Source organism: Gastrolobium bilobum, unplaced genomic scaffold (genome assembly GCF_033153095.1).
Source record: "Gastrolobium bilobum isolate Gb01-03AN ecotype WA unplaced genomic scaffold, APGP_CSIRO_Gbil_v1 utg946, whole genome shotgun sequence".
Lineage (NCBI taxonomy): Eukaryota > Viridiplantae > Streptophyta > Magnoliopsida > Fabales > Fabaceae > Gastrolobium > Gastrolobium bilobum.
The window spans coordinates 279-72,367 of record NW_026897835.1 but is presented as its reverse complement, the minus strand read 5'-3'; the positions used below and the strand labels follow the sequence as shown (position 1 = coordinate 72,367).

Below are 72,089 nucleotides of genomic sequence, written 5' to 3'. Positions count from 1 at the left end.
CCAAGTAAACCCATCGCTATATACCATAGCAGCTCTCAGAGTGTTGTGTGCAGTATCAGAAGACCCCTGAAATATCTTCTTATTCCTAGATCGCCAAATGAACCAAGAAATGGTCCCAAACAGAAGAGGCCATGGAGACAGATTAGACCAAGTATGAACCTGTGAGATGTTGGACAACACCCATTGTTGAAGGTTAAGAGAGAAAAAAATCCTCTTTTGCCTCTTGTTTAACTACATATTCCCACACCTGCTTCGCCTCAATGCAATCCCTGATAGCATGTAGGGTGCTTTCAGTAAATCGGTTACACAGATGACAAATATCAGAACCAGTCATGTGAGGTTTGCACATTCTTTCATTCGTCAAAAGCTTGTCCCCTATCATCAGCCACAAGAACGTACGTATGCGTCTGGACCCTGCCACCCCCAAACTTGTTTCCAGGGCATATTGGTAGAGTCATTCTCATTCCTAGATATTGCCTCGTACGCAGACTTCAGTGAGAAGCTCCCATCCGACGTCTTCGTCCACATAATACGGTCCTGCCCATCAGTATCAGAAGGAGGGAGGATATTGTTGATGCGAGTTTGGATGTGGACTGGCAGAATGTGTCGAAAGGCATCCCACAACCATCTGCCTGATGATGAAACGAGATCAGATACCACCACTTGGCTATCAACCCGCGTTGAGTTAGCAAGAGCATATGATGATAGAGCAGCAAACCCCGGGACCCACGAGTCTTCCCAAAAATGAGTGGATTTCCCATCGCCTAGCACGATCATTGAGTGTTTAAGCATCATCGGCCAGGACGAGACTATGGCTTTCCAGAGAGAGGAGCTATTTCGCGTTGCAGTGATAGCAGGCACGATACTAGGCTGCACCTTATATTTACTCCTTAATACTTTAGCCCAGAGCGCGTCAGGATTAGAGAGGATTCCATATCCAATTTTCATAATAAATGCCTTGTGAAAGTCCTTCATTTTCCTCAGACCCAGGCCGCCTTGATCTTTATTCATGCACATTTGATCCCACGCAACCAGATGTGGGCGTTTAGTTGATCTGGTTGAGCCCCACACAAAACTCCTAATTTGTTTTTCAATCTCATCACAAACTCCAAGGGGAACGACTGAGACTTGCATCGTGTAAGCTGGTATAGCTGAGAGAACAACTTTAGAGAGAGTAATTCGACCAGCTAGGGAAAGACTGGCGTGATTCCAAGCATTAATCCTAGAGTGAACTCGATCTAGGATGTGACTGAATGTCGCCTTCCCAATTCTTCGGTGCTGAAGTGGAATACCCAAATACTTCCCAAGGTCCAATGTCCTGGTAAAGCCCAACTCAGCACTTAGATCCGCGGCCAAAGCATGGTTCACATTTCGGGATAAAAAAATCTTTGTTTTTTCATTATTCACCTTTTGACCAGAAAAGGAACAAAAAGCATCTAACACCGCAGAAATGGTCTGGGCCTAGTCATGGGATGCTTTTGCACAAAGAAGGAGGTCATCTACAAAGAAAAGATGAGAAATGGGAGGGGCATTCCTTCGCAGCATGATCGGCTTCCAGAATTTTTGTTTTACTGCACATGAAATGAGATGACCAAGCCGTTCCATACAAAGGACAAATAAATATTTTTTCAAATTTTTGATTCATTCCCCCCACCTCTCAGCTCACTAAGAGTATTATAAAGAGTCTTTACAAATACCACACTTTCACCCAAAAGATCCCACATCTTTCTGTCAATGCCATCAAGACTATTCGGAGGCAAAGTATTCCTAAATACATTAATTATATTTTCTGGAAGCCAGCGCTTTAACTCCACATAATCCCACTCCCCTTCCTCTGTTATCATATCAGCCATCTTCTTGTTTGTATCTATATGTTGATCCCAATTAGATGCAACTTCTTGCAGAGATGATTGAGGTGTTAACCATCTATGCTGCCAAAAATTAATTTTTCTTCCATCTCCAAGAACCCAGATGAGACAGCAATCCAATTCCTTCCAGAGCCTACACATGTTTTTCCAAAAATTTGAATCACCATTATTCAATGCAAAAGGACCATTTCGAGTACTCCTTGCTTCATATATAGCATGCAACACTTTAACCCAAAGCTGATTAGATCCATCGTGATAACTCCAAGCTCTCTTAGCAATAAAAGCATCATTCATTAGTTTTAGTCTCTTCAACCCCAACCCACCACAACACTTAGGACGCGAAATACAATCTCAATTGATGCAATGGTACTTCCTATTATTCTCACCATATCCCCAAATGAAGCCTCTCTGAATTTTTTCAATTTCTAAACAAATTGCTTGAGAAATTTTACACCTTTACATTTGAAAAAATGGAATTGTTATCATTACTGATTGAGCCAAAGTGACCGTTTGAAAAAGAAAAAAGAGTTCAGTTTTTTTAATTTAACTAATTTAAATCAGTTTGATTTGGTTTAGGAGAAAAATACCAATTCAGATTTAAAGGAACCATTATGTAACTAGTTTGAAAAGGTTGATAATTTGGTAAATAATTTTACACACGAGAACTGATTGGTGAAAAACCTAGATTCAATAACCCGAATTGAGCTAAGCCCAACAAAGGCCAGATCTTCAAAATATAAATTTTTATTTTAGTTTTATTTCTTATTTCATTTATGAAGGTAACAATTTATATTCTGATGTCTTGAATTGTATAATATTTTGTGAAAATATTTTTAGGTAAGAAAGTTGCTAATCTTTCTTTTCAAAATTTAGTTTTACTTTATTTATGGTCAATTTTTTTAGCTTTACTTTATTTATTTTCAGGTTGTTAGTTTCCATTTAAAATTCAACTTTTGTTACTTGTTCAAGTATCAATTCAAGATAGGTCTTGGGCCATATTATTTTCATCGTGGGCCTAGGCCTAGGCCCTGAATAGTATGAACTCTCATGCTTATTTATATTGAAAAGCAAAGCATGATTCTGATCATGTTTACTGCACACTTATAAAATATTTCTGTTTTTGCTATATGATTTTTTTTTACTAAACTAATATAAAAATAAATGAATTCTATTATAATAATAAGAGAGAAAATAAAATTAGTGGGATATAATGGAATCCACTCATTTTGATGTGTTTAGCTAAAAAAAGTTGTATTAAAAACAAAAATAATATATATATATATATATATATATATATATATATATATATATATATATATATATATATGTATGAGATTAATGTGGGACCATGTAAAGGGAAGAAAGAAAAAAAAAAGATCCCCACACAATTTTATGTAGGGGTGCTAAAAGAACCAGATGCCTTTGGCCCGGCTCGTGTAGGATTAGCTTGACTTGTGTGTTTTGATTGTTGAATTCATACTTAAATTTATATAAAATCTTATTTAATAAAGAGGTCTTAAACTCCAATTCAAAAGTCCGGCCTTAAAACTCGTCAGACTAGCATATTAACTCTTTTTTATTTTTTATACTAACTCTTTTTTATTATTATTGGTTAAGCAGACTTCTTGAATGATTTTGTTCTATATTATGTTGTTTAGATATACATTGAATTTATGAATCTTTGTGAAATTATTAGCGTCGTTGATCGTAAATTCTGTTTGGATAAATTTTTATTGTTTTTTTTTTTAACAGACTAAGCCAGACTTTTATTTTTCGTAAATAAGTCAGGTCACAGGTCGATAATTATATTCATAATAAGTTATTGGCTAAGTCAGTCTGACATATTTAAACACAGGCTTAGTCTTTTAAGACTAAAGCCTGACTCGGCCCGACCCATTAACATCCTTATTTTTATGTGTGTTAGGAGATAAAATTATCTCCTATAACATGAGAAATATTAATATTCATATATATATATAGGGTTTGTTTTTTCTAATGTTACTTTAGATAACTTTATCTAATGTTCATCAAAACGACGTCGTTTTGGGACGGATATCATGGTATTTTTGTAATTTTAATTTATTTCAGGGTTATAATAGTCTTTATCACTCTAATTTTTAAATTTTTCAACTCCAAAACGACGTCGTTTCGATGAACATTAAATAAAGTTATCTAAAGTAACATCGGAAACTTTTTTCCCATATATATATATATATGTGTGTGTGTGTCAAAGTAATTTGACACCAAATTTTAACTATTGATTTTCGTCAATCTAATATTAATAATTTATTGAAAATTAATAATTAATTCAGGGAAAATTTCAAAACAACCATGTAACTTTTTTCATAATCATTTACCCCCTCCTCAAAATTTTGAATCATTTATCCCCTTGACTTAAAGTTTCTTTATCACTTACCCCCTTGATAAAGAAACTTTACGTCAGTGGAGTAAGTGATAAAAAAATCTAAAGAACCTTTAGCCATCACTGACCCCCGCACTCCAGATTAGTCTCATAGCCGGCTCAAAGAGTCGAAGCTTGTGGGGATACCGGAGGGAGCCAACTCGCCTCAAAGAGGTAATTAGGGTTGGATAACTCCAAAAAAAAAAAAAAAATCTAAATAAGGGTGTAAATGATTCAAAAATTTTGTGAGGGAGGTAAGTGATAATTAAGAAAACTCATACGAGGTTTTTGAAGTTTTCCCATTAATTAATTAGTACGACCTAATAAATTCTAACCGTTAGATTCACAAAATCAATGGTTAAAATTTAATATCAAACTTTTTAATTTGACATCGGTGTGAAAGGATCATGCCCATATATATATATATATATATATATATATATATATATATATATATATATATATATATATGGGTTTAATGTTTCTACAGTGAATGTGTAGATAAGTTAACTACATTCACTCCCAAAATGACATCGTTTTGAGTTGAAAAATTTAAAAATTATAATGATAAATACTATTATAACCTTGAAATAATTATAATTATAAAAATACCTTAATTTATGTCCAAAACGGCGTTGTTTTGGGCTCAACGCAGATAATTTATCTGCATTCATGTTGAAATCACGGCAAGTGCACCGGTCGTACAAGTAATATAATGTTTAAGTAAAGAATCGTTCCCACAAGGATTATAACTCAATAACAAGTTCACTACTTCGACTTAAGTTGGACAATCGAAATTGGATTTGTAACAAAATTTGATTTGGAATTTAAAATATTCAAGACTAAAAACAAGAAATTAAAGATTTGATTACTGATATAAAAGAAACGTAGCTAGGGTTTCGATTTCCTTCAATTTCTCTATTACGTCTGAATTCCTTCTTTACGTTAATCGTCCTTAATATCAATCCAATCAATTCTTTCTAATGTAATTAGGATTCAATCCCTTGACATCCTAAATTTTTACAATCTTGCAAGAACCCTAGTTCCCCGGTTATTCCCCAAGAAAATAAGCGTTAAGTTCAAGAATCTTAAGACTGCGCAAAACCTTATGTCTATCCCTAGAATCATAAGACTTACGATGAAATTGCCAGATACGGATCATGCACCAACATTCCTATTGTCATACAATTATCTAGGATCAATCTACAAGATTCAAGCTCATAGAAGGCATTAATAAAAGACAATTTCATTCATGAAAAAAGAAAAATTAACGTAAAGAATTATTCAAAGCATAATAAATAAATCAAGTTCTATCTAACCCTAACTACTAAAATGACTTAGCCAGACATGGTGAAATCAAGAAAGAAAAGAATTAGAAAAGCTCCCCGAAATTCCATACTAGAATGAGAATTCTTCAATAACTCCAGTGCAGGTTTGACTCCGATCCGTCTCCGACCTCGAAGAACATGAACTGGGTGTTTCTCCGCGTTCCCTCTGCCACTGGTCACCAAGAATTATCCAAGAATGTGAAAAAAGTTACTAATTCTGCCCCTAATTGTGTTTTTATTAATAAAGAATCTGTGCCTTAGGTGGATACATTGAATGGGCCTAAGTTAGGTCATTCGAGGCGCTTAAGCGCACTCCAATATTATGCATGAAATTTTCACGTGGCGCGCTTAAGCGTGCTGATGGGCGCTTAAGCACCCACTTCGAATCAGGATTTCTTCCTTAGTTCGCGCTTAAGCCTGAATTTGGGGGCTTAAGCGCCCTCAGGCAGTGACTATTTGCTCATAAATGGAATTTTTGGACTTCTTGGGGGCTTAAGCCTCATCTTCAAGAACTTGGTTTTTTTCATTTTTCTTCAGTTGAGATCTTCACATCATCGATTGTTGATCATTAAATCTCCAAGCTTCGTATTTGCTCTCAATTATCATCAAATACCTTCAAAATAAGCAAATATACGTTATTTAATTCATAATCACGTAGTTCATGTTTTTATATCAATAAACCCTAATTTTCATATATTTAACTTGATTTTGCATGTAATTTTAGTCTATAAAACTAGATAAACTAAATTCGCTGCAGAAAAAATCAGCTATATATATGTTGCCCCCTATAAATTAAGTAAAATTATATAAAAACCTCTTTCTCATTATTTTATCACATATCTGTTTGAAGTTTAGCCATTTGTAATCAAAGAATCGTATTCCCAACAAATGAGAGAGAGAGAGAGAGTATAAAAGGAAGTAAGGGGAAAATATAATACAATATCATTTGACCCAAATTTAGTAATATGCTTGCAGTAGACATATTTTTGTTCATTAGCTTGAAATAGTTAATTACATAAGACACAACATAACATAATGTTCTATTATATGCTTCGTGCTTTATAAAAATAAAACAGAACAAGACATGAGGTTAAAAAAGTGATATATCTTAATATAAATAAGGAGAAAAGAGCATAAACTTTTTGTTATATTCACTTCCAAACCTTAATATTGCTACACACAAACTTCACCTATAAACACAAAATTTGAAGTCTCATAATTAATAGGAACTATTTAAAAATATGTTTTTGAAAACCCTCAATTGCACTTTTAGAATTTGTTGTTTTAGTGTACAAAAACATAGTCCTGTTAACTTGTGCTAATTGTCATAAACATCACAAATTTGAAAATCTTTTTCCTTTTTCCCTTTGCAGTAATAAATGTACCAATTTGAATATCACATGCTTTGGACACATTCTTTGGCTCTTTGCTTGTCGTTGCAATCAAAATAAAACAACAAAAACAGAAAGCAGGTAAAAATTCTTGAGTTGAGAGCATCCTTTAATTTTCACTTTAAAGACCATGTGTTTGCTTCCTCCTTTTCATTGTTTTTTTTTATTCTATTATTTCCATTCCTTTTCTTATTGCCACGAGATAATAAGAATCTATTACAGTTTAACATGTTTGAATGGACCAAAGGCCAAAAGTTTCACCGGCCCCACCAAAGAATTCAGTGAAAAAGACTAACATAAGATGCAAGCACCCTTCTTTAACTGGTACCTTTAAATGGTGGAGTTTACTTTACTTTAGGAACTCATGCTTAATCTTTACAATAAACAATAAGAAAAAAAAATATTCTAAAATAATGGTGAACAAACCAAAGCCAAACTTGTTTCTTTTGTGACATAGAGACTTGTACTTGATGTAGTCCTCCAAAGCATGCATGGCTGCTGCTGCTATTGCTACAATATCTTGTCCTTATGTTTCTTTGTGGCTTTTTTAAACTTTAAAGCTATTGTAATTTGCTTTACATGCAAACACTGAAACCATTCCATTGAAATTTGTGACACTATTCTTCTCTCTCTATCTCTCTCCCGCTCCACCCTCTCCTCATAAGTTCAAAAAAAATGTAATGACTCACTAAATTTCAGTTTCAGCAGAAACTGAACAAAGTTTCTTTTTATTCTTTTGAGCTCATTTTCTGTGGGACAAGCTTCATTTTTTCTTTTCCCTCTTTAGCCTCCCAGTTACTCTTCCCCTAACAAATGAATTTGTGCAAGTGAAATTAGGTCTTGCATGCATATTGGAATTATAAGAAGATCAGTGATGCATATGACATCATGTGTCATCATTGTTTGCAAAGTTGCTGAAGCTTGTTGAATTCCCATTTGACTAAGCTTGACCAGGAGGTCTGCCAGAATTTCCAGCTCTCCTGAACCAAATTATGAAATAATATTTTAAGGTAAATCCAATTTTCATTTAGCTGAATAAAATTATAATCTATAGTGGACATTAATCATATCAGAATACCATAGCTTGCCTGTGATAAGAACAAGAATTAAAGGAATGAATACATATGAAATTGTTAGTTTCATATTAAGTCTTACACTTCATATGCATACTTATTGTCTAGTGCTAAAAGCAATAAAGGAAGATTAAAAGAAAGACTACCAAGAAAAGGTTAAAAGTTTCTTAACTGTAGAGAACCGAATGGAATGATAAATAACATTATTATTCATAATTAATTAATAAGTGAATAAAGTGCTTAACCATACTTTTTTTTTTGGTACATACTGTTTAGCCATACTTTAATTAACTCTTCTTTTGATAGCTTTATATATATATAAAAGGACTATGCCTCTTAAAGACCTGAAATCAACAATTCAATCTAACAGTTAAAGCGTGGTAATCAACCCTTATAGTTGGCTTATCTTACTTTTTGTGAAGCTCCATTATAGCAGGAACTAAGAAACTTCAAATTGAGTCTGGAATCTGTAAGATAGGTGTAATATAATGCATTATAGATTGGACAACTAACAAGGTTGCTGTGCTTAGAGTCACAGTATCTTATATGATCTATATATATACCAAACTTAGTATAAGTAATACGGCTAGTTCACGTTTAATATTGGAAGTAATTTAATGTAGTCTTGACAGCAAAAAATGTTAAGGATAAACTCAATCAAAATCCATCAATGAACAGTGAGAAAAAATGAATTATAAAAGACACAGAGAATCACTGTAGCACTGCTTAGCGAGAAAAAAAGTTGGTCAGAGTATGGACTAAGTTTCAACAAGATTTAATGTTGGTTGTTGAATAAGATAAAGATTCCTCATATATTGTCACTCATCATCATCTATTCAATATATAGATAATAAGTATGCCTATGCCAACTCATTTCATAAGATATTCTAGAAACAAATTTTGAATATCTAGCATGTAAAAGCGTTTGAGGTAGTAAGCTAGGACACACCTGTTATGAATTGGATCTGGTCCATTGGGAATTCTTCGTTTGCTCATGTAGTTGAAATCCAACTCTGCATGGTTGAGTGGCTTATCTGAGTTACCTATCACATGCTCCTGCTTGAGCCTTTCTGATGACTCTGTTGATAGTGTAGTTGGATTTGTTGTTCCTACACCACTACCTAAGCTTCCAACAACTAGAAGACAAACAAGACCTACCAAGAGTGTTCCAAGGAAGAACCTTGGAAGGAAATAACTACTAAAAGTACCCATATGCAATTTTTTTTCCCCCTGGTTATATGTATATATAAAAATATATATTTATCTCATAGGATGAAGGAGATGATAAAGAAAACTGAAAAGCCTATCATTGCATGATGACTGTTGTGAGATTGGGTTTATAAGAAGACAAGAGAAGAAGAGAATAGGAGAGGAGGGAGGGTGGTCTAAGACAAGATTTTTTTACCTCAAAGGTTAAGGGTGTGGTTGGTTTTCTTTATAGTAAGAGGGTTGCTGTTTCACTTTAGAGTAAGAGAGAGAGAGCTTAGCTGGTTCCAAGTTTGGAATGGAACACTTTGCTTTATATTGAGAAGGTCCCAATACGACACTCTTTTTTTGCTTTGATTTGTGTATTTCCATCCAACTACGGTACCAAGAGATAACTCCTTATATATGCTATCATACTGTAGAAATACAATGGTGTAAAGAGAATATAAGAGGTTGCCTTGCCTATAGACTATAGTGTTGTACTCTGAATGTCATACTTTGAATGACTACTGAGTACCTAGAATAAAATTCACTGCATTATTTGTGATGACTGCTAAGAATATTTAGTTTGTAGATCCTTAAATGCCAACCAATGTCATTCTCCCATATAAATACAATATACAGTAACATAAAGTCTTCTGAATGAAGAAATTGAAAGGGAAGATTCCTACATCCCAAATCAGCAAGTTCTGTCTCTCCTGTTTCTCAATGTGCTGAATTTTTCTTTTTTCTCTTAAAACAGTTTTTTTATGGTTTTATGTAGGGGTGTGCAAAATAACTAAAAAATTGGACCGAACCATGAACCGAACCAAACCGCCCCATAAAATAACTAGTTTTTAAAAACCAATTCATGAACCGATCCGGTTTTTAAAGAACCAGTTCATGAACTGAACCGGTTTTTAGAACCGGTTTAAGAACCGAACCGTTTCCGAACCGAACCGAACCGTACCGTACCATTTTCAAAACGAACCAAATTAATTTTTATAACTTTATTTTTTAAATTTTTTAATTTTTTTCTTTTCAAAAGAGGGTCGACCCGAACCGATTCCGAACCACTTCCGAACCGAACCATTTAAACCAATTTGGTTCGGTTTTTTAAAAAAACTGGTTTGGTTCGACCCATGCACATCCTTAGTTTTATGGCTTTTGTTTTTGCTCATGTTATTCTAATATAAATTTGATATTCATTGCATGATAAGCATCTAAAGTAAATTATTTGGTAGTCTATTTGGCATTATGATTCTCAAGCCCTGCTTTTTTTTTTTTTCCAAGTGTTCTAGATCAGAATCTCATTCTAGGCCCAATAAGGTAGGTGTTCACCATTCCAAGAACACAATTTCATACCATTCAATATATCCATAAATTCATACAAAATAACAAATATAATAATTTACAGGTTTGAAGTGCAGACACCTTGATAAGCATTGAGAAATTGGATATCAGTCTTCAACAATGAACTTTAACTCTTAAGATGGATAATTTAGTGTGTGTTTCCTGTTCTACGGATAACAACGAAGAACATGATGCCTAGAGTGATTATTAGATCAGTTACACGAGACATTATAATTATATAATGAAGCAATTTTTTCCACTAAAAACTGATACATTTCCAAAAGTCACACCGCTAGGGTTTTGTTGAGTGGGCTTTTGTTCCATAAATGAATAACATATGACACATATTAAATGGATTATTTAGCGGACTTATAGAGCCCAAATAAACTAACAGAGTCTCTGCATGGGGTGAGAATCTTGGAGTATTAGATTCTTCGCTTGTAGCTTATATCTTGTGAGATTCATTTCAAAAATAACTAAGCTCATCTTAAATAAGATTTATGAAAATCCTTCCCCTAATAATCCAAACATACTAGAAGGCAATTTACGTAATCTTTTTCCACAATCCTGCACTACATAAGGAACTCTCAGAACCATGAATTCTCTCTTACTTAAGCATCGAAGTGCCTCCTCTTCTGTTTAACTATTGTCACCAACATCCTTCCAAAAGATTCAGAAAACCTAGCATAAAAATATCAGGTCATCAACCATCCAACTTAGTCCATGTCCCGGACAAATCATCAACTGAACACTTCTTCATCAAGTATACTGCCATTGGGAGTGTGTGTGCTTTAATAATATCTTGTGACTGCAAATTATATACTTTTTATTGTACTCTGATTCCTTGAACTTAAGGGGTATCAGTGGAAAGAATCTCTACCCTAAATTGAATAGTAAAGATATGAACATATATATGCATTTGAGAAATAGAATAGATTACAAACCGAAGCTGGTTCCTTTCAATAAGGCTTGTGATTAAGGGAATATATATAGCACGCCACATATCTTACTATTCCTTAACTCCAAAGGGTATGGCACATTTTGTCTTATCCATTCTACCTGAATTCACAGTAACCAAAAATCTAAAGTGATTTTTGTTGGAGAATCCAATGCTTTTTACTGTAATAGCTTCACCCTGAAGGTACATGGAAAACTTATTCATAGCTGCAAGCATATATTACTCTTATGTAGCTTTAGGAATTGATGCCTTGCCTAATGGCACTTTAGAGGTGGAATATTACACATGTTTTGAAACTTGACAGTGATTTATACCTGCGGATATCTACAAAGTTGATCAATTTGAGTTATTAGGGGGAGGGTCTGAGGCATGCCATCTTAAGCTCATTTGTCCATTGCAGAGAACTTTTTGGACCTATCTATAGCAGTGTGCTTTGCACATACATTTTATTAGTATTAGCTTAAAAAAAAGTATTCATCTAGGGCTGGGCATATAAGATGTATATGGATTTAGTATTTATGCATTAGTATTAATAAAATATTATTAACTTATGAATTAGGAGATGTGCAAATGCTACGCTTACTAGCTAATTTATGAGTTAGCCTTTTCACTTAATCAAATGGTTGTAAAACAATATATACTTAGATTCTAGATTAGACAAAACAATCATTTGGAATTAGAAACCAATTAAGTCAAACCCAATTTTCAATGGACCAAATCATACATTTTGCAAAGCCCTGTATACGAATCTTTTGGTATCTGTAAGTCTTAGGAGAACTTGACCCCGGGTGTCACCGTAGGTATGTTGGTCTATAGGATAAGGTATGCAGATGTAACTTATTCTGTGTACTAATTTCTGTGGTGCATAAGTCTAGAAGAGCTACGCTCATCTCCTCTTCATATATCTACCTGTATTCTTTAGTACATTATCTTCTCTAAGCAAATAGGTATGTTCTCAACTAGCTTTATATAACTGGTATCTGTATAGGTATATTCCCCTTATTCATGTAACATATTTTGTGCATAGGTTGTAGCATGGTTTGAAAGGAATATGGAAAATATATATAAAAAATTAAGATTAAGAAACAAAGAAGAACCTGACCAATAATGAGTTTACAATGAAGTGTAAAGCATCAGTATAAGAAAGTTTTATTGTATAGTTATTTTGTTAATTAGTCCTAAGTCCTAACCAAGACTATATATAACCATCAAATCAAACAGTTGAAGCAGGTAGTGTAACTAAAACATGATAATGCTTCTTTGGAAGAGAACCTATCCTGTAAATGGCTAATGGTAGATATTAAATGCAGAGCCCAGTGGAAGTGAAAAGATAATTTGTATGTTAATAGATTTTCTGTATCTTTGTAGATTTGTTATGAAAAAACTAATCACTTTTATTTTGTTATCTTTATCCAAATGATTGACACTACTGAGTGGTAACCATTGCTTTTGTCTTGAAACTTTGGATTCGACATATGGAACAAAGCATCCAGCTTCATACTTTCATTTTTGTGCAGGAATCTTTATAATTTATCTTATAATTAGATTTCTGCATTTGAATTTTGAACATGTCAATATTTCTGTTAGAGAATAATATAATTCATTAAAAAAGTCATCACCCATCAACTTAAGCTTTTAGATTGAATTAGTTCTTTACATAGCATCATAGCTTCATATCACGAGCTTGATCCTCATTGCCCCCTATTTAATTAATAATTAATTTAGTATTGTGGAGTTTCTTAGGACAGGTAAGTGGGCATGTACACTGTCTACCCTTTAAGTCCAGTGGACTCTTGTGAGAGGAGAGACGTGTTAGAGAATAGTATAAACCGTTAATGTAGCCCCACCCAAAAGCTTAAGCTGTTGAGTGAGGCTACCTTAATAGTTTTATCTAATACGCTCTCTCACACGATAACCCAATGTAGCCTTACCCTACATTTGAGTATTCTGTAAAGAACCAATTCAACACAAAAATGTTATACGAGACTATATTAATAATTTTATATTATATTTCTTTATCATGCTTAAAAAGAATGAACAAAATCTCCATTTGTTAAGAGCTATGCGAAACTCAAGAGAAATGTATCTGGCTTGGCATGTCGTAGGTAACTTGTCTAAAGATCTCCATTTACTATGAATAGGCTAACACCAACTATGGACCTCCATCATCTACTCAAAACAATCTCAATTTATATGGGTCTTATCTATGTCTTGGGGAGTAATACCTCAATAATGTTGCAAGTACTTTTTACTACTCTTACTAGGGATACATCTCTCTGCTTTTGGGGCAGAAAGAGGGAAGAAATGAAAGGAGGATTGTTTGTGTTTTACAATGTGTTAAAAGCACAATACAACCATATGCAGACTTAAAAAATAAACCAATTTTCATTAAACTTCTATTAGCGAATGTGGGGTGAGAATAATCTTATAAGGAGTCTTATTCTTACATATTTACAAAGAGATTGTTTTCCGGACTCGAACTCATGAATTATAAAGGGTTAATAAAGCAAAATAAAGGATACAAAATTTACCCTGCATGAATCTCTTCTTGTTTTCTGGATTCGTACACAACTACTTTGCCAAATGTTCCCCTTTAAGTTAGATATGATTAATAATTGTGTCCTGAGACTCAGAATCAGTGATCTGACATGAGTTGCATATAAAAGGAGCCACCATGAACTCCATTCTATGATTCTTTACTATAGGAACCATCAGATTTTGGGTGCAAAAGCATGCACTTCAATGCTTAACAACGCTCCTTGGCCCCTTAGCAAAATATGCTTACAGTGCTAAAGCGGCACTTGGGAACATCAGTCTCATGCAAGCTTCTTTTGATTAAACTTTTTTCTTCTTGTATCTTTGATACTTAGATCTTGAGCGAGACAGGGGATTTCGTCCCTTATATTTGTGCGTGATGGTACCAGTTTCTTTGCTTTTAGTTTTCAATCACTGGATTGCTGTTAAATGATGGACAAAAGGCTTGTGGGTACAATCAGAAATTTCATAGTTCTCTAATATTCCTGAAACCAAGTCTCGTTGAGATGGTTAAAAATCTATTATGTTAAATTGAACGAAGTGGATTTAAAAATGCTTGAAATTCTAGTTGAGATGATATGTTATTGGGAAAACATTTTTAGGAGAAAAACTCATGGTATAAGTGCAATCTACAAAACAGTCAAAAGAGAAAAAAATTTAAGGTGACACCCATTTATATAATGAGTTATTAGTAAGAGAAAAGTTATCTCTTAAGGAGAGAATGATTGCCCTTATTGTTATGTTGTCCTAGCGGTAGCGGTATTCATCAACTGATCCAAACCAATTCAAATCACGATTATCGAACCGAAAAATCGATAACAGAATTAACTGAAAATAAAAAAATCTCATATTTTAATTGAATTGGATCGCTTTTCGGTTTGGTTAGGGAAAATCGATCCAACCAAACTGCTCCAATGTTTTTATTATTTTCAAAAGATGGTGATTTAAAATCTTATTGTTTTGTAGACTCAGAATCTTAAGTTGCTCTACCCCGCTAGAAATAGAAAAATTTGAAATTAATGAACACAGAACGACTATAATCGCTGATTATAAAAATGACTAAAAAAATGAAGAGAATTTTTTCTCCTTACCAATTGGATCTTGTTGCACCGGGCAACAAACACGCATGAACCATTTCCCGAAGTATGTGTCTTTATTAATATTCTATTTTAATTCTATATTTATATATTCTTTCTAAATTAAACTTATATGTTTTCTTTCTATTATAGATATATATATTCTATTAATCTATTAATGCTTCATAAATGATAACTCTAATTATATTAAGAATATTCTTATATTAATAGTATTTATCGAATATTTAGAATATTCAGAGAATATTCGAATTCCATATTCAAAATTTTCTATTTTGATTCTATTTATTTTATTATATTTTTGATTTTTTTTTTGGTTTTGGATGTTATTGATAGCAAACTATCTTATTTTAGTTTTTTATTATCTATTAATCTATTTTAACTCTTTATGAGTTTTAATACTTATTTTAATTTGAAGACTTGAACTTTTCAGTGGTGTAGCTTTGATGACTTTATTTTGACATAGCTATTGATTTGGATGACTGAAATTTTAAACTTTTCAAAATATCGAAAATCAATGCAATCCAAACTAAATAAAATTTGATTGGATTGGATTAAGTTTTTTTTTTAAAAAAATTCAAATCGAATGAATGATTTGTTGGACAAGTGGCTTAACTACTCAAGAGGGGGTGAATTGAGTGTTACAAAATCTTTTCGCAAAGTACCTCCTTTGATATTTTAAAGACTATTTCTTCAATAAAGTGATTTTATAAGAAATAATCTAAGTGTAGTGATCAACAAAGTAAGCAAGCGAATATATAAAGACAATCTAAAATGCAATTTTAATACTTAAATAAGAGATTAAGGTTAGAGAAATTGCAAACTAGATGTATCCTGGTTCGGTCACCACCACCGTGACCTACGTCCAGACTGAAGCCGCTCGATCAATTCTTTTCACTAACTATCAAGCTTGAGGGTGCTTGACAAACCACTCCAACCTTTCAAGACTTCGGGCTCTTGATGCCTTACAATTTTTCACTCCAAATTTTGTTAGGAATTTGGTGACCTTTCAAGTGTATAGGGTTCACTCCCCTAACTACTCAAGAAATCAAAGGAAAGTGTTTAACAGTGGCTAAGTACTCTCAAAGTACAAACAACACAAGTTGAAGAACAATGGTTGTTGACACTCTCACAAGAATAAAACTCAAAGAGAATTTATGATCAAGAATGTAACAGCCCCAAACCCTGTAGCATAATATGTCCGCTTTGCCCTCGCGCACAAGCACCGTCGAGCTCACGATTTTGTTTCTTGGGACACCCCACAAAAGGCCTCACACTAGAAGAGGTATCCACACCCTTATAAGGCATGCTTCGTTCCCCTCTCCAACCGATGTGGGACATTACATCCTCCCCCACTGGGAATACAGCGTCCTCGCTGTACACACCGGTCCAGGGCCAGGCTCTGATACCAAATGTAACAGCCCCAAACCCTGTAGCATGATATTGTCCGCTTTGCCCTCGCGCACAAGCACCGTCGAGTTCACGGTTTTGTTTCTTGGGACACCCCACAAAAGGCCTCACACTAGAAGAGGTATCCACACCCTTATAAGGCATGCTTCGTTCCCCTCTCCAACCGATGTGGGACATTACAAAGAAGACAAGAATAATGCAAATAGAATGAGAATTAATGAGTAATAATGATCAAGAAGTGTGTCCCATCAAGGGGAACAGTAGTCTCTATTTATATAGGGCCCTCATGGCCTTTTTCACACTCATTTTCGCAAACTAGCCGTTTTATAGCCGTTATTTTATCTTCTGCACAGTAGGTAATCGATTACGATTGTGTGGGTAATCGATAATCGATTACCATTGTTTGGTAATCGATTACCAACCTACTGACAGGTTGGATTTCACCCTAAAATGGTTTTCTCTTGATTCAAATCAGTTCCAAATATTGTTTAAACATTTTATGAACATTGAAAACTATATTTTCATGCTACTAATGTATTTGAATGTCAAACTATGATTTAATGCATGTATTTGAAAATACTTTGAGCTTTGTTCACGTAAGGAATCAATTATCCTTTCAAATAATCCTAAGTCCTATACTATGTTACTTGGAGATGGCTTGGACTTAGAGACTTTTCTTGAAACTTGGGTCTTGATCTTGTTTAGACTTTTTTTCTATGGTTGCACCTTGGAGTTTTCTTTCCATGCTTGTTTGTTATCATCAAAATTGTTGAACCTTTATATTCTTTACGTAGAGTGCATTGGTTCCACAATCTCCCCTTTTTTGATGATGACAAACTCAAATTGAGAAAATGATTAGTATCGCATGTATTTAGACAAATATAGTATTGAAACTCCCCCTTAATATATCATTGATATAAAGGTGAAAGAATTAGATTTCATGTAATCTCCCTTTTATATTTGAATTTCATTCTCCCCCTTTTTACCTTAATATATGCCTATGATTTTCTCAATTTACATAGCTTTCTCCCCCTTTGGCAACATCAAAAAGCATGAGTGTATATATAGAAACCTTAAAACAATCCATGCAAGAAACTAGAAGGAAAGCATAATAATCCATAAAAGTTCATAATAGTCCATAAACTAATCAACCATAGTCTGTAAAGTTAGAGTCCTAGAGATGCAAAATATCCAAAGTAGCATAGAAAAATATAGGCATGATATAAGTCCAAAATCAAAAAACAATAAAGATCAGGGACTAAAAATCAACAGAGCCAGGTGGAGGCGGTGGTGGTAGAGCTGGAAGAGGAGGAATGTGAAGATAATCCTCAATGCGCTTCAGACGTAACTCCATATTAGCATGCCTGGAGTTTATAGAAGCAAAGCCCGATTCCACAATGGTGTTTAATCGATTAAGAGAAGTGAGAATGGAAGCCAAAGTGTGATCTGCAGAGGAAGAAGACTCTGCATGAGGATCAGCAGACGGAGGATCATGTGGAGGATGGTCCTCAGCAATATCAGCAGGGGTTGCTCCGGCTTCAGGAAGAGTAGTCGCTTTACGCTATATACCATCAATTTTTTTAATTTGCATCTGTGCCAGTAAATGTAATCCAAAGTTGTGCAAATTATCTGACAGAACCTCACCATCATCAAAAATTTGATGAAAACGTAGAATCTCAATAATCGCAGTAGCATAGGGAAGTGCACCAAAAGAATTTTTAGACTTGATTATCTGAGAGCAAATGTAGTAAGGCCAATTGAAGCTAATGTCATGACGTATAACCCACATAAGAAAGAGATCAATATCAAGCACACGAGAATAATTAGAAGCCCGTGGTGAGAGCATGTGAGTAACCACGTAATGCAGGATCCTGTTGTTCATAGTCAATGAAGAGACGCCAAACTTGGATTGAGTAATTATGAGTCCTGGTTCCACAATGAACTGCACAAAGGTGTATTTTCATATTCAGGAAATTTATACTCACCATACTTGTGTCCGGTATAGGCATGACCAAACATACAAGGTCATTCACTAGGTGGCACAAAAATGGACTTGCCTTTGATGTCGGCCTTCAAGATGTCATTTGCAAAGCTTACAGTGCAATAGAAGGCCCTAACCATATCTTCTGAATATTTTTGACTTAGGAGGGCTAACTGTAGGACTCGAGCGTGAGCCAGTAGATCGCAAATTTCAAAGCCATCATTACTCAGGAATTGTATATCTAAGTATTTTGGATCAATGATTTGGCGGGAGGCATAATGTTGCTTGAATTTGGCATACTGAGCAGCTGTAGTGGAGTACTTTCCATGAAGACAAGAACCTCGGGGCCTCTTGCGAATAGGGGCAGATGATGAAGCCATGGAATGAAGAGGATAGTATCAAGGACGAATGGAAATCCTACAAAATAAAATTTCAAGAAGTTAGATCCAAAAAAAATTATATGCATATCAATTTGCAGCAGAGGTTCCAAGAAGATAGGAATATGGGCCATAAAATTTGCGTGAGATATAGCATGAACCTAACAGGGATACACAGCCGCACTTCATGAAAAAATGTGAAATTGATGGATGTGCATTATGTATATTGGAATCACAAATAAGTGGGAAAAGAACATGGAAATGAAGCGATTGCAAAGAAAATCAGATATGAAACATAGAGATATGCATTGGAGATTTATTTCTAATATTATACAGTTCAGCCAATTTCACATGGATACATTCACGAATATAATATGGCATTCATAAATAGATAGCTCACAGGGAATAAGTTCCAAAAAAAAGGAGCATGGTTGAAATAGAGTGCAGGGAATACATAGAATGATTTAACCTGTTCATAGCATGAGTAAGCGGTTCAGTAAAATTCAGACATGAAAATATACAGTTCAGCCACAAATAACTGATTCATAGTATGGAGAAATGGATCAGTAAAATTCCACAATTAAATATGCATGCATTCGGTGGACAAGAGAATGATTAAAGAAAGAGAACACCAATAACACATATAAGCATTCGGCAGTCATGAGGAGCATTTTGCAGCCATCAAGATAATTCATACAGTAATCAGTGTTCATAGACCAGAGGCATGTGATAAGTAGCCAAATATATGGGGAATTGAAGTGCAGGCAAGCCAAAATTAAAAAGGAATGTTCAATGTTATTTGAAGGACAGAGCGTGCAGCGAATTTATTCAAGTTGGTGTGTGAAAGAGATGCTGCCAAAACAAATGCATATGAAAATTTCATAGGGTTATATGCACACAGCCACAACTAACCGATTCAGTATGAATAAATGGTTCAATAAAATCCCACAACTTGAATAGAGAGCACAATTAAAGCATGCATTAAAAAAAAGAACCGATGAAGAAGAGAACAAAAAAATATGTATATATATACCTATTCTGCAAGACGAATATAGGGCAGGGAAGCATGGCATCAGGCATCAGACATAAACGAAAAAATTGGGAAGGGAAAAACAAATTGAACCGAAAAGGATACAGACGGTGTTAAAAAAAAAGAGAAGCATGACTCAGATTCATCAGAGTTCAGATATTCTTCAGGAGAGATTGAACAGAAATCAGGAATGCATACCTTGGAGAATCGATGAGAAAGCAATTGAAGTCAGAAGCCCTAGATGCAAATTGAACAAAAGGACTTAACCGTGAAAGAGAAATGTGCGAAGTGGTAGCACAATGTGTTCACTGTGATTTGCTCATCGTTCTAAAAGCCCTCTATTTCGAAAAGGTGGAAAGCATGTGAGAAATGACGATTCTGTTGCGGGTTTTTTTAAACTACTGAACACGGCTGGTGAACACGGCTGGTAATCGATTACCATTGGATTGGTAATCGATTACCATTCTTGGTAATCGATTACCATTCTTGGTAATCGGTTACCAAGGTAATGGTAATCGATTACCAAAGGGTGCTGGGCAGATTTGAGGCTCAAAATAGAAAGGAAAAAGAAAGGTACCAATTCAACTGACATGTGACAGATTTAACCCCATTAATTTTTACACATAGAAAATGGGCAACTCAAACCCCAAAGCAATCGGGGTAGCAACAAACGAATGAGTAGCCCCGGAGTCAAACAATGCATCAAAAGCAATACCACCAATAGACACAGTACCTCTAACAAGGTTCGGAGCGCGGTCCGACTGCTGCCTATCCAAGGTTTACACACGCCCAACAGAAGGTGGCACTGCAGGTGCCGAAGTAGAAGCCATCGGAACCATCTGCAAAGGAACTGCCTGAACAGCTGCAGCTCTCGCCGTCGACGACAGACAGTCTCTAGAGAAGTGACCCTCCTTGCCACACAGGAAACAAACCAACTTCCCCGAAGCACAACGTCCCACATGCTCCTTCCCGCACCCCGCACATCTCGGAGTGGAAGGAGGCCTAGCAAAACTCCCCTGCTGTGAAGCAGTCCTCCTGAACTGACCAGGTGCCTGCCTAGTAGCCAACTGTTTACCCTTGCCCTTCCCAACAAACTTCTTGTCCTTCCAGGACGTAGAAACAGGAGTGGAACCAACAGTCCCCTTGGTCTCGTCGACCTTGGCCTTCTTGGCCTTACTCGCTATGCAGACATCCTCAATGTCCTTACACTGCTGAACCAGTGTACCAAAGTCCCTCGAAACAGCTCCAGCAATATGCTCAGCAATCACCTCACTAAGTCCTCTGCGGAACTTAGCAGCCAGAAACATCGGAGTAGGAGGAACCATCCTGAAGTGTGAAAACTTGACCAGCTCATTAAACTTGGCCAAGTACTCGTCAACAGTCATCGAGCCCTGAACCAATCTATCAAACTCCCCCTGCTTCCTCTCCTGCGCATCATAGGGAAAGTATCTGCCCAAAAAACACTCCTCGAAGAATGGCCATGTCAAAACACGACCCTGCATCTCATAAGCACGAGAGGTGTTCGTCCACCACTCATGGGCATCGCCCTCCAGCATATAAGTCGAGAACATCAGCTTCTGCGGATCTGTACACTGCATGACCCGAAATATCTTGTCCAGCGACTCCAGCCATCTAGTAGCAGCAATAGGATCCAAAGACCCCTCAAACACAGGTGGCTTATGCTTCCTGAAAGCATTCAGCCGGCGGTCTATCACATCACGATCCTCAGCAGGCTCTACAAGAGTCTCCCTCGTCTCAGCGACATGAGCAGCACTGCCAATGTGACACAGACTCTCATCCTGAACACTAGGTGGTGGCGGCGGCGGTGCATGGCCTACAGCAGGACCAGCCCTCATCTCCTCCAACATGACTCTCATCAATCGTCATGTTCGCTGTAACATCCCCGTCTCGAGCCGGTTCAATTAACATACATATGATAAAACAGAAAACAGCGGAAGACTTAACTTCTGAAAATATGAGCTAACTTTTTCTTTTTCTTTTTAAATTCTCATTCGTCGTAAACGAAAATCGGGCAGAGTTTCCTCTATAAATCGGACAACTGGGGATTTTCCAATCCCACACAAAAGCATTTCCTGATAAACAGTTATACAAATATAATCAAATGCCCATCCATGGGCGCATGCATAACTTGGCTCAGTGCCACTATATCTAACAGCATGCAATCCAACACGTAAACATATCTGAATACTACCTCATCATATAACGTTCCTGAATACCCAAATGTACATGCATCAAAGCGACAGACATGTACAAAACATATACAGGCCATATACAAAATAAAGGACCGATATCATGATCCATCAAATGCGAAAATACTAAAGGACATCAAACACTCCAAAAAAGTAGTAGCCTACAGCCACTCAAAATCCGATCTGTCAACTGCCTCATCCACGTGTCGTGTCCCTGCCTAGTGAGGACTCACCGGGAATTTGGGCACCTAAAAATATGTCCCCAAAGAGGGGTGAGATTACAAATCTCAATAAGCTCCAGGTTTATAGAGAATTCTCCATACCCCTGGCTCACTCCTGCATGAAAGTCAGATACAAAGTATACGAATACAACATATAACAGATATCATAACAGAACAGAGCATATATCCATATCATATCAGAGATGTGCGCCGTCATTCCCAAGGGAGGACCCCAAGCGAAAATCAACGCACGTGTTCCCGAGGGAGGACCCCAAAGCGGAACCAGACATATCTGAGGCGTACACCATCAGTCCCGGGGGAGGACCCCAAAACGGACGTCCGGGTACTATACAATCAATGGCCATAGATTGTTACAGAAATCATATTACAGAAGTCATATCAAAGCAAAACATATCATGTTATCAAATAACTCTATATGAATGCATCTATACAAAGCATCTAAATCACAGCCATACAATCCAACCATAGTTCACTAACCATGGTGGAGCACTCAAGCAGGAAAAGACTCCTTAAACATAGAGCTTACCTCTTGAAGCTTTACCAATACGCTTACTTGTTGCACAAGTTACTTATATGTCTTCAAGAGATTCCGATCCTTTTTAGTCCCTGGGTACACCTAGATCAAGAATCCACAAATCCAAAATCAATAAAATGTCATCATGCCTAGCTTTCACAGAAGGCATACATTTTATCGCTTATATTCATTTCTTTATATTTTTGCCAATCCTATGCCAATACACAAGTCTAGACCACCTTATACTCGTTAGCGTTCTTTAATTTAATCAAGTGTTCACTTGAGAATTCTCCAATATAATTCTTGCCACTTTCCTTAAAAGGCCGTGGACCTACCTAGAGGAGAACAAAATATCTTTCAACGATTTTTAATTCATTTCACTTTCTTTAACTCATTCATTTTATACATTGCATTACAACACATTTTATTAAAATAAGATGTGCCAAAATGTCCCCTATACTACCCTCTAGGTCGAACACTATAAGGAAAAGGCAAGGGCTCTTTTCTTATTAATTACATGTAACTTACACATACAAATGTATGTTTCCATATTGTTCTAACTTAATGTTTGAACATCAAGTCCCTCACCACTCTCCATAGCCGAAACATAGGGAATCAAGACACAAAGGATTTTTCCCACTTTGGCATTTACACTAATTTACCAAATTCATACTCACTCCAACACATTAGACACTCTAAATATATCAAATAAAATTTTGCACAATGCACCCTATGTGACCCATCATGGCCGAAGCATAGAGGAGGGCATAGGATTTTTTTCTAATTTTTTTACCTACATATTAACACTTATTTTCATTTCCTAAATCCAAAACATCAAGGATTCATCATCAATCAAAGTTTAACACACAATGCTTTACCACCAAAGCATATTCATAATTTTATAACTTAAATAATCAAGACACTACCATGAAAATAGAGGTTTGTTACCTCTAATCAACTACCAAAGCCTAGAAGACACATCTCCAAGCAAGGCTCCTTCAAAAATGCACCTTTTCTTCCTTGATGAATAGTGTCACGAAAATGAGATGACCAGTATCTCTCTCCACACACGAAATCAGCTCAAATGGAGGGGTGGAATAGCTTCCTTGGACGATTTCCTATGAGATTGGTATATTGGGTGGAAGATTTGGTGGCTTAACCATGGAGAAATCAAAGAAGGAAGAAGACAACCCCAAACCCTTCCCACATGGCTGCAGCTCGGTTTTTAAAGTGAGGAGAGGAGAGAGAAACTGATTTGGAAATGAGACTTAAGTGACTTAAGAAGGTGAGCACATGTGGCCTTTTACCCGGGTATTTTTCTTTCGTGTATTTTCACTTAAACTAACCCGGAACTAACTCAAAGCTACAAATATATTTTTATTTTTCTAAAATCATTTATATTACTTTTTAATTCTTACAAAACAATATTCATACTTCACAGTATGATTTTTGCACCGTTTTTGACGAAATGCACTGTGAATCACTAATTGTACTTCATTTACTTATGAAACTTAAACTTATAAACTTATCATTTTCTTGGGCCTATATTGACTTGCTTGGCATATATTGGACTTTCTTATTCTTATTTCATCAATTATTTGTTTCTGGGCTCTACCGGTTGCTTAAACAGCAGTACAAAATACCCGGTAGAAACACTATTCACGAGATTTTCACGCAAAGTGCTAGACTATACAATTTTTCGTTCTGAACTCATATTTGTCGTCAGAATTATCAAATTATGTTCCTAAAATTATTTTGCTCATTTAAGCTCTACCGGTTAATTCACAAAACTGTAAATTCTCCGGCAGAACGCACTGTTCATAACATAGTCATGATTACAGTCAAAATACTCGAAATCGCTCACTGAATCTAATTATTGCATTTAAATCCTTAAATTAAATCTCTAACTACGATTTACCAGCTAGGGTCATTATCATCCTGTTCGCCTTGAGGACATCCTCAGTGGTCCTCCGGTTCGCTTCACGAACCTCTTCTGCGGCTATCCGGTTCGCCTCGCGAACAGCATCCATCATTGCCGCGTTGGCCAATCTAGTGGCCTCCTGATCGGCTAACCTAGCCGCCTGCATCTCAGCCAATGCAGTCAGGATAGGATCGGGTTGATCCTCAGAAGTCTCTCGTGTTCTCCCGGACCTTACCATGACTCTGCACAAGTTACACAAATTATGAGTTGATCAGGCCCACGCAGTGTGATTACATATGCATTATCATAATAAAATTCGACGGAGTAAACACACAAGACAGACACAACAAAACATCCTAGTTATTGTAATACATACAGGCTTTTCCCTCGAACCATTGCTCTGATACCATAAATGTAACACCCTGTATATATCCGGTAATGTTATCATAATATCGTATTAAGCTGCGCTTAATTAAAATTTGCGGAATATCTTTTTCGTTTCAATTATGATGTCATTATCATTACCAACTTGCTTATTAATCAATTAATAAAACAACGTCTGTATGTAATTGCAATAAAACAGCTAACTGAATATACCTCATAACATATATAATAAAAGTGTGGCTCTAGTCACAGAACTACAACAACGTAGACCGGACCATCTAACAGTTTATACAACTCCAATCTAAAATACTAACATAAAGTGTCATGGACAATCCCCATGATCACTCAAATAAGGCAACATGCCCAACATCAGTCTTAACAACAACAACATAATCATAAATAGCGGAAAACATAAACAGCATCCAAATCCAGTCATGGCAGCAATACAACATAATATCATCAACTAAGCTCTGGCCTCCTGCCGTCAGAGGCATCAGTCACCAAACTACCGGAACCTGAAATAAGCATTCCCCAAACGTGGTGTGAGATCTCTAAACAAGAAATCTCAGTAAGACAAGGGCTCCTCAAGGATCTTCCACCCCAAACTCACTTACATGTGCAATATAAGTTTAAAAGCAGATATCATCATCAGTTCTAAAATAGTGCAATGCAGCAGATAATCATGTCATGTGTGTCAATTCTATTCTACTGGTCAGAGAAATGCAGGATTTACATACGCCAAATACCCACACTAGTGCAAGACGCTACTTGCATTCACCCCGGATCACCATATCGTATGACGCTACATACTCAGGCTTACCGTCAAGATGAAACAACACATGTATATTAAAGGCCATTACACATAAAGCTCATCAGCATTTCAAATATTCAAAGCATGTAACACAGCATGCATACAACCACACCCCCATGGGACATGGTGGAACCACAACATGGCTAAACCGAGGACACGAAAGCTTACCTCGCAAGCTAGCTATCCAACGCCAAGAGTCCACAGCTCAAAGTCCAAACACAGCAGATTCACAATCTGTTATGGACCAAATATAAATCAATAACATGTACCACATGCATACAACTTAAAGACCACGCCTTTTCATTACGTTCTACGTCTTAAGGCTTCTCACCAAGCCATAAGCCCTTAATCACTTGATTCTGACTTAATTCATTAATTACAGAAGTTCAACTTTATCAATCTAGGGTCCACAAACCCCCAATAGCCTACTGTCCACACAGCACAGCTACTGTTCTACGAAATCCTAGAATATCCGGATATTCCTCAGGACCATATCCGGATATCACATATCCGGATATGTCGTTGGCAATATCCGGATATCACATATCCGGATATCCAGAATCCCATATCCGGATATCCAATATCCGGATATCCCAATCCCATATCCGGATATCACATATCTGGATATTCATCGGGCAGATATCCGGATATTTTACGACAGAATGCAGAAACTGCATTTCGTGAAGATATCCATCAAGGCTGGGTTTTTACCGATTTTAAGCACCTAAACATGCATTTCTAGTCAACATTACCCAACAACAAGTTATCATCTTTCAGCCTTTAGATGCCTCAAGCTTTCATTTTTAAAGCATGGAACTCAAGTTCAAAGGTTGGTACACATACCCCAGCTCAAAACAGAAGAAGAGGTTGCTCTTTGGAGCTCACAATCAGCCCCTCAAGACTGACTCAACAAAGTGCACGAAAATGGATCAACAAGCTTGGACCTTTCAACACAAAGGAAGCTTCTTGGACCTCACAATGCCAAAACAAAGGATCCCACAAACAACCAACCCAAGTCAGCCTCAAAACCTCACACACAGCAGCTCTCTCAACTCAGAAAAGACCAGCAATGGAGTCCCAAAGCTAGCTCTCACCCTCACCAAGTGTTTCCCAAGTGAAAGTGTGAAGAAAATCAAGAAAGGAAGTGTCTTGGACCCAAAATGGAGAAGAAACCCCAAGGAGCAGCCAAGCTGATCAGCCACCCTCACACACTCACGTTCAAATCTATTTTCTAGGGCATTGTGCCCTTAGAAATGGGTATTTATAGTCACTTACCCGATTAACACACATTATTAACTTTAATTGCTACGCGTAGCATTTTAATCCCAAACTTTGGAATCTGAAACTACACATTTTTCCAAGAATTATCATATTTTTCTTATAATTTTCTGAGCACTTCCTGGTACGCGCTTTTCCAAGCCAATACCGGTTTCTAGCACCAGTTCTTATTATTTGGACTTGAAACTCGTTTTACAAGTCCTACATATCATTCTAGTAATTATCATGCACTTATTATAATTTTCCGGGATACTTTTTCGGTACGCATTTATACCGACTAGCAGAACCGGTATCTGCACTTTTCTTCCGAAAAGCGACTTTCAGCATTATTACTCACTTAGTATAATTATTAAAGCCTCATAATAATTATTAGGGTCAATTATGGAATCATTTCTTATTTTCTCATAATTTATTAATTAAATTTCTTAATTAACGGTGCGGGTTCTTACAATGGGATTCTTTGTGAGGTTTATGGCACTAGTGTTATCACACCTTATGGGAATGTGATCAAGTTCAACCCCAAAGTCTTTGAGTTGTTGTTTCATCCAAATGATTTGAGCACAACAACTACCGGCCGCTACGTATTCGGCTTCGGCCGTGGACAAAGCCACGCTATTTTGTTTCTTGCTATGCCAAGATACTAAAGAGCAACCAAGAAAGTGACAAGTGCCACTAGTGCTCTTCCTATCCAATTTGCATCCCGCAAAATCGAAATCGGAATAGCCTATTAACTCACATGATGCACCCTTAGGGTACCCTAATCTCATTTGTGAAGTGCCTACAAGATATGTCATAATTCTTTTTACGGCACTTAAGTGTGACTCCTTAGGATTAGCTTGAAATCTAGCACACATGCATACACTAAACATAATATCGGGCCTACTTGCGGTTAAGTAAAGAAGTGAGCCGATTATACCTCAATATTTAGTAATTTCTATGGATTTACCTTCTTCATCCTTGTCTAAAGAACAAGATGTACCCTGTAACAGCCCGTTGTACACCGGTATTGTTAACATTAATTATGATATTAAGCGCAGTTACAATCACAACATTTCATTTATAAAAATGCGGGTAAACTTTTTCTGTTATTACGCGAGAATTTAAAACAATAAAAAGCTAATAATTAAAAGCTGTGACCGTAACTGTGAACTCTTGAGGAATACTTATTTAGACTACTTTTATAACTTATTTGAGTTACTACAAGTCACTAAGGGGTTCCCATAAATCCACTTAGCATAATTTTCACTTTTACGTTTTCTACTCTTCCGAACATGGTTCGGTCTTTAATTTTCAGAGGATAAACCGCATTTTACAAGCCTCCTATATTTTGATATGTTATTCTACACTCAATTACCTTCCTAGGAAAGCCATCACACGAGTTATTTAGAATTCGTTTGCTCCGGATATCGCCGTTTGAAGTTGGACAAGCAAAACTGCCAACCAACCCCAAAACAGCTCCAAACATCCCTCACTCCATGAATTACTGCAGAAAATACACTCAACCAATTGCTGTCAAATTTTTATACAATAAACTAGACACCTCAATCTTCAATTTGACATATCATACACCTAATTTGACTAACAAACAAAGCGGGAAGTAATTTCCCAAAACCGGTCCAGAACTGCCACAAGTGCAGTGAGCAAATGGATAGTCTGCACTCTTTGCCTTCTCCAGGCCTACTTTCAACCCAGAATTCTATTAAATTTTAACAAAAGATAGAGGACATCTCAAGCTTCAAAATGGCGTATGGCACATCCCTATCGGACTTCTATGGAGGGAGATATGCTCTCCCGAAGTTCGCCTAAATTATGCCAATTTCTAGAAATTTCGCCAGAGTTTCCTTTGTTTTTACCAAAAATCCCCAGATTTGCTAATGTATTCTAGGACCTCAAATGTACCTAATAATCATTGGGCGGCACACACAAGAACCAATAATACCTTGGGGCACTTACAACCCATCACAGTTTATTTTACCTATATAATATGTATCGCATTGCTTACTTTATTAATACCCAATATGTTTCAATCATCAAAGTCCAATTGCATGCATTTACTAATCATACACATAATCATAATCCTAAAATAGGCTTATTGCCCTTTCATCACATTACATATGCTTCACATTACACAAGATCCAATTTACAATACTTACAATTATCCAAATAACAACATAATTCATAAATCTCCAAATGTAATAAACTACATGTATCTAGACTTAGGCCAAAATAGCATGAACAAATATGAAATAAATATCATCCTAACAACATATACAATGTTCATGCCCTGAGTCTAGCCTAGGCTCAATGGCCATCAAAATGCAAAAGTATAAAGTCCTCCAGCGACTCATCCTACGGGCTTCTTGCTCGCCGCTCCTGTACCACTGCTACCTCCTGAAATAAAGCCCCCAAGACTGGGTGAGATATACGAATATATCTTAGTAATCCAGAGGTTCTGGAGAAAACTCCGCTCAATGGCTCACTTCGATGCATATAAATAATATAAAATAACATCTTGAAAAACGGGATATAGCAAGGGATTTTGAGAAACTGGGGAACATAGGAATACAAAATACGACGAGGCTGGAATGGTAGCTACCAATACCACGCAACGTCCTGCCTAATGGCTTGGCATATAAGCCTACGGGTCTAACCAAGGTGTGTTCCTAGAACATCCAACCAAGGCACCCCTCCCATCCATATACACCCGAGACTTCCTAGTGTGCTCATATCCGGATCACACACCACAACCCTAGGTCAACTGGAACTCCCTCTCGAAGACCTATCCAGTGGAAGTTCGAAACGCCTGAAGGCAAAACTGTCTACTGGCCAGAGACTCGGTACATTTTATGTACCAACATACATACTACATGCATGATCACGTTATTCTACATTACTTACATACACTTCCTACCATCACCCTCAACGGGCATAGTGAAACACACAAGGGGATCAAGCCCCAGTACCAAGAGGTTACCTTAATAAGCCTCTCCAATTAGCTCCAAAGCAGTGTATTCTCCGAGCTCGTTACTCACAGAAATGCCTACACAGAGGACATTCTCAATTACTTAAAACTCATACGAACACATGCAAGTTAACAATTATACAAGCATGATTCCAATCACTTACCTCAATCCCACTTGGTCCAGGACCAAGGGCAATCCACCGACTCACAGTTCGGGGTTCAAATCAACGTACGGCAACCTACAACAACCATGTACGAATCATCAGTACACGGCAATTCTATCAGAACACGAAAAATGTTAGAAACCTCCCCTACACCTTGTAGGTTCGGCCAAACATGTGTTAATTCACATTTTATTTTTCTAAATTTTCTTTCTCATTTTCTTAGGCATCCTTAGGTTGCCAAAAAGCCATATCAAGTGCCACTTTTCATTTTACATCATCCAAACGTCGTCTTGCCTAATATTTCGCTCTAGGTCAATTAACCACTCAACACTACCAAATATTTTTCTATTGGTTTTCCAACCTTCCAACCACCACACAACCCATCTAATTACCATTTAACACATGATACATCATCCAAGCAAAGTCAACAACATCCAATTCCTAATTCTCCCTCAATGTCCGAATTGTACCTCAATGCCACCCTAAGGAATTTCAATCAATTTTAACCACTCCACACCTTATACAATCCCATTATATCAACATACAACCATACCACAATCCCATTACACAATCCTAACAACAATTTCAAATCCAAAGTCATGACAACCTCAAATTTTCTAAGTTAAAAATTCACATTTTTCATCAATATTTTTTATTGCATTTAAGGATCCTACACATCATTCTAAGACACATTCATGTACAAACATTTTCCATTTGAGCTCTCTAAACACATCAATCAACCAAGCCCTCTTTAGGGTTCATAAAACACAATCAAAGATTAAACCATTGAAATGCAAGGAAACTTACTCAAAAGCTTGGCACAAGGCTCCTCCTAAACATACCCAACCATTGGAGCTCCAAACAACTCCATGAACACAAAATTTCCCAAGGAATTTGTGGCTGATTTTTGCCTAGATCTCACCAATGAGAGGGTTTCAAGGCTTAAGAGTACTACCAATGGCTTTAGAAGGTGATTTCCATCAAGTTTCAAGACAATAATCAATGGATTTGGTGGAGAAATGATCAAGTTAGGAAGAAATAAAAATTGGAAGTGAAGATGGCCATGGTGGGGGAGGGGGGGTACTCCACGGTTTTGAAGAGAGAGAGAGGAAGGAAAAGGATGATGAATAGTGAGGCTATGCACATGTGGCATGTCATACTTAAGTGGGGTGGGTCCCACCACCACCTCACGCGATTTCAAACTTATTTGAATTTCCCTCATATTTTACTAAACGTCCATAATTTCACAACCTATTTAGAAACTCTAATTTTTAACATTAACCATTGTCCTTTAATTATACTTGATCAGATGAATCCGGAGTTTTCTGGTCGTTCGGAGAAAATGTTGTTTTAACCTGTTGCGCGCGTCGTTAGCACGCTTCCCCAAACTTACTTATTTCCATCCAATTTTATCAGAAATCATATTTTCTAGTTCCATAAATCATCTATAACTCATATTTAAAACCTAGAGCTCAAACTCAATCGACACGCTTTACGGTGCAACTGTACCGCGCTATTTTTACCCAATAAAACACTATTCACTGAATTTTCTGAAACTTGCCTAACCACTCAATTTTTCGTTCTGCATCCATTTCCAGGGTTATTTTTATCTTCTGAGACCTTCTATTCAATTTTTATCTTCCTAGGGTTGCGTGTTGGCTAATTACCGTTTTGCCCTTTTCTTTGTATTTTGGCCTAATTTTCAGGATTTTCACTAATCCTTCCTTTTAATCCTCATTTAATATTTTAATATTTAATTTAGAATTACGAGGTGTTATATAACCATGGGAGTATCAATAGCCTTGGAGTTGTCCATTCTAAATTTTTTGAGTAACTCCTTACAATAGTTAGCTTGATTGATGAATATCTCATCCTTTTGTTGCTTTATTTGGAGACCAAGAAAGAAGTTGAGCTCTCCCATCATAGACATCTCAAATTCACTTTGCATAAGGTTGGAAAACTCTTCACAAAGAAACATTAGTGGCACCAAATATAATGCCATCAACATAGATTTGTGTGAATAATAGATGATCATTTTTCTTCTTTATAAAGAGAGTTGTGTCCACTTTTTCTCTTGAAAAACCTTTTTCTAAAAGAAATTTGCTTAATCTTTCATACCAAGCTCTTGGAGCTTGTTTCAAACCATACAAAGCCTTTTTGAGTTTAAAAACATGGTTAGGTAAATCATGATCTTCAAAACTGGGAGGTTGATCAACATATACTTCTTCTTGAATATATCCATTTGAAAAATTTTAAAATCCATTATACATGAAAATGCAAGTAATAATCTAATAGCTTCAAATCTAGCAACGGGAGCATAAGTTTCATCATAATCAATACCTTCCTCTTGATTGTATCCTTTAGCAACAAGTCTAGCTTTATTTCTAGTTATTATTCCGTTTTCATCAAGCTTATTTCTAAAGACCCATTTGGTTCCAATTATTGGATAATCATTTGGTTTTGGCACAAGTTTCCAAACTTGATTTCTTTCAAATTGATTTAGTTCTTCTTGCATTGCCAAGAACCAATGTTCATCAATAATTGCTTCATTTATGGTCTTAGGCTCAATTTGAGAGACAAATGCTAAGTGATTACAAATATTTCTAATTGAGTTTCTAGTAGTTACCCCTTTGGATATATCACCAATTACCACATCAATGGGGTGTCCTCTATCTACTCTCCAATCTTGTGGTAGACTGTTCCCGTCATTGATTTGTTGACTTGTTGTGTCTTTATTGTTTGCTTCTTTTCTTTTTGCCTTTCATCTTCCTCTTTGTCATCCAAGTTTATATTTTTCATGCTTTCTATAAGATCATCATCAAGTTCCTTTCTAGGCAAGGCATTGTTAGTCTCATTAAATACCACATGAATAGACTCTTCAATAACCATTGTTCTTTTATTATAGACTCTATAAGCTCTACTTGTGAGTGAATAACCTACAAATATGCCTTCATCGGCTTTAGAGTCAAATTTGCCAAGGTTTTCTTTTCCATTGTTTAAAACAAAACATTTGCATCCAAAGACATGAAAATATGAAATATTGAATTTTCTTCCTTTGTAAAGTTCATAGGGAGTTTTCTTCAAAATAGGTCTGATTAAGGTACGGTTCATAACATAACACGCAGTGCCAACGGCTTCCGCCCAAAAGTATTTTGGAAGATTATTTTCGTTTAACATGGTTCTAGCAAGTTCTTCCAATACACGATTTTTCATTTCTACAACTCCATTTTGTTGTGGAGTCCTAGGAGCGAACAAATTATGTTCAATGCCATTTTCCTCACACAAGATTTCAAAATCTTGATTTTCAAATTCTCCACCATGATCGGTTCTAATTGAAAAAATATTTGAAGATTGTTCATTTTAAATAAACTTGGCTAGTCTCTTGAATGATTTAAAAGCATCGCTTTTATATGTAAGAAATAAGGTCCAAGTATAGCGAGAATAATCATCTACAATGACCAATGCATAGTAATTGCCACCAAAGCTCATGGTTCTAGTTGGTTCAAAAAGATCCATATGCAAAAGTTGTAAAGGCTTTGTGGTAGAAACAATATTTTTTGATTTAAAAGAAGCCTTTATTTGTTTTCCCATTTGACAAGCATCACAAACTTTATCTTTTTCAAATTTGAGCTTTGGTAACCCAATCACTAGGTCTAAGGAAATCAATTTGCTTAATTGACCCATGTCAATGTGTGTTATTCTTCTATGCCATAACCAAGAGTCATCTTCCTTACTAATCAAACATTTATCGTCATTTGAAGGCATACCATCTAAGTCTATCATATAAATGTTTTCCACTCTATGACTAAGAAACTTAACTTGCCCATCAATTAGACTTTCGATTTTACAAGAGGTTGAGTCAAAAATAACTCTATAATTTTTATCACATAATTGACTAATGCTAAGCAAGTTATGTCTAAGGCCCTCAACAAGTAAAACATTTTCTATAAAGACGGAGGAGGAATTACCAACTTTTCCAATACCGAGTATCTTTCCTTTGTTGTTATCTCCATAGAAAATGTCCATGCTCTTTCTTTGTGAATGATTGGAATTTAGTTACATCTCCTGTCATGTGACTTGAGCAACCACTATCCAAGTACCACTTGGAGCTTTTAGCCTTCAAACAAACCTCAATTTCAGATTCATTTTTGTCTTCATTTGCCATTAGACATATATGTTGAGTTCCTTTTCTTGATTTCTCCGGTGGTCTCCCATCTAGCATGAAACATAGGTTTGCTTCTTCCTTGGAGCCATCATCGGAAGAACTAGATTCGTCATCCCAAGCAAGATAAGCCTTCTTGAAATTCTTTCTATCCTTGCCTTGCTTCTTTTCATATTTGTCTTTCTTTTGAATGTTTGGACAATCCGATTTGTAGTGACCGATTTTTCCGCATACATAGCAAGTGATGGTGAGTTGTGAGGATCCTTCGTCTTTAGATCTTCTTATAGGAGGAAATGCGGGTCTCCTTGAAAAATTCTTCTTAAAATTTTTTCCATACTTCTTCACGAAGAGACTCATCTCATCTTCATCAAGATCACTTTCAGAATCTCCATTTTCTTTTTCCTCATTCTTCTCTTTGTTTGGTGTTGAGGATTTTAAAGCAATTCCCTTACTTTTCTTGATGGCTTGTTCCTTCAAGGTTATCCTACTTAGCTCCATTTCATACTCTTGAAGTTTGCCGAACAAGGTTGCAAGATCCATGGTTTTCAAATCTTTTGATTCCGTTATAGCCGTCAACTTAGGTTGTCATTCCCTATTATACACACTTCTCATCACCTTAGCAATTAACTCAAGGTTAGTAAAAGATTTATCTAAAGCGTTTAGATGAGTGACAAGGTGTGTGAATCTCTTTTGCATACTTTGAATACTTTCATTTTCATGAATCTCAAACATTTCAAATTCTCTAGTGAGTGCATTTAATTTTGTAAATTTAACATCACTAGTTCCTTCATGGGTTATTTGAAGAATATCCCACATTTCCTTAGCATTCTTACAATTTGAAACTCAAAAGTATTCATCATGACCTAAGGCATTTGTGATCAAGTTTTGAGCTTTAGCATTCCAATTTCCTTTCTTAATTTTATCTTCGGTGTAATTATCCATATCTTTAGGAACATCTTCATCTTTCGCATTTTTTTATAGTAGGTGGTGTATACCCTTTTTTAACTACATTTCATACTCTTAAGGGGCATATCATGGTTCAAAGAAGTCATCCAACTCTTCCAATAAGAATAATCGACGCCATTGAAAAATGGAGGTCTAGTACTAGACGATCCCTCAAGGGGCATATCATGGTTCAAAGAAGTCATCCTTTCTCTTGAAGCGGTTAAGCTCTTTACACAAGAGTTCAAGCTCTGATACCACTTGTTGGACAAGTGGCTTCAATACTCAAGATGAGGGTGAATTGAGTTTTACAAAATCTTTTCGCAAAGTACCTCCTTTGATATTTTAAAGACTATTTTTTCAATAAAGTGATTTTATAAGGAATAATCTAAGTATAAGAGAAAGTGTAGTGATCGACAAAGTAAGAAAACGAATATATAAAGACAATCTAAAATACAATTTTAATACTTAAATAAAGAGATTAAGGTTAGAGAAATTGCAAACTAGATGTATCTTGGTTCGGTCACCACCACTGTGACCTACGTCCAGAATGAAGCCGCTCGATCAATTCTTTTCACTAACTATCAAGCTTGAGGGTGCTTGACAAACCACTATAACCTTTCAAGACTTCGGGCTCTTGATGCCTTACAATGTTTCACTCCAAATTTTCTTAGGAATTTGGTGACCTTTCAAGTGTATAGGGTTCACTCCCCTAACTACTCAAGAAATCAAAGGAAGGTGTTTAACAATGGCTAAGTACTCTCAAAGTACAAATAACACAAGTTGAAGAACAATGGTTGTTGACACTCTCACAAGAATAAAGCTCAAAGAGAATTTATTATCAAGAAGACAAGAATAATGCAAATAGAATGAGAATTAATGAGTAATAATGATCAAGAAGTGTGTCCCATCAAGGGGAACAGTAGTCTCTATTAATAGAGGGCCCTCATGGCCTTTTTCACACTCATTTTTGCAAACTAGCCATTTTATATCCGTTATTTTGTCTTCTGCACAGTAGGTAATTGATCACCATTATGTGGGTAATCGATTACCATTGTTTGGTAATCGATTACCAACCTGCTGACAGGTTGGATTTCACCCTAAAATAGTTTTCTCTTGATTCAAATCAGTTCCAAATATTGTTTAAACATTTTATGAATATTGAAAACTATATTTTCATGCTAGAAATGTATTTGAATGTCAAACTATGATTTGATGCATGTATTTGAAAATACTTTGAGCTTCGTTCACGTAAGGAATCAATTATCCTTTCAAATAATCCTAAGTCCTATATTATGTTACTTGGAGATGGCTTGGACTTAGAGACTTCTCTTGAAGCTTGAGTCTTGATCTTGTTTAGACTTCTTTTTGATGGTTGCACCTTGGAGTTTTCTTTCCATGCTTGTTTGTTATCATCAAAATCGTTGAATCTTTATATTCTTTACGTAGAGTGCATTGGTTCCACAATATTAAATGATCAAATCGAAGGTATTAGATCGGATAAATTTTGCTTCAAAATCAATCCAATCTAAACCGCAAACACATCTATTTTGTACGTTCAAATTTGCACCGAAAAATAACAGTTTGATCGGTAGTTTTTTGAGTAAATTTATGCTACTTAATAAATTTTAACAACCAAACTAAAACTAAATAATGTAATAAATTTTTATGACATGATTAGAGGTTGAAATAAGTCAGATACTTTAGGCCTAAAAAAAATAAAGAATGAATTTAGACATTAAAAATACATATTTCGAAAATAATTCACATGTTTATTTTTAAAAGGCTTGGTCAATAAGTATGCAACTTCACTATTTTTAAATAAAATAAAAAATATTATTTAAATATTGTAGAGATAAAATAATATTATTTATTTACCAAAATAATAATAATATTATTTTAATCATTTTTTATAATTTTTGATAGATCTAAATAAGTTAATATGGTTAGGCCTAAGAAAAAAAATGATTTAGGCCATAAAAAAATCTTATTTAAAAAATAAGTCATATGCTTATTTTTAAAAGGGTTGGTCAATAAGTATGCAAGTCAACTTATATCATATCATTTTTAAATAAAATAAAAAATAAATAATTTAAATATTGTAAAGATAAAATAATATTATTTTAGTTATTTCTTATAGTTCTTGATAGGCATAAGAGACTTAAATAAGTTAATAGGTTAGGCCAAGCCTTATTTTTAAAAAAATAAATCAATCTGGGCCTATAATTTAGGTTACGTAAGGCAAATAGATCAGTTTAAGCTCAAAATATTTTATATAAACCCAACTTATATGCACTTTTCAAAACTAACTACTATTACCTATGTTGTATCGACACCGATACGGAATATGGGATACAACACAATACGTCGATACATTAATTCTAAAATTTTGACACGTTAGAACATATTTTAATTTTAAGTAATATTTTTAATATATATAATATAGTTTACATTTAATATATATAGTACGTAGTTCATAATAAGTCATATAACTAATCAAATATTCAAATTTCATAACATAAATATAAAGCAAAAATATTTTTTCATGTCTTGTTAATTTTCATATCAAATTTTATAACAGAAAATATTTTAGTTATAAATTAATTTTTTATATTGAATTAAAAAGATAAATAAAATAAATTTTGGATCTTAAAAAAAATGTCAGAAAAAATTGATTGTGTCTCAAAATGTGTCGGAGCATTGACTGCATGTCGAACGCATATCAAAATGTGTTGATACCCTACACATGTCCAACCTTCATTTTTTATAAAATAGAACGTGTCGGTGCATTCTTGACTATTACTATCCATATATTGCTTGAGTAATCATATTTGACACAATTATGTTACTACAAAAGTTGGTCGTTATGTTTTTCTCTAACTTTGTTTGAATTAGTTTAGAAGATATAAAAATATAAAATATAATGGAAAGATATAAAAGAACTAAATTTGGGTAGAAAGTAAATTTAAACATAATAAAATTATTTTTGTTTTCTAGTTAATCTCAAATATATTTAATGTTTATCTAAATATTGATATATAACAATTAAATAAATAAGATAAGAAAAATTGAGTTAGGACTCAAAAATTCAATAAAATATAGATTTAGATATGATAAAATTTATTTTTTATTTTCTAATAAATCTCAAATAAATTTAATATCTAGCTAATTATTAATATCAATGTATAATAAATAAAATTAATTTTAATTTATAATCAATCCAATATAATTTATTATTTTTAATTATATTATGTTATATTATATTTTAATTTATATATTTTTAATTTTTATTTCAATTATATAATTTTTTTTGCCCACCACATTGCACAATGAAAACAATAATTCGCATCATGTGATATATATATGAGAAAAATATATTTCAAGCATCTGAGATATATTTATCTCTGTCTACTCAAAAATTACGTCATTTTATTTATTTATTTCCTTATATTAATTGATTTACCTTTGAATGGTTATGATTCTCTTTCTCTCTCTCTTTTATCACCATTGATCCATCTTTGTACGGTTACAATTTAGTGGTTGGATATAAAGCTATCTCAAGCAGTTTGAGAAATGATAAGCCATATATATAAGAAAAATATTTATCAAACTACTTGAGATATATTTATCTTCGGCCACCCCAAAACTACATCGTTTTGTTCATTTATTTCCTTATATTGATTGGTTCACCTTTGAATGGTTATGATTCTCTTTTTCTTTCTCTTCCTTTATCACCATCGATCCATCTTTGTATGGTCATGATTTAGTGGCCGGAGATAATGTTATCTTTTCCCATATATATGTGTGTGTGTGTGTGTGTGTGTGCCAAAATCATTTCTGCAGTTGCTGCACATACATCAAGCAAGGATACGGTTCCATATTCTTTTTTTAAAGAAAAACAATGGGGCCTACTTTTTGTGTCAGCTGCAGATATATATATATATATATATATATATATATATATATATATATATATATATATATATATATATATATATATATATATATATATATATATATATATATATATATATATATATATATATATATATATATATATATATATATATATATATATATATATATATATATATATATATATATATATATATATATATATATATATATATATATATATATATATATATATATATATATATATATATATATATATATATATATATATATATATATATATATATATATATATATATATATATATATATATATATATATATATATATATATATATATATATATATATATATATATATATATATATATATATATATATATATATATATATATATATATATATATATATATATATATATATATATATATATATATATATATATATATATATATATATATATATATATATATATATATATATATATATATATATATATATATATATATATATATATATATATATATATATATATATATATATATATATATATATATATATATATATATATATATATATATATATATATATATATATATATATATATATATATATATATATATATATATATATATATATATATATAGTGTTGCACTAGTGGAAATAAATCAATCTTTACACCATCATTTTTATATTATTAAACAACTTTTCTTCTAATCGTTTTATCACATAATTAACTTTTGACATGAAAATTCCTAACATCTTATTTTATATATAAAATTCTACATTAGTCCGATTCCGAAAGAATTATAGGCTATGATGCACAAACACTGATACGGGACACGACACGTCGACGCGTTAATTCTAAAAAAATATCATATTTCGACATGTTGGGACAAGTTTTAATATTATTGTTTTTATATTAAATAACATTTTTTATATATATAATATAATTTATATTTAATACATATAACAGCTCATAATGAGTGATATAAATAATTAAATATTCAAATTTCATAACATAAAAATAAAAATAAAAATTGTACCATATTAATTTTTCATGTCAAATTTCATAAAAGAAAAAATTAATTTATCAATTATTTTTTTATGCTTAGTTAATAAAATAAATTTTAGATCAAAAAAAAAAGTGTCAGAATGTTAATTACGTGTCGAAAAAAGTTAACTGCGTGTCAAAAAAGTGTGTTAGAACGTGTCGAAACTTTGATCGTGTATCCCAAAATATTAATTCCGTATCAGATATGTGTCGAAATATGTCAGAACGTGTCAGTACGCGACACATTTTTTATATGAAATATTTACGTCTCTGTGCTTCCTTTTAGGAATAGAAAAAGATATTAAGTGGGGCTTCAAAGTAGCAAGGGTTATCGCATTGGCCAATGTAGTCAATTATGAAAATTTATATTATGCTGATGTGGATTTTATCTTTTAAACACGGTAGTTAAGTAAAAAGAAAAGACATCTCTCTTGTCAGTTGTCACGTCATAACGCTGTAGATGCTCTTTAGGAGAAAAGTTTTAGTGACATAGGAACATCAAATTTTAAGTGATCCAAATCAATAAAAAATGATAACTAATAAAGAGAGAAGAGAGTAAAAATTTTTTTTTATAGAAATGTCAATCTCTAAATAGAAAAAACACAAGGAGACAACAGCAATAAAAATATTTCCGCTCTTTTGGATCTTGTACCTTCGAAGGAAAAAATTTAACATGTTCCAGGCTCATCATTTATTCAGTGGTTCATTTTCTATAAATGAAAATTTTTCTTTTATTTTTACCTTTTTCATTTTGATTTTTTTCCCTTCCGTCCATCCTTTTTTTCTATTTTTGGGAGGAACCACCATAGTCCCGTCCCACGGAAAATCTTCTCCCTTCGAACATGCTTGATCATCTAGATCTAGGGCGTTTTACGTGGTTGCTTTCACGTGACGTACGTTCTGTCAGCCCAACCCTAGTCTTTTCCTATCCCTACCCCTTCCTTAATTTCAATCTAACGTTGAACTTTTCCAACCCTTAATACTCTCCTCCAAGTTAGTGTCAAAGTTCTTCTTTTACAAATTAACTAATTTTGCTTATATTAATTTAGTCATTTAGTAACTAATGTTTCAATTTTTAGTTATAAGTTGTTATTATGATCAATTAATCATTTAGTGATTATTGTTTAATTAGCTACTTATTAATTTTAATTTATTTTTATTATTATAAATCAATCATTTATTAATTAATGATTAATTTGTTAGTTAGTAATTTAAATTTTTTATTAATTATAGTTAATCAATCATTTTAGTAGTTAGTGTTGAACCGTACGTCATAAAGACTATGATATTGGAGTTTTGATGATAATAAAACATCTACAAAGGACAAACATACCTCAACATGGATGCACTCAATGGAAGGCATGGCAACAAGTTATAAATGGTACTAGAAGCCCAAAACTAAGTGCAAAATTGATAAAGATACCCAAATGTGCAAAGTCAAACTTGAAGTCAAAGATTTAAAGCTTATACAAGTACAAGAAGGCTTAAAGATTGAAGACAAAGTGAAGAGCAAAGAAGACGTGGTCATTACTGTTTGTAATAGTTATTTTAAAATCTTAGAACTTATAAAAATGAGTTTATTGAATTTTACTTTGAGGATTGCATTAATAGGTCATAAACTTATGCATTAGTGATACATACACCTTGATCTTGCATACAAGAGCACACATACATCAAGAGTTGTTATATAAGTATGAAACATGATCATACATATGCTGGATGTCACTAGGAATCATTTAAAAGTCACTCAGATTCACTAAATTCAAAAAACTAGCAGAAAACTAAGGCTCTGTTTGATTATTATTTTTAAAAATAGTTTTTTAGTTTTCAGAACAAAAAAACAAAAAAACTTGTTTGGTAGCACCTGTTTTGTAAAAAAATGTTTTGAAAACTATAACTGTTTTTTTGTTTTTAGAATCATATTTAGAGAACATGTCTGAGTTGTTTTTGTTTTCTGTTTTGGTTTTTAACTTTCAAAAAGAAAAAAATATAGAAAACAATTGTTTCCATAACTATTTTACAAAACAGTTTTAAGAACAAAAAAATCAGAACACAATCAAAGAGGCCCTAAGTTTCTGATATAAAGTAATCGATTACTTGGATTTCTTGAAGAAGTAATATATTACCTTATGAACAGTAATGGATTACTTGAAGTCTTTGAAGAAGTAATCGATTACCCCATGAAAAATAATCGATTACTCACGCTCATAAGTGGCTTAAAACTTAAGTAATTCAAATTTTTAGATGTCCAACGACTATAAACAGTTAATAACTTAATAGGACAAATATATAAACATATTACAAGGGTTTCTGAATAAGAATTAACATTGAAAAACTTTAGAACACACAGAATTCAGAAATTGACCTCATTTGAGCTAGTTTTGTATATTCTTGAGGAGAATCTCAATTACTCTATCGTTTCATAATTTTTTTTGATAATTCTGAACATGAGGAGACTGTTGGAAATCGACAACACACAAATCGAAACCAGAAAAGAAAAAGAAAGAGAGAGAGAGAGAATAGACACAGCGATTTACCCTGGTTCACCCAATTTAGGCTACGTCCAGCTTGTCTGTACTATATTCACCTTACCGCCACTCGTTACAAGTCACTCGGTTTACAAGAAAAATATAAATAAGATTAGAAAAACCTAACAGCAGCTATTCATGGGTCTAAGCCCAAAATGCTAAGAAAATTACAATAAAACAGAGGCCCACAATAGTACCTAGCCTCTACGGGACCCCAGTTGCCTTTCTGCTGACCCCAATAATTAGAGCCCTCATCAGCATGCGAAGTATGAGCCATACCCAACAGAGACTACCCTACATCTGTTTGGATGTTTTGTGTTGCTGTAATTGTTGGTGAGATAATTGGAGTGATTCTAAGGGACTTGGGTTGAGTGTGATCAAGGTATGGTCATAGACTTATAAAATTTCAGTTGTAAAAAGATTTCTTCAAGCACTTATTGGAAGCTTGATAATAGTGAAACGCTCAATCTCAGTTTGGATATAGCTCTCAAGTGGTTAGAAAGAGAATCGAGATATATCCCGGTTCATTCTTCCTAAACCTTATCTCTTTGATTTCAATGCTTATAGCTTGTTTTGTGGATTACACATGTTATATCGAATCTGTTTAGGGTCTAAGAATCATTAGATTTTTGTTTGATTTTGTTCTTGAATATTTTCTTGAAAAGGGTATTAAATTACATTGATTTTGATTATTTTTTCTTTCTAATTTTGATTCCGCTGTTTAATCTATGAATTGGCTATTATATTTATGTTTTGATTATGTTTTTGTGTTGGGAAAAAGTTGATACTATGAGAATTTTGTTTTTGGTTTAATTTCTAACATAAAGGTTCTGTTTTACATTGTTTCTTGCAAAAGAAGCAATACATAACTTACCCATCTCTTAAATGATTGTTTAGCCATTTTTTTCAGTTAGTAGTTTTAATTATTTTTAATTAGTCATGTCTTGAGCTGATAAGCACATTTTCCCAAGACTTATTCTGGTTGACATTATACCTTTTCTAAAACAGGATGAATTTTCTAGAGCTCGCGACATCTGCTGATATCCTTGCAGCACAAATCCTGATTGCGAGTGCGACACAATTCATCTGGTTTTCTTATTTCTGGAAGATGATATATCTTAATCATTGTTTCTACTGATTTTATTATAAGAAAAGTGTAAATCATTTTAAATGATACAAGTTGTATTTCATAGACACAAAGAGATGGTCCACACATATCTCCCTTTTATTATTAGTTATATGATATTTCACATTTTATTATTATTATTATCTATGTATGACATTTAAACAATAACTATTTATGTGATATTTAATTTATTAATCGAATTCTACTTATGGTAATAAAATATCTGTAAAGCAATGAACGAATTAATTCATAAAATTTTTTTTCACATCACCATAACCAATGTTAGAAAATTCACTCTCAATCAGGATAGGTCACTTGTTAAATAAGTGAGTCACTAGTTGAAGTGATAAAATTAGATCTATAAAGAAAGTATTAAAATAAAAAATGTTTTAATCTAGAAAATATGCATCCAAATAAATGATTTGCTTTGATGAGAAACATAAAGTGGCAATAATAATATCAATAACACAGTTTTTATATAATTATCAAATGATGCACTGTCTCAAATCTTGCTACCGAAAATGAGCAAATACAGTACATAAAGGTGGCTTATTTTGTTATAAAAAAAAAAAAAAAAAAGTTGGCTTATTTTACTTATCCTTGTCATGGGCTTGAAGGTATTTGGTTACTTATCAAATGGGCTGGGTCATGTATTGCAAGTAATTTTTGAAGTTGAAGAGAAGAATAATTTATTTTTTAGGATTTGATTTTCTCATGTTCCATGAGAATTGAATTCTCATATTGTGGCTAAATTTGTGGTGGCCCTACATTTATTAAAAAATAAAAAAGAAAAAAAAAATTGCACGCAAATCTAAAGGTCACAACAGGAGTATTGAATTATCATGTAACATATGAGAAAATATTTTTCCTTATTTTTTATATATAATAAGGCAATGTACCTATGAACTCGTGTAAATTATCCAGTCCCCTCGTTATTAGACCAATCCCAAGGCTTTGAAAAATAATTGTTAGAGTAAATGACTTTTTAGGTCTTCAACAAAAAATACAAAACTTATTTTAATCCTTAAAAAAAAAAGTATTCATATTAGTTCTTTTTGAAAGACTGGATCTTTTTTGAATTTCATCACAATAGATTATGAATTATTTCAAAGAACTAGAATTTCAGAATGACCACAAAATGTACTCTCTTTTTTCTTCCTAGGAAGCTAAAATAGATTGTGTATTTTTTGTGGCTGACCCAAAAGGGTGATTTACTTTAATTTTTAAGTTGAATAGTAGAAGAGATTCATTATGTCATGTTGATAAGTGATAGACCATGAATGGTTCCAATGCCACAGGATTGTTTTGGAAGAGATTCGTAATGTTTTTTGTTACGAAATCATGATGCAGTTCGAAACTATGGTGCAAATAGAAAAACGAAATGAATCATGTGTTTGCTGCTGCAAAAGGAGCTAGAACTGATTCTTTCTTGAAGCCTTGGAAGATGACAGCGAGCTGCTAGATGCATTTACACAAACCACATCAACCAAAACAGAATAAAGTAGATTGTTTATGGGTTATGTTTATCTCATTTTACATGAGATAAACATCTCTCCTACACACACAAAAAGGAATTGAGTCCCACTACTTTTTTTTTTTCTCTCCTCTTACACGTGGGTTCCACTTATACTTTTATTTCTACAACATGAGGTAATTCTTTTCCTACAACATAAGAAAAATATATCCCATTGTTTATATACGGATGGAAAAGTGCAGATCAAATGGTTTATATTAATCGGTAAAGTCGCTGGTTTTTTAAGAAAACTGGCCGGGCAAACCGGTTTACCTCGATTCAATAACATGACATCGAAACATTGACCATAACCATAATTTTTTCCCCCCGAAAATTAACCGCAACGGTAATGTACCAAGGTCCAAGGATCATCCTCTTCTGCAAGTTGTTTTCCCAAGTACTAAATTTTTGCATGCAAAACCATTTCCTTCTCTGAACCCACTTACAGTGTAGATTTTACCCATTATCATGAGAATCTACTCCTGAGTCTATTATGTACAAAAAACATCAATGCCAACAAATATGTTGTGCCATTTTATTGGATTAATAATTAGAATGAAGACCCAACAACCATCTAGCTATTACACTGTTTTCATTTTTCTTGGACTTCTTATGAAGTCCCATGCATTATGTAAATATACATCACATACCACAATCCCCTCCGGGGCCCCCAAATTGAAAGGTGTATCGATTGTTGTCATCAAAAAACCCAAAATATGTAAGGTTATAGCAATGAGGTTTATCAACATATATTTCTAGAGGATTCTTCTGTGGTTCTTGAAGTGATTCAGGTACATTATATGAAATTCTTCTGGCGAAGCATGCATGTGTCAAATCACCATCCGGGAAGTACCCAGATCCCATTTGCGGACTTGTTCCTTTCACAACACCAGTAACTCGGCCACCCCACCCAACTAAATCAGCCACAGACATGTTAGAGAATAATGCTGCTGGAAAATATCCAACATTTATGTCATTGACTATTAACCACCAATTTTTAGAATTTGAGTCCTGCAATTAGAGCACAAGATTTGCACATATCATATCTCTGGTATAACTTAAAACTGCTGGAAAATACTTGAATTTATACAGACATTATGATAAACACATTTATCAAACTCACATGAAATGTATTATAGTCATATGCTTATTTGTATTGTAAATAAATAAAGAAATAAGATATTATGTTTATATTTTATTATGCCTATTTTACTTGCTTATCTCCAACATTACTAATTACAATTTCAACTAATCTTTATCGTTATAGATATGAAAAAAATAAGTATGATATTTTATCTCATAAATATACATGTGCTTCGTTTTAAATTATGTAGCAATGCTTGATGATGGTAGGCAGAATTGATAATCTTTTCATAAATAAAAAGATTTCTACCTGTAAAATTGATAAAGGAAGTTCAAATTGTTGTCCACCGTAATCTGAAATATTTCTCACACCGATTCCAAGAAAGACATTTCTGTCAATCTGTACGAAACCTGGACACAGCATATTGTAACATCCCGTTTTCTTGAATGCATCCGACTGTGATTTTCAAACAAGTTATCAGTCTCAAAAAAACTAATAAAACTTTCAAATGCCAATGTAGTATTAAAGAATCATACTATAAATAAATATTTATGACAAAAGAGTCAAGGTTTTTTATTTATTCTTTTACCGTCCATAGTGCGAACATGTGTGTACTTTTCCGACCATATAGGTGTGGGGACACCTGTACCATCCCGAAGAATGGAAATATTAGCAGCATCTATATCAACAAATTTAACCCAATTTGAGGCAAAAACAATTTCCATAACTTCCAATTAACCCAATTTTAAATATTGTTTCCTGAGTTAGTATCTATGGCTAGACAGATTGAGATATCTACCCTATATACCTTACAATCGAAAATAGTGAGAATTTAATTTTGAGGTGTTGAACATGAGCTAGTAATTAATATCAGTAATAAAATATTTTTTTAATTGTATTTTTTTTTTGGTAATCTTTTTAATTGTATTTATATATACTTGTGTGTGACTAATAATTAAGTAGGTAATTTTTTAAAATTAACAAGGGTAGGATATTGTAACAACATTACTACCAATATTACTATCAATCAATTTCACCGTTATATCGATTATGTTGATCGAACGGTTATATTTATTTTCATCTTTGTATGATTATGATTCTCCATATATTTAATGTGAAAACATTAAATAAGTGAAATCATAATCATACAAAAGTAGAAATAAATATAAAATATTAAATATGGAAAATCATAATCATATAAGATGGAAATAAATATAATCGTTGGATTAACATAATCGATCTAACGGTAAAATTGATTGGTAATTGGTTGATACAATATTTTACCCCAATTAACAAAGCAATTTCAAAATTACCTGCCATCCGAAAAGGATTGTGTTAATTCCATCATGTTCACCATTTTGAACCGCTATTTGTGCACAACTCATTTGGTGCTTCTTTACCCTTGGATTATGAACATTAATGTGGGCATTAACTCCAACATAAGAATTATTATTCCGTTTCTTCGTGTAGAGTGCTGCAAACTATGAAAAAAAACGTAGCAATTACAAGTATTCATCCACGCAAGAGTAATTTTCCGTACTCGGCCAAATTTGAGTATATACCTATAGCAGTCCACAATGAATAAAAGCAATGTAAATAAGATAACTTACATGAGTACCAGGGGCACCTTGAACCAGTGAATAATAAGTATAATCAGACAAGGATTTCATTCGAATAAGTTCATCTTTGGTTGTTCTGCGAATAGGAACATATCCTATTGGACACGAGTCTTTTTCAAGCTCAAACACTGAGGTTCTAGTTGGTAAAACATGTTCACTTGTTCTTGACCTTCTTTGTAGAAAAGTAGGCTTTCTCTATATAAACATACATAAAAAAATGTAGTTAAGAGCATATTAATCACCCTAGAAATCTCTCTTATCATAGATCAGGAATCTCTTATGATGTCAAAATTTAACATAACCTTATCATGTCTTAAATCGCAGCCATCCATTCACATATCAACGGTCATTGATTAAAGTAATTTCTCGTTCTACGAAATATAATAAATTATAGTTGGACCATTAATATGTAAATATATAAATGACTGTGATATAATACATGACAAGGTAATTGCAAATTTTGACACGAGACTATGATGAAGTACCTGAAGCTTATGATTCTTTAATAAAGGATGGTCAAAAGCTGGCTGCTTATTGATGTCAACACAATCAATGGTATAGCCAAACTCTGTCTGTAGATACCACAAACCATATATTTTAATAAAATCAAAACTAAACAAATTAAGAGAATTTAAATAAGAATGAATGTATAGAGTAATAATACTTGGATACTCCTAATTGGAGGCTTGTGGATGAGTTTCCGATGTCTCTCCTCAAGTTCTTCTGTTCTTGATATTGGTAATGTAGCACCAACTCTGTAAGTATTGGTTACTAAACACAAGCTGAGGAATAATAGAATGGCCATTTTTCACAATTTTCAAGCTCTTTTGAAGAGAATAAGTTGTTATTCAGTTACCCTAATATCAGAGTCTATTTATATATCTTTTATGGATATCAAGACAAATGTCATTAATAGTGAGAAGGTCTAGAATTTACAATTGGTTTCTGACTTTGGTAATGAGTCAGGCATTTATTGCTTGTAGTAATTACTATATTACTACATCTGCGATTTTTATTTTTATTTTGGTATGCGCGATTTTCTTTTTCTTTGTTTCTATATATTCCGGAATAAATTATGTTGTGTTTTATCATGCTCATATAAATTTTTTTGGTAATTTTTTTATATAAATCAGTATTCAGCAATTAAAAAATATATTTCCTTTTCACCATTTTAAGAACTTTATCATTGAAATTATGACCATTCATTTATTAATAAATAATTAAATTTTTTTACATAATATAATCATATTAAAATAAGACATTCAATATCCATTTTCCCTACAAATATTTTCATTTTTGGTAGTTAAATTTTTCAAGTAATTTACATGTCGCATCTTCATCTTATCCTATTTTACCCATAAACTATTAATCCATTAATTAGAAAATTAACAATACCAACAAAAAGGGACTTTTTGACCCTTATACCCCTTGTTAATTAAAAAATAACCACTTTACCTCCTTTTTAATATTATATATCTATTTATCCCTATTTAATCGATTAAAAAAATATTTAATCGATTAAGTTGCGAAAAAATATTATCATCACCGTCCAGCATCTTGGTTTTTTTCTTTCTGCAAGTAGAAACGGCAGCAGCTCTCCTCCTGCTACGTGGAACCATAATAGGAGTAACTAGTACATTTGCATGCGTTTTCTCTTCTTAAACTTCCCTTGGATTCAAAAGCTTTTATATCCTGGAATCGAAACATCATGTGCAACAGCTTTCATATCTTCTCATCCATCCCAATGGTTTTTTAATCAATTACTTAATCGTCGCCTTCTTCGATTTTCATTTCATCCAAAACCCAAAACACCTTGTTTTTTTGTTCTGATCTATCTTTTCTCCTCAATCATGGAAGGAGCTCCAAACCCTCTACAAGAAGAACCATATTCCAGCTAACATCACTAGCGTGGCTGTGGCTGAAGCTCTCACCCGCTCTTCCCCAAGTAAAAAAAATCTTTCGATTCTCCCCATGATTCTGTCTTTTCGAATCCAAAGAAAGGAGTAGTTGGAGAAGAGAACATAGATGCAAAATGTACCACTTACTCCTGCTATGGTGCCATGTTACCACATAGCAGGAGGAGGGCCCTGCAATTTCTACTCGCAGAAAGAAAAAAAGCGATACGCTGAAAGCAGATTATAATATTTTTTATTTTACACTTAATCGATTAAACGTATTTTGTAATCGATTAAACAAGGGTACATAAGTGTATAATATTAAAACAAGGGCACATAAGTGTATAGTATTGAAATGAGGGCAAAGTTGTTATTTTTTAATTAATAAAGGGTAAAATGGTTAGAAAGCCGTGGGTGAAGAGTGATATTGTTCAATCTTTTATGAAATTACCTATTCCGTTTCCTTATTCAATGTACCAAATGAAAATGATACCTTTTTGTGATATCCAATCAACTTAACTCACCAATCCACTTAACTCGCTCCGTCTAGAAGTGGGTCAAAACGAAAATGTTACAATCCACTTAATTTCATTTGGTAAAAGATTGTACCAAATCAAGGTAATTTCCATAATTTTCAACTCACCAATCCACTTAACTCGCTCCGTCTAGAAGTGGGTCAAAACGGGTTCAACCCGCCGCGGGGCAGGTTGACCTGTCGGGTTATATTTTTTTTTTTTTTTTTTACAATTAGGTAGTATTTCATTTGTCATTAAATTTTTGTGATATCCAATTTTTTTATCTTAATACTTCCTGGAAAAGATAAAGAATAACAATTTTATTTATGACAAATGTTATCTATATATGGAGACAAATGAGTTCCTAAAGAATGTTTGACAAATATTAGTATACATTTAAGATTGAGACTGAAAAAAATTAAGAGATGTGTGAAATAAGATAAAATAATATTAAAAAATTCATAAAATATTATTTTTTTTAAATTTTAATTAATGTTTTTTAATTGGCGGGTTGGTGGATTGATCCGCCAACCCATCGTAAAACAGGTTGAGTTCAATTTTTCAACCCATATTCAATGGCAGGCCAACCCGTCCCGCCCGTTTTTGGCGGGTTGGTGGCAGGTCGGGACGGGCCAACCCAAATTGCTACCCTAAGTTAAGCAATAGTTCCTGAGCTTATTGGACTTTTTCTGAATTGGGCTTTTATCTCATATAATATCAGATCTAGATCAATACACAAGTTAATTGGTTATTTGAATCGTGTCAATCTACATAGTACACATTCATATTATTTTTTAGAATTTTGACAAATATAATTATGTGTGTTGTGTTCTTTATGACAGATATTCTTGTTTATATTAGACCTCAATAAGACAAGAACATCATTTGCCAATCCCTATTCTCAGCTTAATGCAAATTAGTGAAGGCCATGTGGGCCACTAATGTCAATTTATTTTTATTTTTAAATTCTAGCCAAAGAATGACTCGTGATGTGGAGCCGTTTGAAACAACTAAATATTCTAATGTCATGTAGGTACGAGTAAAAAGAGATTTAATTTGTAAACATATAGTAATAAGTTTAATTCTAAAATTATGTATATGAAAAAAAAAAAATACCCTTGAAAAGAGGGGTTCTTGTCTTTGACCTCTAACTTGAGATATTATTTTTTACTTAGAAGAGTGACGATATATTATAAGAAAACTAAAAAGAATTATATAGTCTAGTAAACTCCTCTTTCTTTCTTTTTTGTAATTGGTTGATACTTGATAGCGGGGTATTCTAGTAACTTTTCCATGAGCTTGTTGACTAGTCATGTTTTTAAATTGTAATATGCAATCACTAGTGTTTGTAATATTATAATTAAAAAGTTTCTTTTATGACAATTACGACTACGTTTACTTATGATTTATTAATCGTAATTTAAAACAATAAATTAAGCATTGAATGAATCCTTCTTCTTTTTTTAAAGCATGAATGAATCCTTGTTATTGAGATGTCCTAGACCACCACTATTCTGTAACTACTGTTGAGTCATTGGACTTTTGGGCAATGCATTGCTACGATGCACCAACATCGAGATGAGATATGGGACATGATATAATATGATACATCGAAACATTAATTTTAAAAGATGTTATATTTCGATATGTTGTGACACATTTTGATATTAAATAAAAAATTTAATATATATAATATAATTTATATTTAATACATATAATAGTCCATAATAAATTACATAATCAATCAAATATTCAAATTTTATAGCATAAATATAAACAAAAATAATTTTTTGTACTTTGTTAATTTTTCATGTCAAATTTCATTAAAAAAATGATTTATAAATTATTTTTTTTATATTTAGTTAATAAAATAAAATTAAGACTTAAAAAAAAAAAGTATCGGAGCGTGTCGGAACGTTGACTGTATGTCAAAAAAAGTTAATCGTATGTCTCAAAATATTGACCGCGCGTCGGAACGTGTCGGTGCTCAACACGTGTCCGACACCCAAATTTTTTAAACAATCGTGTCTCCGTGCTTATGAGATGCATAGTATATTTAATATTTAAATATGAGATTAATATTTTTAATTTTATATATAAAAGTATACATGTTAAGGCGTGATATCTTGCAATATATTCGTAAATAGTATAAAAATAGCTATAAATTTATAATTATTTATTTAATTGCAATTTTTTAATATTTTTTTTGCCTGAAAAGAAGAAAGAAAATGAAAAAATAGACCCCACATACTTTTACGTGTAATCCCTTTAAATATAGAGAATAAAGTTTCTAAAATTATTTTAAATAAATTTATCTAATATTCACCAAAATGACATAGTTTTGGGTTGAAAGATTAAAAAATTAAGATAATAAAAATTGTTATAACCCTGAAATAAATTAAAATTACAAACACATTATGATCTTTGCCTCAAAACAATATCATTTCGGTAAATAATATTAGACAAATTTATCTAAAATAACTTTAGAAAAAACAAATTCTTAAATATGTATTTTGGTTCAATCACAATCGACTGTGATTGAATTATTAAACTGTAAATGAGATCTTTTATCAAATTAATAATCTGTTTCACTTATGAAATTCTGCTATATACCTCGTTCACGGTAGGTGTACAAACTAAATAAATCAATATTTATTTTATTATTTTATAATAAATAATTACGTAAATATTTATGTTACATTTTTATTTTACATTTAAAGTAATTATATGCTAATTATTAATTTTTTTTATTCTATACAAGGCTCTTTTCTTCTAAAATAAATTTATTTCACAAATAAATAAATAAATAGTAATACATTGTTAAGTTTTAATAAATCAAAATTGTAATATGTTTAAGGGGAATTGTTTTCTTATATTACATAAGATAAAAATATTTTTCCACACTCACATATAAAAAAAATGAGACCCATTTATATATTTTCTGTCTCCTATATTTTCTCTCATCTTTTCTCTACATATGTGTAGGAAACTTTTGTTATCTTATCTAATATAAGAAAATAATTTCCCTAAGTTTAAAGGGATTGATGTTCTTCATATATCACATATATAAAAGTGTGTAGGTTATATATAAACTCACATAAAAATAAAAAGAGAAGTAAAAATAGACTCAATACATTTTTATAATTTTACATGTTTGTAAAAAATAAAAAATACTAATTTCATGTTTAAATTCATCAACAATAAATATAATCATAATCACAATTACTTGCTTTAGATAACCTAGGTGTGTTAAAAACAAGAAAAAGAAAAACCCCTCTTTTCAAAGCGTGGCTTGTCATGAATGACTTGTGAGTAGAGGTGTAAATGGGCTGGGCTTTGACCTTTTTGGCCAAAGCTTGTGTCGAAAAAAATTCAACCTATCTGGCCTACTGGCTTATTAAAGGCTTTATTTGTAGGCCAAGTCCGGCCCATTTTTAAAAATAAGAAAGCCTGACATGCCCTACAGGCCTTGTAGGCCTCCCATTGTAGATACTAAGCAAAAAAAATAATTGTATAGAGCAAAGAAAGTTTCATTCATGCATGCACTAGTACTTCTCATAAGAAAAAAATGACAAACAAGAAAGAGTCAACATAATACCCCAGCTCTAGAATGTATATCATAGAAGAATAGAGTCAAAGAAATGGAGAAAATAAGAAAAATACAATTAACGGATGTTGAATAAAGTCTATAAGAGAATGTCATTTATCTAAAAATCTTTAAACCACCATCAAGACAAGGGAAAGAAAAGTATTATTGAAAGATCTTCATCAGTAACATCATAATCCAGCAAGGTACCCACTACTCCATGGTATTAAGCTGCAACATCATGTAAAATTTGGAGACATTAGACAAGTTTTCCTTTCATAAAATAAAATAGCACAAAAAGTAAGAGATATTGAAATTTGGTACTTTGCATCTTTGCCACATAAAATTAATATTATTTTATTATTTATCTTAATAAATTAAATAGGCCAGACTACAAGGCTATAGGTCGGGCTTGACAAAATTGGCCTATGACCTATTTGTTAAAAATGTTTTTTTATAAATCTAAGCCTACTCTACTTTTCTGAAAGGTCGGACCTGAGCCGGGCTCAATGTAGGCCGGGCCGTAAACTGAGCTGGGTCAGCCTGGCTCATTTACACTCCAGTCAGTTCTGCGTGGCATCGTACCTACGTGTTCATGCACTATTATTTAAGACGCAACCAAATTCATTTATTCCAACCTCAACGTCTCACCCCACCTGCCAAATCCCAATACCCTCAGTCAAGGCAACCCAACATGAATTTTCTTATCGTTTCACTTTCAGCGTATTGGGTCAAGGATTTTCGCCTTTTTACGCTATCTCCAATTTTTGGTTTACCAAGTAATAATCAACGGCGGATTCGGTGTCAGCTTGGATCCTCTCATTTTTTAAGTGTCTGTTTGGATCCTCCTTTTCTTTAAGTTAGAAGCTACTTATAAGCATAATAGGTTTTTGAAAAAGCTCTTACAACGAAAAACTTTTTTTTATAATGAAAAAAAAAAGCTGCAAACTAAAAGCTCTTATCAGGAGTTTTTTTCAAGCTCTTAATTTTTTTTCAATGTGTGCTTTTTTTTAAATAAAGAGTGATAAAGATAAAGAGAGAAATAATTTTCTTGAAATACGTGTTTTAAATAATTTTTAAGCTAAAACTTTTATGTAATTTTCAAATAACTTTTAGCTTCTTTTTTTAAACTCTTTTTTTAACTTTAGCTTATAAGTTACTTCTAACTTAAAAATAAGAGGATCCAAACAGGATCTAAAAAAATTATATGACATGGGGCAAAAATTTATTTTACTATTATAAAAAGACAATGCTTTGATTGGATGATTACATTAAGAATACAAAAATACCTGTTAAGAAGAATCTAATAAATTACATAATTTTTTGCCTATTTTTTGGTTGAAATATCAATTTTTTGCTTCTGGTGACAATGATCCAATACATCATCTATTTCAATAAGGAACTAGTCTTAAGACTCCATATTTTGTTTGTAAGATCAATTTTTTATTGTTTAGCTTCATGCCTTTTGGGTTGTAATTGCATTTTATTTGATTTTTTCATAATCTTATTTTCTCACTTTGCTGCTATTTAACATAAGACACAGTCAATTAATTAATGTGTTATTTATCTTTAGCATTTGGTCCCAACTAATAATTGATAATTATTACTGATCTTTTTTTTGCTAATAAAGTCAAAACTTAAATACTCTTCTCCTGGGTTTTGACATAACAATCTGTACAAATTTTTAATGCTAATAAAAAAATTAGATAATCAATCAATATAAAATCAAATTCTAGACAAATTTGATAGGTATAGTGAATATGCATTACTAACTGAATTCTTCTTTGTATACAACGGAAAAACAAGTTTCTCGCGTTGATTGGAGAGGGACCAAGAACAAAACCTGCCATATATGCTAGCAGGTTGAATCTAGTAAATAATAGTTATCTTTAATTAAGTGCAATGAACGAGTGAAACACTTTTTTTTATAAATAGTATCACTTGTCTTTCATTATTTATAAGTAATTTTAAAATTTTATTTTTACAGATCATGTTGCATATCATATAATAAAAAATATATATTTTTTATATTTTAGAGGAGGAGGGAGCCCACCCTAATTCCCGTGTAGATCCGCCCCCTACAGACACCGATACAATACCCACCCTCATAGACTTTTCAGATTAACAATCACTATCCCTTATCTTTCTTTTTCTTTGTCTCTCTCTTTTATCTTCTCTTCCACGGCTACGTCATGTAATTCAATTCTCAGTGCTGTCTTTTTCAAACTCACACCGTACTATCAAACTACGCGTACCTCATTTAACCATAAAATGTATACCATAGCATAGATAGATAAATAGATTTACATGTGAATAATTGCTTTCTAGTACTACTATATTTACTTTCATAAATAAATTTACTGTTATAGTAATTCTTTACTTTTAAATAAATAATCAAAAATAAAAACTAAACATATGCATTATCTATTTTAGAAACAACACAAGTTACATTCTCATCAAGCAAAGACAACATCGGAACACAACTCATGATGTCGTCACCGTTGCCGGAAACTGACATCATGTCACCGACTCCGGGGGCTTTCAGGCTTCGATGGGACGTGTTCTTGAGCTTCAGAGGCCCCGACGCGCGCCAGAGCCTCGTGAAAAGCCTCTACGAGTCCCTCGAAGCGCGTGGTATTCGTGCCTTCCGCGACGACGACGGTTTGGAGCGTGGCGACGAGATAGCTCCGAGCTTGATGGAAGCCATTGATGATTCAGCAGCGTCCATTGTGATCATGTCTCCCAACTACGCTTCTTCTCATTGGTGTCTCGAGGAGCTCGCCAAGATTTGCGAGTGTCGGAGGCTGATCCTGCCCGTTTTCTACCGGGTCGACCCGTCTAATGTCCGAAAACAAACGGGTCCCTTCGAACCGGGTTTCAGGTCCCATGAACAAAGGTTTAATAAAGATGTGGTTTTGAGATGGAGGGAAGCTATGAAGAAAGTTGGTGGAGTTGCTGGTTGGGTTTTCAACACTAGTGATAATAAGTTTGTTACTCTGTTTCTTAATTTTTTTTAATTAATTAATTTTTTTGTGTTGCTGTGTGTGTGTGTTAATTATTGTTGTTGTTTTGTGACAGTGAGAAAGAAAATCTGATTCGGCGTTTGGTGCAAAGGGTATTGAAGGAGTTGAGTAATACTCCAATGGTTGTGGCTGAGTTTGCAGTGGGGCTTGAAGAACGTGTTAGTAAGGTGATGAAGCTGTTAGAACTTGAATCCAATGGTGTGAGGGTTTTGGGTTTGTATGGGTATGGTGGGGTTGGTAAGACAACCCTTGCTAAGGGTCTTTTCAATAACCTTCTTAATCGTTTTGAGCATCGTTGCTTCATTTCAAGTGTGAGAGAATTTTCATCAAAAGATGATGGTTTGGTTTCTCTTCAAAGCAAAATCATTGAAAATCTTTTCCCTGGAGGAGGAGGAGGGGCTCCCATCATAAGTGATGTCGATTTTGGTATTTCTGTTATTAAAGGAAGACTTAGAGAAAATCGGGTTCTGCTTGTATTGGATGATGTTGATGATGTAAAGCAACTTGATGCTTTGTGTAAGAGGGAATGGTTTTATGATGGAAGCCGTGTGATAATTACCACAAGGGATACAAAAGTTTTACCAATGAGTCATGTCAATGAGTTGTATGAAGTTAGGGAGTTGTATGATTCTGAAGCTTTGGAGTTGTTTTGTTACCATGCATTCAGAAGAAAGGAACCTCCGGAAAATTTTCTGAATTTATCAAAGAAAATCGTGTCTCTTACGGGAACAATGCCTTTGGCTTTGGAAGTGTTTGGCTCGTTTTTGTTTGGTAAGAGGAGGGTGGAGGAATGGGAGGATGCTTTGGAAAAGCTGAGACTAATTCGCCCTAAGCATCTTCAGGATGTGTTGATGATAAGTTATAATGGGTTGGATGATCAAGAGAAGTGTATATTCCTTGATATTGCTTGTTTGTTTGTTCAAATGGGAATGAAGCGTGATGATGTGATTGATATATTGAGAGGTTGTGGTTTTAGGGGAGAGATAGCTATCACAGTTCTTGTGGAAAAATGCTTAATCAAAATCACTCAAGAGAATACCCTGTGGATGCATGATCAAATAAGAGACATGGGAAGACAAATTGTTCTACATGAAAACCTTGACGATCCTGGTATGCGTAGTAGACTCTGGGATCGTGCTGAAATCATGGCTGTTTTGAAGGATGTTAAGGTAAGGATTATTAACATTTCAGAACACCCCTTGTCTCACAATATATGGATCCTTCCATGGATGATCTGTTACAGATACAGAGTTTGATATATAAATATATAAAAGAAAAAATATAAAAACTATATTCTACTTATACGACGTGAAGTGCCTCGGTACTTAACAGGAATGTTATTAAAACCCGACCGGTCATTGATCCGGTCGAGGTACCGGTCACTAGGTCAATGGTTCAACCGGTGGGTCACTGGTTGAACCGTATAAACCAGATATATATATACATTTATATTTTATACTTAATTATATAATAAATATTTTAAATGGTGCCATCTAAACAATAACTTAATGTAGTTTAGTGATATTTGCTATGTTGCACAACCTCAATGGAAGGGGTTCGAACCCCATCAGATGCACAAAATATTTTGTAACTAATTTTAAAAAACCGGTACCGGTTGAACCAATGATGTAACCGGACCGTATAACACTGCTTAATAGACTCTAAGATACGCTAATATAGAATGCCTTACAAACACTTCAACAAAAAAATAATCATTCATTCATATTTTGTTCTAAAGGTGTCTGTCCTTATGCTGGTGGTGCTTTTATGCAGGCACTGGAGGGGGCAAGAGAATATATATATATGAAAATAATTATCTCATGTTGAATGAGATAATTATCTCATGTAACAGAGACAAAGTAGTAGGGTCCATATTATTTTTTATTTTTTATTTTTTATTTACAAATGGTGGACCCCACTATCTTGTCTCTGTTGCAGGAGATAATTATCTCGTGCAACATGAGATTAATAGATCCAATATATATATATATAAGAAAAAGTGTTTGTCATTCTAAATGACATAAAGTTATGTCATTTTAAGAGAGAGATAGACACAAAATAGTTTTTTTTATTTAACATTTAAATTAAAAAAAATCACCCACTTTTTCCTCCATGATTTTCATTTTTTGTGTCTAACTCTATCTTAAAATGACAAACATCAAACTCATTTATATATATAAGATAAGGGTTTTATAAGAGTTATGTTGTAGGAAAAGTGATTGTGTAATGTTATAGAGATTCGTTTTGCGTGCCTTAATTTTTTATTTATTTTTTTGTTTTAAAAAGTGTGGGCCCCACAAAATGTTGTGAGGGTAGGAAAGTTTATTGTGTTATGTTAAAGGATAAAACGAAAACCCATAAGATAAACAGACAAAATTGGCCTTTGAGGCCTATTTATAATATTGTGGAAATGGGAGACTACTTATTTATATTACAACCTTTGCTGGGTTTAGTATTATACTAACGTGTCCTCGTTTGTTATTTAATATATGACATTTGAACTGCATGGTGTTTATAGATTGGAACAATTCACAAACGTAAATTTTGATAAGAATACCAATATTTTTATCTGCTATATGTTAATTTGTTGAAGTAATTTTTTTAATGTAGGGAACAAGGTGGATTCGAGGAATTGTCCTAGACTTTGAGGAAAGAAGGTATAATAAAAATAAGGTTGAATCAGTTTTTTCAAAGAACCTTCAATGGAGATCCAGTTTAGGAAATGCTTCAAGATACATCAAACAAAGCCTTAAGAATCATCTTCTACCTCAAGCAGAGAAAAGCAATGAGGTTATACTTCATACAAAATCCTTTGAACGAATGATTAACCTGAGACAGCTTCAGATCAATAATCTGGGATTGGAAGGAAAATTTCTTCCAGCTGAACTGAAGTGGCTACAGTGGCGAGGATGTCCTTTGGAATGCATGCCTTTGGACTCTTGGCCTCGAGAGCTGGCTGTTCTTGATCTCTCAAACAGTAAGAAAATGGAAAACTTGTGGGGATGGAAAAGTTACAAGGTATGTTTTACCTATCTTGTGTATCATCTAATTATGAATTCAAAAACTTAGATGATTGCAACCTGATTTGAATTGGTTCTTCACACTTATTTTCTTTACAAAATTTTTACAGCTCCTTATGATAATTTGAGAGTAGGGACATGCGTTCAACATAATTTTAAGGAAAGACACTCATTAGTTATTACAAATACTTCACAAGTCCTTTGGTTATGTAAAATAGGGCTTTCTCTCTCACTCTTTAAATAACAAGCAGGTAAAGAGGAACAATAATGCATAAAAATTGAAGTGTGCAATTAGTATTTCACTAATTTTATTACTATGCATAAATCAAGCAATGCTATTAGAACTATAATATCGAATGGTATAACATCACAATTTTTAGCAGGTGCCAGAGAAACTAATGGTCATGAACCTCTCCAACTGCATCCAACTTGTTGCCATTCCTGATTTATCTGGATGTAGACATTTAGAGAAGATTAATCTGGAGAACTGCATTAATCTAACAAGGATTCATGAATCAGTTGGCAGTTTGATTACCTTGCGTAGTTTGAATTTGACACGTTGCACAAACCTTATTGAGCTTCCCAGTGATGTCTCTGGGCTGAAACATCTAGAGAGCCTCTTTCTTTCTGAGTGCAGGAAGTTGAAAGCATTGCCTAAAAACATAGGAAGCCTGAAATCCTTGAAAGCACTTGTTGCTGATCACACAGCTATAGCAGAGCTACCCCAGTCCATTTTTCACCTGACCAAACTTGAAAAGCTTATTTTAGAAGGTTGCCAACATTTGAGAAGGCTGCCCAACTGTATTGGACATCTATGTTCTTTGCAAGAATTATCTCTTAATCAGTCTGGATTAGAAGAATTACCCAACTCTATTGGATCCTTGAAAAACCTTGAGAGGTTGAGTTTGATGTGGTGTGAATCTCTCACTGTGATTCCTGATTCTATAGGAACTCTCATATCATTGACAGAACTTTTGCTTAATAGCAGTTCAATTAGAGAACTCCCTTCTACCATTGGTTCTTTATCTTATCTGAGGGAGTTATCAGTTGGAAACTGTAAATTTCTCAGTAAATTGCCTGATTCAATTAAAAATTTGGCCTCAGTTGTTGAGCTTCAGTTAGATGGAACAGCCATCACAAATTTGCCAGATCAGATTGGAGAGATGAAACTATTGAGGAAACTTGAGATGAGGAATTGTAGGCATCTTGAATCTTTACATGAATCTATTTGCCAACTAGCATCTCTTACTACACTGAACTTAGTCAATGGAAATGTCAGGGAATTGCCACAAGATTTTGGATTGCTGGAAAATCTTGTCACCTTAAGATTGAACAAATGTAGAATGCTCAGAATGCTTCCAGCTTCTATTGGGAATTTGAAATCTCTATATCACCTTCTTATGGAGGAAACGGCTTTGTCAGACTTACCTGAAAGTTTTGGGATGCTCACAAGCTTGAGAACATTGAGAATGGCAAAGAGGCCAGATTTAGTTCCAAATGAAAATAACATGCTTGCAGAACCTGAAGTTCCCATTTCTCTAAAGAATCCCAACTCTTTTGTAATACCATCTTCCTTCTGCAATCTGACCATGCTAATTGAGCTAGATGCCCGTGCCTGGAGAATATCTGGGAAAATTCCAGATGATTTTGAGAAGTTATCATCATTAGAGACTTTAAATTTGGGCCAAAATAATTTTCATAGTCTTCCTTCCAGCTTGAAGGGCCTTTCCATTCTCAAAAAGCTTTCACTGCCAAACTGCTGTGAGCTGATCTCTCTCCCCTCACTTCCTTCAAGCTTGATTGAGCTGAACGTTGAAAACTGTTCTGCATTAGAAACCATCCATGACATGTCAAATTTAGAGAGTTTGCAGGAGTTGAATCTCACAAATTGTGTAAAAGTGGTGGATATTCCAGGTCTTGAATGCTTGAAGTCTTTGAGAAGGTTGTACTTGAGTGGTTGCGTTGCATGCTCCTCCCAAATATGTAAGAGACTTTCAAAGGTTGTTCTCTTCTTCTCTCTCCCTCAACCCTTGATCAATGAATAAATAAAGATAAACCAGGACTAAGTTACCTTTTGCTTCTTATAGCTTGTAACCAATGGAATATTTGTATGACAGGTTGCATTGAGGAATTTGCAGAACTTGAGCATGCCAGGATCCAGATTACCTGAATGGTTTTCAGGACAAACTGTTCCCTTTTCCAAGCCCAAAAATCTTGAGCTAAAAGGTGTAATTGTTGGTGTTATTCTTTCAATAAACCATAACATTAATATACCTAATATAACGCGAGATCAAATGCCTGGAGTTATTGATGTTCAAGTAAATGTTCTCAAACTAGACAAACCTATCTTTAGTACAGTTTTGAATATACGTGGGGTGCCAAGGACGGATGAAGAACACATACACTTGTGTAGGTACCAAGATTACCATCAGTTGATAGCTTTCTTAAAAGATGCTGATACATTATCTGTGACTATGAGAAATCCACCTTTTGATAAGGGATTGGAGATGAAAAAATGTGGGGTTCATTTGATCTTTGAAGGGGATGATGATTATGATGGAGAAGAAGAATCATTGGACAAAGGCCTACAATCTGTCTCTGAAAAATTGGCCAAGTTTTTCAACACTTATGAAGGTGTTGGTCCTATCTATGCCACTGAGAGTGAAGATGAGTACCAAAAGGAATTGGTGCATGAAGAAGAAGAACCAAGATCATCTCATGCTACACTTAAAAGCAATTCCGTTCTTCTCTTCCTGATTAGTCTATTCATTCCGCTATTAAGTTGGTTTTACTTGAGGTATATGTCATCAAGTGTTGCTTAGAAAAAGAGCTTGATATCTAGTTTGGATGAGATAATGATTGCTTTATTGAAGGTGACTTGTACTTACTATCAAGCACTAGTTTCAAAGTTAATTGCTTGATAAACTAAACAGAATTCACCCTTTCACAACTTGTACTTGTATGTTTTCGGAATAGGAAAAATCTCTTGTCAAAATCTTTTAGACTCTGACAAATTGCTTGTATAAATTGTATATTTCTTGGCCTATTTTAATATCTAATTAGAAATCATATTAAGTAAATTATTAAGTTTAAGCCTTGTGTTTTGGAGAAAAACCAAGTCTAGTTAACTAAGGTTTGGTTGTACCCAATCCATTTCTACCTACTATTTATAAATATTTTTAAAAATACGTTATAGAATGTTTGCATAATGTAGCTCAACTCACGTAGACTCTAATATCCAAGAAGGGTGTAATAATGGTGTAGGTTGGATTTTTTTTTTTACTATTTCACTTATTCTTGTTTCTTATCGTGAGTTTGTGTTAGGAATTTTTTTACAATTCAATTATGGGAAATGATACTGTGACAACCAAGTGACTACCAATCTCACCGTTAGATCGATTATGTTGATCCAACGGTTATATTTATTTCCATCTTTGTATGGTCATGATTCCCCATATTTAAAGTGAAAGCATTAAATATGAGAAATCATAACAATACAAAGGTGAAAATAAATATAAAGTATTAAATTTGGGAAATCATGATCATACAAAGATGAAAATAAATATAACTGTTGAATCAATATAATCGATCTAACGGTAGGATTGATTAGTAGTCACTTGGTAATAACACAACTTGATATCCTTCCCCTTTCACTTATTAGGTTAGACTCTAATAATGATCGGTTTCAAGCAAGTATTTGAGTTAATTGTTAATTATTTTGTATTCCTTAATGGTAGTTAGTTAGAGGAAATATTGCTGATTTTTGCTATTTTTTAAATTTACGACTGTCCTTTTAAACTGAAATAAAGTAGCCAAAAATCATTTTCTGCACTTATGCGAGAGTTAGAGCTTCCTAAGCTCTAATTGTATTTTTTCAAAATAGGTTCCAAGAATCAACCCCTGTATATTGTAACATCCTCGTCTCGAGCCGGTTCAATTAACATACATATGATAAAACAGAAAACAACGGAAGACTTAACTTCTGAAAATACGAGCTAACTTTTTCTTTTTCTTTTTAAATCTTACTCGGGGTAAACGAAAATCGGGCAGAGTTTCCTCTATAAATCGGACAACTGGGGATTTTCCAATCCCACTCAGAAGCATTTCCTGATAAACAGTTTATACAGCATAGTAATCCAGAAGTACCAGTCATGCAGATACAATCAGATACCCATCCATGGGCGCATGCAAAATATGGCTCCGTGCCACTATCCTAATCAACATGCAATCCAATACGAAATCATAAACTGAATAATACATCATCATATGACGTGTCTGAATACCCAAATGTACATGCATCCAAGTGACAGACATGTACAAAACATATACAGGCCATATACAAAATAAAGGATCAATATCGTGATCCATCAAATGCGGAAATACTAAAAGACAACAAACACTCCAAAAGGTAGTAGCCTACAGCCACTCAAAATCCGATCTGTCAACTGCCTCAGCCACGTGTCGTGTCCCTGCCTAGTGAGGACTCACCGGGAATCTGGGCACCTGAAAATATGTCCCCAAGAGGGGTGAGATTACAAATCTCAATAAGCTCCAGGTTTATAGAGAATTCTCCATACCCTGGCTCACTCCTGCATGAAAGTCAGATACAGAGTATACAAATACAACATATAACAGATATCATAACAGAACAGATCATATATCCATATCATATCAGAGATGTGCGCCGTCATTCCCAAGGGAGAACCCCAAGCGGAAATTAACGCACGTGTTCCCGAGGGAGGACCCCAAAGCAGAACCAGACATATCAGAGGCGTACACCATCAGTCCCGAGGGAGGACCCCAAAGCGGACATCCGGGTACTATACAATCAATGGCCAGAGATTGTTACAGAAATCATATTACAGAAGTCATATCAGAGCAAAACATATCATGTTATCAAATAACTCTATATGAAAGCATCTATACAAAGCATCTAAATCACAGTCATACAGTCCAACCATAGTTCACTAACCATGGTGGAGCACTCAAGCAGGAAAAGACTCCTTAAACATAGAGCTTACCTCTTGAAGCTTTACCAATACGCTTACTTGTGGAACAAGTTACTTTTATCGCTTCAAGAGATTTCCGATCCTTCTCAATCCCTAGGCACACCTAGAGAATAATTTACAATGCATCAATAAAATGATGCAATACCATGATTATTTCATAAGCATACATTTTATCGCTTATTTTCCTTTCTTTATATTTTTGCCAATTCTATGCCAATACACAAGTCTAGACCTCTATACACCCGTTGGCGTTCTTTAATTTAATCAAGCATTTACTTAAGAATTTTTCACATAAATCATGCTATTTTTCTTTAAAAGTCGCGGGCATACCCTTAGGGACTCAAGGTATTTTTCAACCATTTGTCAAAGCATTTCACTTCTTAGCTCATCCATTGGTATATTAAAATGCAACACATTTTATTAGAATAAAATGTAACCAATATATATATACCCCTAAACATCCTATAGTTCGCAACATAGAGCAAGTATTTGTAGGATTTTTTCTAACTTTGGCATTTCCACCAATTAATCCATTTACACTTCATTCCAACATATTTTACCTTTTCAAACATACAATAAAAATTTGCATGATGAACCCTATATAAGCCATGAAGGCCGAAACCTAGGGGAAAAGTGCACTAGGGCTTTTCAATTTTTTTATCACAAATTAATGCTTACTAAACACTATCATTCCTAACCAACAACAATTCATCATAATTTTCACCTTCTAACATCAAATATTTCCCACTCAAAACATGCTCCAAATTTTCAAAACATAGATCACAAAATAATACCATAGAAATAGAGGTTTCTTACCTCTAATCACTTGTACAAAGCCTAGAGAATAACCTCCAAGCAAAGCTCCATCAAAAACCCACCTTTTCTCCTCCTATGAATAGTAATCCGAAAATAAGAGGAGGAATAACTCTTCACACACTCAACTATAGCTCAAATGGATAGGTGCAATGGATTCCTTGAGTGGTTCCTAATCAATTTCAAGTGGTGGGTCATAAGATTTGGTTGAGAATTCAAGAAGAAATCAACAAAACAAGCAAAACCCTAACCCCCCTTTTCCATGGCTGAAGCTCGGCCCTTCAAGAGAGAGAAGAAGAAATTTTTGCAATGAATAGTGATTCATTTAAGTGGCCAAGCTATTTAGGCACATGTGGCCCTTTTGTCGGATGTTTTTCTATCGCGTATTTCACTTAAATTTACCCGAAACTTAACTTAAAGCTACAGATATATTTTTATTTTGTTAAAGTTATTTAAATTAATTTTTATTTCCTACGGAACAATATTCATAATTCACAGTATGGTTTTTGCACCGTTTTTAACGAAATGCACTGTGAACCACTAACTGTACTTTGTTTAATTCTGAAACTTAACACTTATAAACTTATCATTTTCTTGGGCCTATATTGACTTGCTTGGCATATATTGGACTTTCCTATTCTTATTTCATCAATTATTTATTTCTGGACTCTACCGGTTGCTTACACAGCAGTACAAAATACCCGGTAAAAACACTATTCACGAGATTTTCACGGAAAGTGCCAGACTATACAATTTTTCATTCTGAACTCATATTTGTCGTCAGAATTATCAAATTATGTCTCTAAAATTATTTTGCTCTTTTTAAGCTCTACCGGTTAATTCACAAAACTGTAAATTCTCCGGCAGAACGCACTGTTCATAACATAGTCATGATTACAGTCAAAATACTCGAAATCACTCACTAAATCTAATTATGGCATTTAAATCCTTAAATTAAATCTCTAATTAAGATTTACCCTATAGGGTCATTATATTCACCCCACCTTTTAAGGATTTTGCCCACAAAATCAAATACGAAATATTACACATACCTGACGTCAAACTCAGGATACCGCTGGAGAATTTCATTCTCCCGCTCCCAAGTGGCGTCCTCAGGAGTCAATCCTTCCCATTGTACCTTGATCATGGGAATAGTCCTGTTTCTCAACACCTTTTCATCACGTGCTAGAACCTTAAACGGTCCCACAACAAACTTCAAGTCTTTTCTTACTTCGATATTGTCCGGCTGTACAACGTGGGATTCATCCGGCACGTATTTTCGAAGTTGACTGATGTGAAAAACACTATGCAAATTTGACAGATGTGGAGGTAAGGCAAGCTGATAAGCCACAGGTCCGACCCTTTTCATAATCTGGTAGGGCCCAATGAACCTAGGACTCAACTTCCTCACTCCTAGAGCACGCCCAACACCCGTAGTCGGAGACAAACGGATAAATACATGATCCCCTTCAGAAAATTCAAGGGGTCGGTGTTTTGCATCATAATAACTCTTTTGGCGGCTCTGTGCTTTCTTCAATCGATCCTTAATCATCATAATTTGATCGGTAGTCTCTTGGACCATATCAGGCCCAAATAACTGCCTCTCACCAATTTCTGACCAACAAGTAGGCGCCCTGCACCTACGGCCATACAAAGCTTCATAGGGAGCCATGCCCAAACTGGCATGATAACTATTATTGTAGGAAAATTCCACCAGAGGAAGATATTTATCCCATGCATTTCCCTGCTCTAAGGCACAAGCCCTCAACATGTCCTCCAGGGTCTGAATAGTCCTCTCAGTCTGACCATCAGTCTGGGGATGATAAGCCGTGCTCAGCCTCAACTGTGTACCGAAGGCCTGTTGCACTGCATCCCAAAGTCTAGAAGTAAATTTAGGGTCCCGATCACTAATGATACTTTCAGGAACACCATGAAGTTTCACAATCTCTCTTACATATATCCGAGCCAACTGCTCTGTGGAGAAACTCGTTTTAACTGGTATGAAATGTGCAGACTTTGTCAATCTGTCAACAACTACCCAGATATAATCAAAACCAGCCTGAGTTCTCGGTAATGCCACTACAAAATCCATAGAAATACTGACCCATTTCCATTCCGGAATATCCAAGGGCTGCAGTAATCCAGAAGGTCTCTGATGTTCAATCTTAACTTTCTGACATGTCAAACACTTACTCACAAATAGAGCAATGTCTTTCTTCATTCCCGACCACCAGAAATTTTGTTTCAAGTCTTGGTACATCTTGGTAGCACCAGGATGGATAGTGTACTTACCCATGTGACCCTCAGTCAATACCTCATCTACCATCTGACCTTTTGGAACAATGATCCGATCCTTGTAAAACTTAAGACCGAACCTATCAGTGGACACAAAGTCCTGCTCTTTCATAGACTGAATCTCTTCATCAAGCAATTGAGCTTCTTTAATCCGCTCAACTAATGAATTCAGGACTACCGTAGTAGTCAATAAATGCGGACTATCTTCTATATTCACAGGAATGTGGAGATCCCTGAATTTCTCAATCAAATTATACTCGGAAATCATCAAATTGGCCATACCAAGCGCCTTTCTGCTTAAAGCATCAGCTACTACATTGGCTTTACCAGGGTGATATTGCAATTCAAAATCATAATCCTTCAGAAATTCCACCCATCGGCGTTGCCTCATATTTAGCTCCTTCTGATCAAACAGATACTTTAAACTTTTGTGGTCACTGTAGACAATAAAATCGGCCCCGTATAGAAAGTGTCGCCAGATTTTCAATGCGAACACTACGGCTGCCAACTCAAGATCATGTGTCGGATAATTCTCCTCATGCGGTTTCAACTGCCGAGAAGCATAAGCGACCACCTGACGGAACTGCATTAACACACAGCCTAACCCAAACTTAGAAGCATCACAATACACCACAAACTTACTTGTAGGATCCGGCAATATTAATACCGGAGCTGTAGTCAACTTCCTTTTTAACTCTTGAAAGCTCACTTCACATTCTTGGGTCCACACAAATGGGTTCCCTTTACGGGTTAACCGTGTCAAAGGTAAAACCATCCGTGAGAATCCCTCAATAAAACGCCTATAATATCCAGCCAAACCAAGAAAACTCCTGATCTCTGTAACATTTTTAGGACGTTCCCATTCTACCACTGCTTCAATCTTGCTCGGGTCCACTGCCACTCCTTCAGATGAGATGACATGGCCCAGAAATTGTATCTCAGAAAGCCAGAATTCACATTTTGATGGTTTAGCATACAACTGATGCTCTCTCAGAATCTGCAAAACAACCTTTAGATGCTCAGAATGCTCTTCTTTACTCTTTGAATATATCAGTATGTCATCTATAAAGACCACCACAAACTGATCCAGATAGGCTTTAAAGATCCGATTCATATAACCCATGAAAACGGCTGGTGCATTTGTAAGCCCAAAAGGAATAACCAGATACTCATAGTGCCCATAACGGGACCTGAAAGCTGTCTTCGGAACGTCATCCGGCTTTACCCGGATCTGATGATACCCGGACCGGAGATCAATCTTAGAAAATACAGTCGCACCCCGCAACTGATCCAACAAATCATCTATCCGCGGCAAAGGATACTTATTCTTAACAGTAACCTTGTTCAACTGCCGGTAGTCTGTACATAATCTCATAGACCCATCCTTCTTCTTAACAAAGATCACCGGGGCTCCCCAAGGAGACACACTCGGCCTAATAAAATTTTTTCTGGATAAGTCTTCAATCTGCTTCTTCAATTCAGATAATTCCAGAGGTGACATCCGGTATGGGGCAAGAGAAATAGGTCCCACACCAGGCAATAAGTCAATTGCAAATTCAATTTCTCTCTCTGGAGGAAAGTGCGGAATTTCATCCGGAAAGACATCCTCAAACTCAGAGACAATCGGAATAACAGAAATTGGCTCCTTGTTGACGCCAACCAGACCTCCCAATAAAACATACCCGGAATCTCCTTCCTTCAAGGCCTTTACCACCCGAAGTACAGACAAATAAGGAGACTCCCTTTCTTCATCATGAGATGAGACAGAAATGGTTTTACTGCAGCAGTCAATCTTCACACAGTACTTGGACAACCAATCCATCCCCAGAATTAAATTCACAGAAGCAAGGTGCAAGACAATAAAGTCGGCAGAATATTCCCTGCCTTCATACTTGAATTTCACATTTTCACAAACATAGTCTTCATTAAAAACTCTTCCCACAGCCGTAACAATACGCATAGGAGTTTTCATTTTTATCACATGCAGACCAAATGCTTCAGCTACATAATCAGCAATAAAAGAATGCGTGGCACCAGAATCAAACAAAACACTAAGCATTTCATCACGAATAGAAATCATACCTCGCACCAAACTAGCTGACCTCTCAGCCTCTTGCTGAGTCACTGCATAAACCCGGGCAACTGGAGGTGGGAGAGGTAGAGATGGTTCCTCAACCACAATAGGAGTCGGAGTGGCCTGAATAGTAGAAACCTGTCCCCCATTAAAGGGGCAGTCCCTAATAAAATGCCCAGGTTGGCCACATTTGTAACACAATCTTTGCTCTTTTCTGCAAACCCCAGCATGAACTTTACCACATGTAGCACATAGAGAAGCAGGCTTAATATTTCCAGGCTTAGAATTTCCCGCCTTTTTGAACTTACCATCAGACTGTCTAACCTGCAACCCTTTTCCTTTAGAATTCCCAGAGGTGTTTTTAGGACCAGAATTAGGAGCAGATTGGTCCTTATTCTTCCTTCTGTAATATTCTTGAATATTTTTACACTTTTTAACAAGTGCAGCAAAAGTATCAAATGAGTCACCTGCAAGTTTTTCAGAGATGTTATCATGTAATCCTCTATGAAATTTAAAAATCAAGTCATCCTCTGTAGGTGGAGCTCTCTGGAAATGAGAGTATTTGGCCAGCTTATTGAACTTATTCAAGTATTCATCAACAGACATCTGACCCTGCTTTAGTTCTTCAAATTCACCCTTCTTCCTTATCCGGGCTTCAGCCGGAAAGTATTTCAGCAAGAATTGCCTTTCAAATAAAGGCCAGGTAATAGCATAACCCTGACATTCCAAGGGCAGACGGGTATTTCTCCACCAATCAGCTGCATCATTCTGCAACATATAAGAAGCATACAACAATTTCTGCTGATCATCACACTCCATGACAGTAAAAATGCGATCCAATTCTTCTAACCACTGAATTGCAGCAATAGGATCAATGCCTCCTTTATAATTTGGTGGTGCATGTTTTCGGAAGGCATTAAGCATTCTTTCTCTTTGCTCTCTATTAGTGGCTGGCTGTGCCACACCACCCCTGTGACTAGATTCTTCATTCACATCATTATTTCCTTCACCCTCCACAACAATGGGATTTTGAGGAGGAGGAACAGGCTGTTGTGGTTGTGGCTCAGGCTGTGGCTGTGGTTGTGGCTGTTGCAAAGGCTGTGGCTGTGGACCTTGCCCACCCGCCCTCACCTCAACCAAGAGTAATCTCATCATTTCAATATTCGCCATTCTGCTTGCTGCCATCATTTCTTGATTGGCCAACCTATTAGCCTCTAACAGATCTTGATTTGCTTTCATCATCACTTCAAGCTCTCGCTGCCTAGCTGCAGCCATATTTTGTTGCATCTCAGTTAAGGCCATTATCATTGGATCTGGCTGTGAAGTATTTCCCCGCTGGTTTAGTCGGGGTCTAGCCAAATCTGCTAATATTGGATCGGTCGGGTCAATAAGAGGATCAAAAGTCCTTCTTGGGCGAACCATAATTCTGCATATTTCACACAAAGGAA

The 72,089-nt window shown here is 34.3% G+C and overlaps 3 protein-coding genes across 4 annotated transcripts; 1 reads left to right on the top strand and 2 right to left on the bottom strand.

Moving 5' to 3' along the window:
• Positions 1–7,834: 7,834 nt before the first annotated feature.
• LOC133310743 (CLAVATA3/ESR (CLE)-related protein 25-like) lies at positions 7,835–9,273 on the bottom strand. Of its 2 annotated transcripts, none has more exons than XM_061511722.1 (2): positions 9,011–9,273; positions 7,835–7,968 (listed from the first exon to the last, which is right to left on the bottom strand). In XM_061511722.1, exons 1-2 carry the CDS (start codon positions 9,271–9,273, stop codon positions 7,929–7,931), a joined length of 303 nt encoding a protein of 100 aa, XP_061367706.1. In that variant the 3' UTR covers positions 7,835–7,928. The 2 variants fall into 2 exon arrangements, with proteins under 2 accessions (XP_061367706.1, XP_061367707.1); XM_061511723.1 differs by lacking the exon at positions 7,835–7,968 and adding an exon at positions 8,412–8,528.
• A 37,077-nt stretch (positions 9,274–46,350) lies between these two features.
• Positions 46,351–49,216, bottom strand: LOC133310738 (protein neprosin-like). The gene is made up of 6 exons (XM_061511717.1): positions 49,076–49,216; positions 48,897–48,983; positions 48,403–48,606; positions 48,106–48,273; positions 47,102–47,248; positions 46,351–46,719 (listed from the first exon to the last, which is right to left on the bottom strand). Exons 1-6 carry the CDS (start codon positions 49,214–49,216, stop codon positions 46,351–46,353), a joined length of 1,116 nt encoding a protein of 371 aa, XP_061367701.1.
• An 8,049-nt stretch (positions 49,217–57,265) lies between these two features.
• Positions 57,266–63,415, top strand: LOC133310742 (disease resistance protein RPV1-like). The gene is made up of 5 exons (XM_061511721.1): positions 57,266–57,393; positions 57,486–58,599; positions 60,041–60,448; positions 60,834–62,450; positions 62,568–63,415. Exons 1-5 carry the CDS (start codon positions 57,341–57,343, stop codon positions 63,270–63,272), a joined length of 3,897 nt encoding a protein of 1,298 aa, XP_061367705.1. The 5' UTR covers positions 57,266–57,340; the 3' UTR covers positions 63,273–63,415.
• The last annotated feature ends 8,674 nt before the right edge of the window (positions 63,416–72,089 follow it).

What these genes read in the sequence shown, in the direction of transcription:
- LOC133310738 (XM_061511717.1), bottom strand. Translation starts at nt 49,216, where the DNA reads ATGGCCATTCTATTATTCCTCAGCTTGTGTTTAGTAACCAATACTTAC. An exon ending in TAAAGAATCATAAGCTTCAG is followed by an intron (nt 48,607 to 48,896) that starts GTACTTCATCAT and finishes ATGTTTATATAG; the next exon opens with AGAAAGCCTACTTTTCTACA. An exon ending in CAATCCTTTTCGGATGGCAG is followed by an intron (nt 47,249 to 48,105) that starts GTAATTTTGAAA and finishes TGAAAATCACAG; the next exon opens with TCGGATGCATTCAAGAAAAC.
- LOC133310743 (XM_061511722.1), bottom strand. Translation starts at nt 9,273, where the DNA reads ATGGGTACTTTTAGTAGTTATTTCCTTCCAAGGTTCTTCCTTGGAACA. An exon ending in CCAGATCCAATTCATAACAG is followed by an intron (nt 7,969 to 9,010) that starts GTGTGTCCTAGC and finishes AATTTGGTTCAG; the next exon opens with GAGAGCTGGAAATTCTGGCA.
- LOC133310742 (XM_061511721.1), top strand. Translation starts at nt 57,341, where the DNA reads ATGAAGAAAGTTGGTGGAGTTGCTGGTTGGGTTTTCAACACTAGTGAT. An exon ending in TTCAACACTAGTGATAATAA is followed by an intron (nt 57,394 to 57,485) that starts GTTTGTTACTCT and finishes GTTTTGTGACAG; the next exon opens with TGAGAAAGAAAATCTGATTC. An exon ending in GGGGATGGAAAAGTTACAAG is followed by an intron (nt 60,449 to 60,833) that starts GTATGTTTTACC and finishes AATTTTTAGCAG; the next exon opens with GTGCCAGAGAAACTAATGGT.